General features: G+C 39.9%; 1 protein-coding gene across 1 annotated transcript; it reads right to left on the minus strand.

Annotated features, from left to right (window-relative positions):
* Positions 1–15,970: 15,970 nt before the first annotated feature.
* LOC144268187 (LIM domain-binding protein 3-like) lies at positions 15,971–60,371 on the minus strand. Its single transcript, XM_077822840.1, has 8 exons — positions 60,235–60,371; positions 56,085–56,255; positions 40,867–41,006; positions 25,931–26,234; positions 23,835–24,015; positions 21,176–21,296; positions 18,757–18,872; positions 15,971–16,060 (listed from the first exon to the last, which is right to left on the minus strand). Exons 1-8 carry the CDS (start codon positions 60,369–60,371, stop codon positions 15,971–15,973), a joined length of 1,260 nt encoding a protein of 419 aa, XP_077678966.1.
* Positions 60,372–69,037: the final 8,666 nt, after the last annotated feature.

Consider the following 69,037-nt stretch of genomic DNA (forward strand, 5'->3'; position numbering starts at 1 on the left):
TTTTTTTTACATGAACACAAATGCACACTTTTAAAAATGTGTCTAGGTGGCTAAATACTGTGGTGTGAGGCACAATAGAAATGCAAACCTTATTTTCTTAGATTTTCAGAAACATCCTGCCTTTTGTCCATGTGCCAGAAAAATTTGTCAGCACCCAAAATGAGAACAGCCTACAGCACAGACAAAATCACAGCTTCTACACTGGGCAGTATAGAACCCAGAAACCCAGGTACCCTTTTTCTTTGAAATTATTGATATATGCATGCAGTTCCTCCACTCTGCCTATCTGCTCATAACAACAAAACAGACAGCAGAGAAAAATGTGACAGGCATGTGTTCTCACAACCCAAAGCACAACTGCTAGAGCTAACTTTAAGGCAGCAGGCTTAACAATATTTTTGTAAAGTAATAAGCTGTGAGGTAATGTGATACTGAGCCTTTCGTGCATAGGTTGATTCAAATCCAATATAGGTTCCTAATGACCAAAAGCTAATAACATTGAACATCTGTTTGATGCTGTATGTGAACTGTATAACTGGTTTTCATCCAGTTCTTTGTTGAGCAGATTTATACATCACAAAAACTGCAACTGGAAAGGGGATCTTTTAGGGCGCTCATTGGAATAGTCTTGCACTGAATATGCCTGAAGTGGTCCCTCCCAGTCAGGACTGAAGCACATGTTGTGTTGTGGATTAAGTCTGTGTTGCCATTGCACACATTGTACTTATTCTCTGGATAAATAGAGGTTCAGGTAATGTGGCATCTTTCATAAATATTAAATATCATAATAAAATGGAACACACTATAAGAAAATAGCATTAGAATAATGTCAGGGCTGCATGAGATGGAGGTAAATCTGGGTCTAAATCAATGTCAGACACCTTTGCACAGATAGTTACTCAAATGGCTGGGTTTGTGATGTTTATGAGTAAAAAAAAAATCAGATGGAAAGCAAATGATTGGAAAGATTCAATAAGCATGGCTCTGATTTCACAAAGATGTCAATCAGAAATAATGCCATTGAAGTTAATGGAGGTACAATTGTGTAAAACCTACATAAGTGATGTGAGAATCTGGCCCATTATTTATAGGTCCAAAGTAGTATCTTTAAAAAGAGGGTTTGCATGTAGACAAGAGTTCATAGCAATTCAAAAGGAGCAGGATGTAATAAATATATGAGAAATATCAGAGCTGTCACCTGCAAATGTTTTCATTATGTACTGCATAAAAGACCCAATCTTGCAATTCTTACCAAGCTAAACATGGGATATTGTCTTGGAGGCTTTGCTTGAGTGAGGAGTGAAGAATCAGGCCTGAAATGGGATATTTTTGCTCATTTCTGTTTGGGGCGGAGTGTTAGTATGTGATAAGTCTGGCTGAGGATGATCTATCTGAGGTGATCCTGGCAATTACAGACCGGTACGTCTAACTTCAGTACTGGGTAAATTAGTTGAAACAATAGTAAAGAATAAAATTGTCAGACACATAGAAGAACATAAATTGTTGAGCAAAAGTCAACATGGTTTCTGTAAAGGGAGATCATGTCTTACTAATCTATTGGAGTTCTTTGAGGGGGTCAACAAACATGTGGACAAGGGGGATCCAGTGGACACAGTGTACTTAGATTTCCAGAAAGCCTTTGACAAGATCCCTCACCAAAGGCTCTTACGTAAATTAAGTTGTCATGGGATAAGAAGGAAGATCCTTTCATGGACTGAGAACTGGTTAAAAGACAGAGAACAAAGGGTAGGAATAAATGGTAAATTTTCAGAATGGAGAGGAGTAACTAGTGGTGTTCCCTAAGGGTCAGTCCTACGACCAATCTTATTCAACTTATTCATAAATGATCTGGAGAAAGGGGTAAATAGTGAGATGGCAAAGTTTGCAGATGATACTAAACTGCTCAATATAGTCAAGACCAAAGCAGACTGTGAAGAACTTTAAAAAGATCTCACAAAACTAAGTGATTGGGCAACAAAATGGTAAATGAAATTTAATGTGGATAAATGAAAAGTAATGCACATTGGAAAAAATAAGCCCAACTATACATACAATATGATGGGGGCTAATTTCGCTACAACTAATCAGGAGAAAGATCTTGGAGTCATCGTGGATAGTTCTCTGAAGATGTCTACGCAGTGTTCAGCGGCAGTCAAAAAAGCAAACGGGATGTTAGGAATCATTAAAAAAGGGATAGAGATGGAGAATATCTTATTGCCCTTATATAAATCCATGGTATGCCCACATCTTGAACACTGCATACAGATGTGGTCCTCTCATCTCAAAAAAGATATACTGGCATTAGAAAAGGTTCAGAAACGGGCACCTAAAATGATTAGGGGTTTGGAACGGGTCCCATATGAGGAGAGATTAAAGAGGCTAGGACTTTTCAGCTTGGAAAAGAGGAGACTAAGGGATATGATAGAGGTATAGAAAATCATGAGTGGTGTGGAGAAAGTGAATAAGGAAAAGTTATTTACTTGTTCCCATAATATAAGAACTAGGGGCCACCAAATGAAATTAATGGGTAGTAGGTTTAAAACAAATAAAAGGAAGTTCTTCTTCACTCAGCGCACAGTCAACCTGTGGAACTCCTTGCCTGAGGAGGTTGTGAAGGCTAGGACTATAACAGGGTTTAAAAGAGAACTGGATAAATTCATGGAGGTTAAGTCCATTAATGGCTATTAGCCAGGATGGGTAAGGAATGGTGTCCCTAGCCTCTGTTTGTCAGAGGGTGAAGATGGATGGCAGGAGAGAGATCACTAGATCATTACCTGTTAGGTTCACTCCCTCGAAGGCACCTGGCATTGGCCACTGTCGGTAGACAGGATACTGGGCTGGATGGACCTTTGGTCTGACCCAGTATGGCCATTCTTATATTGTATCTATTTACACCGGGCACTTGGTTGTGAGCACCATGAGTAGTATCTGGTCAACGAGGCATATATGCATGCAGCCCACCAGTTATCAATAACATAAACTCACCTGGCCAGTGACTCAAGACTGTAGGAGTGTGCAAAAACTGGGAAACCCCACTCTTTAATAAAATGGGTATTTATTTTGATAACAGAGTCTCAGAAACACTGAGGCAGGCTCCGAGAGCAGGAACATATGGGCACCCTACACTTGGGGATGTAGGGACCGCAGGTGAAGTACAGTAGGACCAGCTCAAGGTGGATAGTCATGTTGCAGAGATTAAGGGAGCTGTGTAGAAAATGTTTTTTTATATATATATACATTTATAGACTAGATACACTTGCAGGTGTTTTCTCTGTCATTTCCTCTCCAGGAATTGTTTGTTAGTTCTTGGAATCGCTTTGGGCCCTGAAAATCTTAAATATGAAAAAACCTTCAAGAAAAAGATATATATATATATTGAGAGATAAGGTCAACTGTATGAGCAGAAAAGAAAAGGAGTACTAGTGGCACCTTAGAGACTAACCAATTTATTTGAGCATAAGCTTTCGTGAGCTACAACTCACTTTATCGGATGCATTCAGTGGAAAATACAGTGATTCCACTGAATGCATCCGATGAAGTGAGCTGTAGCTCACAAAAGCTTATGCTCAAATAAATTGGTTAGTCTCTAAGGTGCCACTAGTACTCCTTTTCTTTTTGGGAATACAGACTAACACGGCTGCTACTCTGAAACCTGTATGAGCAGAGTATATCTGTATATCCTTCTTCCCTTCATACTTCCAAAATATGCAGTGTGGTACACACTCCAGACACTCTGAAACTGGTTCAGGGCGACCTGTTGCCAACAAGCATGCCAACTAGCATAGAAAGGTTTAAGAATATGAAGGCTTAGTAGCCTGAAGAGATGTAAACTTTAAAGAGGTAATTTTGTTGCATGTTTGTTGAAGTGAAACAGATCAGAGTGCTGTACAGATGAAGCACAGAATTTTTAATTAATCAAGCCCTTCCATGTTATTTGATCTTTATAATTGCAAACATATATTGTTACCAAAATAAATACCCCATGTTCCACATTAATATTATCCCACACTCAGGTGTTTTTCTTCAACTTCAAAAATGACATTAAATTGGCCCTGTCTAGTAACCTGTCTTTTTCTGAATTGTTTTATGTGAAAGCACAACAGCTCAATTATAAATTAATTGCATTTGTCCACTACTTAGAACTACCAATGATTAGAATAAATATTATTATGAGAGCAGTATAATTAATTCAAGAAACCGGGCTGAAATTCATGAGTAAAGGTGCTTTTCAAAGGTTACTACTCTTGAAGCATGACTAACAATAAAGCAAGCTTATTCATATGGTAAGGGGTCTCTGAAACAGCACTAGCCAAGCTTCATTCCAGACAAGTCTGCAGTGGAACTAAAAGTGCAACACAGGTGGCGTAGGTTAGGAAGAAACATGTCATAAGTCATAACAGCCTGGTGTGCTTTGCATAGGGAGAATGAAAGGGAAAGATACCTTTGCATTGCTTCACTACCAGGTGTGTTTACATGAACCAGATTCTTCCTGGGCCATGCACAGAAGACATAAAGAATGGAGAGAATACTCCCTCTCCATTATTGTGGGGTGGCAAATGATGCCTCAAAGAGAATGGAGGGAGACAAAAGCATGGCTTTTTGCCCAGATACGCACCAGCAGAGCTTGCTGGCCATGTAGTGGAGTAAGCTGTACCCCACAAAAAAGTAGAGTGGTGAGAGCATTGCCCATGTGTGCCCAGGGGCTCTGGGAGGCATTTTGCCTCCTTGTAGCAGAAAATCTCCCAGTACTATCCCTTAGTGAGTGTAGCTCCATGATGTCCTTTGCTATGGGCTATGCCTAATTGGCACCATCTAGCCCTGTTTAGCTCTGTTCTCTACCACCACATACATCATGCATCAAATGACTTTTAGGTAAGGAACATCATTTATGAACCCAGCTGGTACTAAGGCTTCTCTCAAGTATTCATCTGATACCAACATATTAGTTTCAGGTTCACAGAATTAGTGGTATGTTCTCTCTTCAGTAATAAAATGCATTTGCATTATTATAGGTTCTTTGTATGCACTGAGGGGAGAATAAACTCTTTACAGCTGAACTCTAGCACTAATTTTAAAATAGGTGATCTTCTGAATTATTACCACTTTATTAAGGAGATGCTCTACAAGTCTGTTTTAATTAAGATAGCTCCTTCTCCTGATGAAAAAAATAGGTAAGGGGTTTGTCGCTGTGTGTAGTGAGTGCAGCTATGCTTAGGACTATTTTTTTGCTATGTGTAGTATTGCTACATAAGTTGGACCAAAGTTGTTTCTTTTGTGAATATATTGTCTTGGAAATTACATCTTTTTATAAATGTAACATGAAGGCACAATTTTCAAGGAAAATATGCTTGTCTATCAAGTGAGCTAATAAAATTCAAAGATTGAGATATAGTAAATCCAAATTTAGAGAAACGGTTATCTGTATAATCCTGGCCTCACCCATTGTTATACAGATCATACTTCAAAAACTACACATTATAATGATAATGAGCATGTAGTTAACCATACAGCATTGTGTTAAATCCAAAGTAATTCCCTTGAACTTAATGGGAATTGTTTGGCGTTTACAATCAGTAAAAACCAGAGCAAAATTTGACCCAGAATGAGTAAACTTTTAACTGCCTAAGATCTGTTTCTGATTGCACATTCACTTCACCTCTTGTTACGGTACCTGTAAGTCTCTTGTTGCATACTCCTTGAGTCCATCAGCAAAACATGTTAATGCCCCATCCACTGTTGCTAACAATAGTAAACCTTCATTCCTGTAAGCCTCTTTTATACCAAGGAAGTCACTTGTTGCTGACTATGTCAGTAACAGGTCTCCCTGAACCAACGTTAAAAATGGTTTAATTGCTACTGTGCAAGGGCCAGAACAATTTTTCAGCACCGTTACAAAAAGTGTGGTCTCTTGTCATGATATATATGCTGAAAATGGCTGTGTCCTCAACTGCTCTAGCAGTAACATTGTTTTTAACTCTGGTTCTGCGTGACCTGTTGCTGACAGCCATGGTGAGCAATAGGTGAGTTACCTAGTGTAGAAAGATTTAAGAAGATAGAGGCTTACCAGATTGAAAAGATGTAAACTTCATGAATGCAATTTGTTACATGCTTGTTGGAATGAAACAGATCAGAGTCCAGGTGCAGCACAGAATTTTTAATGACTCAAGCCCTTAAATGTTATTTGATCTTTATCATTGTAAACATATCGTTAACCACAAATGTATTACTACAGTTATATATGCACCTAAGTGATCTGACCATCTCTTTGTTCATACATGTAGAAGTACAGTACACAGTGCATGCAAATCCTTCGTATTTTCCAAGAGATTTATAATTCTTCACAAATTGCCCTCTCTAGTGCTGGGAAATCATCTGCAGTCATTCATTCTACAACATGCACTCTATAATATTACCAAAAATAGTACAAACAAAATGGTACAGCTCAACTGCATTAAAAAAAAGAAAAGTGACGATGCTTTCGGTTCCGCCAAGTAATTTTTAGGAGAAATACAGTAGTCATGTTGTGTGTTTGAAATGCATAATAAAAAATTATTGAAGGCAAAAAAATATAACCTTTATTCTTTCAGGCTTTCAATCCAACACATTCACCTGCACACACATGGAAATGAAATCTGAACAAGTTCAAAAGACACACGACTAAGAGCCAAATCCTGCAATCCTTATTTGGGAGTAAATCCTGACTGATGGTGAGTATTTGCAATTTCCACTGCCTTCCACGAGAGTTGACAGGTTCTCAGCACCTCTCAGGATTTGGCTTTTAATTCTTACTGAGGTAAAACTTCCACTGAAGTTTAAAGAAGTTTTGCCTGATTAAAGGATGAAGGATTTGGCCTTAAGAGAATAGTATTAACAATGTTAACAATAGTATTAACATTCCATAACAAATTCAAAAGCTTATACTAGAAATTAAATTCAGAGAACAACAAAAATCTCAAGGCAGTTGAGCAATTTTCAACACACATTCTCAGAACCTTAAACAATAGTGGCTGTTGCATGTATGGCCATCAGGAAACACAGCTGTGCTTCTTTCTGTTACAATTAATTACTTCCGTTGTGTATAAAATTGAAAGTATTGGGTACTCTGGTGCGGAAAAGGGATATCCTGATACACTGCTCCTATTTCCTTACTAAAGGCTTTTACTGAACCTTTCACCATTAATTCATTTACAGTGTATTATCCTGTGATGAAAAAGGAAAGGCCAAAATAGATGGCTAACTATCATCTCAAAAAGCGATTTTCTTTTGCATTTTAAGTCTCTCGTATTTATATTTTTATTTGACTGTTTCCCCAGGATGCCCTCTCTGATGGCAGGTGTTCAGTTTTAAGTTCCTGGAACTTAGCATAGTTCACAGTATAGAACTGGCCTAAGTGGCAGTGTTTCTTTGGAACACTGGCACTTCACTAGGCATATTATACATGCAAGGCAATGGAGAATCACTGTACGTACTCTTTGCCCCTTATGTGTTATATTATTAGACAATATTGACACTACTGAAAATAAACTGAAATGTTTTTTATCAAACTAAGAGATAGAATATCTGTTTAAATTCCAAAATCAGTAATAGTGTGAATTTTCTGCCCTTACACTGAACAGTACTGGTCAGAGTAGCTGAATCGAGCTTAATGGAATCCATGGGTGTTTGTTTGTTTTAACCTGCCAAGACTTTGGTTCAGGCTTGCGTGTGTCTCCTGAAGGAGCTAATAATATCACATTTAAAGTGCAGGAACCTTAATTTGTTATTCTGCAATGGGTACATCAGATGGTATTAGCTGTTGCAAGCCAAACCTGAACTCAGGTGCTGGCAGATAAATGAGGAAACTATTTTAAAATATTTTGTTTAAAAATATTTTCATATAAGCTCATGTATTTTCTGAACTATTTAGGATCATACATAATTGTTTGTATTTGTTTATTAAAGATAATTTCAGTTTCCTTTTAAGGGATTCCTCACATTTTTAATCAGAACAAGTTGGACAGCCTGGTGTAAGGGTCTTCTCTGTTAAGATATATTTTAATGAGTATTAAAATGTAACAAATATAACTACATTTTTAGGAAATACAAGAGGCAAAAATGTTTGTTTTTTAGCTAAATCATTCTGGGGTACTCTCATATGAGTAAATATTATTATTCAGCACTTGCATAGCAACTTTTCCGCTTCAGAGTTCTTTTCTATCATTCACTTGCTAACACTTTTTATTAATAGTGTGCAAAGTAAGTAGTATTATCCCCATTTTACAGATAGGAAAATACACACAATGAGATTAAGTGATCTAAGGCCACACAGTGAGGGCAGAGCCAAGATTATATAACTAAGGGAGACTCTGCCTTCCAGTTCCATGCTCAGACCACTAGGTATCTCTGCTTTTTCAGGGGACTTGAACCTGCACTCCTCACTCATAAAAATTTTCCACTGAATACAATGGAAGTTTCCCCAGAGTATGGCATGCCAGATAGGACCTTGTGCTCACTGATGAAGTTTACACAGTAAAATACTTCCTGAGAATAGAAAAAATGCCTTGTGAAAATAATGACTGAAATAATATCCCTGCCTTTTGTTATTATAAGAAAACTTTTTTTATTCCTAAGGTAATATTTTACATATAGAGCCAAATCTTTAAAAGTATGCCCCTCCTTTTGCTCCTACAATTATGTTGCAGCCACAAATGTATAAAAAGTCACTACATCATAAACCACAAATCTCTACCTACCTGACCACGGGTACAAATCAGGTAGTTAAAAGTTTGTGTACTCAGATTTCCACATGTAATTAATTCTGAGTGCAAAAATGCATGCTCAAATTTTGCATGCATAAACTGCATCCCCCATAAAGGAGTCCATGCCTCAATTCTGAATATTTCCCTTGTAGTACACATATGCCTACCTTACATATATATGCATGTGCACACTTACTTTAAACAAATTACATCCTTTTAGTTTAAACTAAACTAAATCTTAATCATAAAGAATATTAATTTTCCAATTAACATATGTTCAGACAATAATATTGTTGAAGCCCACTAAATAATCTTTTCCCCTTTTACCAACTCTTTGCTCTTCTGAACTGTAATTTTTTCAACTGCCTTGGAAGTAACAGATATTGCATTTTGTGTGCTTTCCCACCACTCTACCCTTTTTGAAAAAAAGAAACCAACAACTTTCTTGAGTCTTAAAAATCCAGAATAAGCTATTTAATACACTGCCACAACCGCAGTTGTGTGGACTTTTTATAACAGGCAATATTCATTCCACATACATCCTTCGATGAACCATCCCCTTTGTTCAAACTGACCCCTCCTTTCTACCCCCAGCTCCTTAAAAAAGTAGTTATCAGTTTAGCTAAAGTAATTCAATTGTTTTTTTCCCCAATGGCTTCCATAAAAGCATGGCACTTAGTAAAAGAAAAAATGATTCCATACTTTGTTTCCATTAATGAAAAAGAATCTGAATTTTGAAAGTGAGTAGCTTTTTTAAGTACCGGTAATTAAACTGGAAAATGCTTTTCTTGGTGGGGAAAAATAAGGTAGAATTATAAGTCAGATATTTAATTTCAAATTAATAATTATTCTTTTTTCTGCAGATGAATCAATTCCTTCCTGAAAATTAAAATCTGTGGAAATTTGGAAGAATCTTTTCTCTTATGAAGGCATTTTTTATTTCTGGTTGTCATTACTACCTAAAAAAGTCTGCAGGCCAATCTGAAAGTCATTACTTGGGCAAAACTACTATGGATATTAAGAGGCGTTCTGTTAGAGGAAGGATTGAGGGCCACATTCCTTTCCTCTAAAAAAAGAAAAGGAGGACTTGTGGCATCTTAGAGACTAACAAACATATTTGAGCATAAGCTTTCGTGAGCTCTAAGGTGCCACAAGTACTCCTTTTCTTTTTGGGGATACAGACTAACACGGCTGCTACTCTGAATTCTTTCCTCTGCAACACAGTATAGAGGAAAGCAAAATATCCCAGAGAAGACCCCAAAAGAGTAATGAGGGTATAGCAATGGCTTTCCTGCATGCTTCCCTGGTCCCTCACAGCATGGAGGCCCCACCACTTCACAGAGGCTCCAGGGCCCTGAGGTTCATGTAATGAAGAGTTGGGAAGCAGCCAATCTTTGTGGCATGCTTTACTTGGGTCCAGACAAATGTCCAATTAGAGCAGTACACCTGGAAAATCCATCAGAGGAAGATTTTGTGGAACATGGGCTGATAACACAGCTCCTGCTGTTACATGTATTATAGCTCCATACACAGAATCCTGTCCTATGCAGGTGTCCTGAGATCCTTGCAGCTCATTGGACACACACTCCTTTTACAGGGCTAAACACATGCCAGAGAAAGATGAGGAGTCCCTCTGTCAACAAAATAGCAAGGCGGTCTTAAGAATTGAGCTGTACATGTGACATTTGTTACTACAAAAAGTTGGGGGAAATAATGTTAGAATTCTTTACAATTTAGTCTGTAATGCAACAAGTTTGTTAGTGTAGCTAATGTTTTCTCTCAGTTCTTCCTCAGAGAAGTGAGGACTTCACCTTTATAGATGTCTAAAGACATGCTTTATAGGCTTAAAGCAGGGAATTTCAGCCTATCTCTAATCTCAGTCTCAGCCATAGCTCTCTGATTTGGCCAGGAGAACAAAGCATTTCATTGTGTATCCAAGGGTGGCTGGTGGCAATTTTTTCACAGCTCCTCTTTTTCTTTCTTAGTTAGTCACCAGTGTCTCTGGTTGAGTTAAAGACTTTATGATTTACAAAGAAAAACCCCAGATTTGAAACTATAGAGCATCTTTAGTGCAGACAAAGCACAATTTCTCTTCCATTAAGAATCAATTAATGCAAACGGGAAAAGGTCAAGATAAAAATAATTAGATAGTGATTCTGATATAAAGGTAAATTGTGTAACTTCTGCTCATTCTGTAGACTCATTTTCCAGTAAATTTTAATTTCAGTTTAACTAGCTCTAAATTTTTTCCACACATAAGTTGTAAACAGTTATGTCTGTAAAATAAAATGAAAGTGTATGGAGCTTCACTTCCTGATGTGGAACTCATTAATGGCATTTAAAGCGGTCTGTCCCTTTACTGTTTTATATATATGTTTTTATCAAGTTTAATGATTAGCTATAGCTATGTCATTTTAAAACTGTGCATTTTGAGGGGAGGGGGGTAATAATGTGCAAAAAAGCCTGTTTTAATAAACCACAATATTATCTGAAGATTTATTTATTATTTGCCAGTCTGTCATGGCAGTAGAGTTAAATCAGATGGGTTAGATCTTTTTTGAATAGTCTAAAAAACCATTTCTGGTTAGAAACAAAAGAATAAAAACCTGCCTAGTTGGGGCCAAACTTTGCCCTCAATTACACCAATGTAAATCAGTTCTGACCTTTGTAACTGAGGACAAAATTTGCCTCTTGCTTATCAGGTTATTTTAAGTAACATCTGCTGACACAATAAGGCCTGTAAATTTACAAAAGTCTTGCCCAGTTACAACTTCTAGGCACTACATCTTTTGAATATACTCACATTTGTTTGTTTACACACTGCAATTTACTTACCAGCATGTTCAGTATTGCTATGCAGCAATGGAAGGCTGAACCAATCAATTTTTTTAAATCTTAAGGCTCTGACATAGAAAATATAAATTTACTTATGTCTCCTAACTAGCATTTCTTGGCTGAAAGCTGTCAACTGCTGAAAAACCATATTAATAAATATATCCAAAACATAAAGCTCTAAATGTATTTGCACATCCCTTTTATTGCTAGAATATTGGCACAGATAATCCATGCAAGATATGTTCACTCACACCTCAAAATCCACACTACAATCTGTTTCTGAACTAATAACTAGAGACTTTAAAAAAATCTAAAACCAAGGGCACTTGTGGTGTAAAGTCAACATTTCAGTATATTATAAAAGCTAGACTCCTAGCATGATCGCTGCAGGCATTAAATCACTCAGTTGCAAATGTAACCATTTATAAATACTAAACAAATTAATGTCTACTACTAGGAGACAAGTATTGCAAATAAACATTGTACTGTCCAGCATTAGACACTAATAAGTGTGTTTAGTGCTGTAGACATTCACATTATTAAATATAAAAAGAAATAACCTTAAATAAAACATTTCACCCATGTTACTGACCACTGAAGGACCAAACTTAAATGATTTTTCTTATTTTGGTTGAATTTCTTTCTGTCTGTGTGAATCTGATGAACCAAAAAACTAACCATTATTTTAAGAAGTTGAGAGAATTTTTCAACAGTTACAGTGAAGTTTTCTTTTGAAGTGTTCAATTTACTTTCTATGCTACAATTAAATAGAAAAAGAAAAAACAATATAACCAGTCTTAAGCTTATTTTTTGAATTTTCAGCTGCATAGAGATTAAAGACTATTTTTAATTAGATTTAAGATGGGTTCTTTTGCAAATGTTTTGATAAAAAACCATAATTCTTGTAGAGTTTTATCATTTGGCCATTCAGAGGTACAGTATTTTTGTCTTCTAGGCAAAATTTCTCATGTGAATTAGAATGAAAAATTACTTTAGGAAGTCTTATGACTTAATCCCAGGTAATTGTTACAAGACATAAACAATAATACACATTACTCAACCTGAAAATTATGTTTTTCTGCAGCAGTTACAGTAGTGATATATAATGTAAGGGTCCTATTCAAAGTTATGCATATGTATCTTATTTGTCCTAGGAGTGTTGATTACTCAAGTTGATTACATAGTATTTTACATAAAAGAGATTCAAAATAGTACACTACCGTGCACCAGCTTCTGGCTGAGGTTTGTGCAAAAAAGGTGTCTAAATATAGATTTCAAGTGTGGGTAACTGGATTCCTTATTTTTGGATCATATTAGAAAGCAATGTAGGTCAAAATAGGAAATGCATTGTTTGCTACTGCTTAGGCTGGTCTCTAACTAAAATAGGTTGACCTAGCTATATCACTCAGGGCTGTGAAAAATTTTACGCCCTGTGTGACATTAGGTCAACCTAACCTTCACTGTAACTGCAGCTAGATAAACGGAAGGTTCTTCTGTTGACCCTCTCAAAAGGATGGATTTACTACAGTGATGGAAACCCCCCTTCCATTGCTAAAGTAAATGTCTACACTACAGCATTACAGCAGTGTAGCTGCAGCTGCGCTGCTGTAGTGTTTGTAGCGTAGACATCATCCTAGTCGCTAATCCCTGCCAGTAGGCAATACACAAAAACCACCCGACAGAGCTGCTGCAATGTTGTCTATCCATAGCGTACCGTAGATCCTGCTACTAATTCTACTGCTAAGTAATAAAGAGTGATAAACACTATCATTTGTAAAATGGCACTAAAGTCTTGAAAGGGCTTGCAATTTTTGAAAAGCAACACTGGTAGACACAAGAACACTGCATCAGTGTCTTGGGAACAGAAATCGAATATGAACAGAAAATGAGGTGTGTTTTTTCAATTAATTGTATCTTATCCTGTTGGAGAATGCAATGAGCCAGATCCTTGGCAGGAGTAGTCAGTGGTGTTATGCTGATTTACACCAGCTGAAGATCAAGCCAATAAATGGAAAAAGAATTGCCTACTATAGAAAAAAAATATTTGCACCTAATATGCTGGCAAAACTGTTTAAGAATATACTTCATCTATGTAAAAATCTGACCCTTGTGAAAATGCTAAGATCTGTGAAAACAAGATTCTCTGTGGCATAAATACAGGTCATACAACTCGGGGCTGCCAGAGGACAGTTTTAACTTAGGCACTATTTTTTTTCAGGATATATGAGGGTAGTTAGCATACTAGAAACTTGCATACTAGAGATAAAAGTTCCTTTTATTTTGACCCTCCTACCACCAACTGGATATGCTCTTCATCCTCTAAGAAAATATGGCATGTTTCGTAAAATGGGCATAGAATTTTAGGAGGGAAAAGACAGCCACCAAATGATCCACTTTTATATTTAGACTGTGCAAAAATTCAAGACACACTGGGGTGCTGGTGGCGTTAAAATAGGGCCCATACATTACATCCTTGGGTAGCTGGAGTCTGAGAAATATTGACTTAACATTGTCAATACGGTATGCTGTCAATCACTATAGAATCAGAATGCTCGCTCAAAAATAAATAGCTGAAAACTTGAAGAGTGATGGAAATTTCTGTCCTTAAGTATGATTATCTTTCACTGCTGAACAGCAATAAACTACGGTCTCACATACAAAACTATCGCTGATATTTAAATTTTAAAATCCAAAGCTAATGTCAGTCCTATAAATCGTTGCTGCCTTTCACAAGAATATATAAGCTTTTAAAAATACTTGCAAGAACGTGTCAGATGATTTTAAAATATTAGAACAGGTGATATATTAACCCTATCTTATGTGTAAGAGCCTATGTATCTTCTTACAGCAGCAACCACAACCACACTTGGGATGTGTTGCGTTGACAGAAAATAATCACAGTAATAAGAGCATGTGTCTGTGATTTCGTGCTGCTCTATGAAGTGTTTTATCAGTTTTCACTAACATTAATAGGAAGAAAAAAGGGTGCCCCTTTTCCAAGGATTTGGGATTGAGTCGAGAACCTTCCCAGGCTATTTTCCACTCCTACCCTTCCTAGCTGTGCTAAATGGAGGCTGGGTCTGCAGTGTTAAAAAAGTAGTAACTAGATGTTTTCCATTCACAGGACAAATGGAAAGATGAATCAGCTTTGACTAGAAACACAACCTGGATCCTTTCCAACCACCCCTTGCCCATTCCATATAAGAGAAAATTAGAGAAAGCCAGTTCCCTTTTTCCACTCTGATTAGAAAATGAAATAATCCACTGTGCGTGCACAAGGCCACATGCACTGATCAAGGTTTAACTGAAAACTTTGTCTCAATGCTGTTGGGCGTGGGTGGAAGGACTTAGCATCATCAAATTTTTATTCTGATTCCCAAACTTTCGGTCACTCACTGTCTCCTTCTTAGCATGGTAGTTCTATTAGGATTCAAGACAAACTTCTTATTTGGGAAAGCCTATGGCAGCAGTTCTCAACCAGGGTGTGAGGCCCCTTGGGGGGCCACGAGCAGGTTTCGGGGGTCTGCCAAGCAGGGCTGGCAATAGACTCACTGGGGCCCAGGGCAGAAAGCCGAAGCCTCGCTGCTCCAAGCCCCGCCACTCTGGGCTGAAGCTGAAGCTCGAGCAACTTAGCTTCATGGAGCCCCCTGTGGCGTGTGGCCTCAGTCAACTGCCCTGCTTGCTACTCCCTAATGCCGGCCCTGGCTTTTATATGCAGAAAAACTGTTGTTGTGGCCCAGATGGCCATGGAGCTTTTATAGCATATTGGGGTCAGGGAGGCCTCAGAAAGGAAAAGGTTGAGAACCCCTGACCTATGGGATGTCTCTCGTTCATTCAAAAGTCAAAAAAATTGATGCTTGGAGGTAGCACCATGACATAAATAATGGAATAAAACTTCCTTTTTGGTGAGGAAATTCTGATCTACATATCTTAATTTGAAAGCTAAGATTCTATAAATTCTTTTACAATTAATATTCTGGCACTTAATATTTTCTTGTAACAAATTTCAAGAATGATTTTTCAATGGTTTTTAAACACTAGTGTATGGTCTCAGCTCTCAGGCTGGTCTGGGTATTTCTATTACTTATTTTTACATAAAACATTTTTTAAAATTAATTTTAATCCCTTTAATTTTTGTTCTAATATTGTTTTGCAGTAATATTTGATTCGGATTGACCAATTTGCCGTTGAGTGTTCATTCAGCTTTCTGTATGGACCATGCCAAAAGGTGTTCTGCAAATATAAAAGTGATTAAAATTATACTTCAGAAGGGTTCAGTAGCTTCCTAGCCTTCCTCCCCTTCCCTCAATGAGAAATGTCAGTTGGGGTTATCCTTTTTGCAATTTCTCAGTTAGTTGCCAATTTTCTCCCAGTGCCATTGACTTCCAGGTCTTCTTTTAGACATTGATGGCATGAGCATGTTTCTTGCACAGTGGCTTATCCTTCTTGGAGTAAAATGGCTGACCTTCCAAATTCACATGGCACACCTAAAATTAAAGATTAAACACAATCAGGAATCACAAAGAGAAATGTAGCTATTAGTAACAGTCTTGTTGCTCCTTCGTCTTTGAGGACTAGATTCTGATACGCTGACTCACAATGCGTAGCACCTCCCATACTCCATGAGAGTCCGATAAATTTCACTAGGACCACTTAAGGACTTTGGCAGCGATCAATGTTAGGTGATGTGGGCTTGTCTACTTTGGCAATTAACAGCGCTGCAACTTTCTCACTCAGGAGGGTGAGAAAACACCCCCCGAGCGCAGCAAGTTGCGGCGCTGTAAAGCTGGGAGCTACGCTCCTCGCTGAGGTGGTTATTTTAGAGCACTGGGAGAGAGCGCCAACACTATGCCGCAACCACACAAGCCACGGCAGCGCTTTAGCATTGCCAGTGTAGACTGGAAGTGCTAACCAGTGATGAGCTGCCAAAATCTTAACAACAGGTTCCCTCCGCACCCCACGAAGGGGTCGTTGCCCACCCCCACCCCCCAGGACTCCTGCCCCATCCACCCCCCTCCCCCGTCCCCTGACTACCCCCAGAACTGGGCAGGAGGGTCTCGTGGGCTACTGTAGTGGATGCTCATCCCTAAGAGCCAGAGGCACCTGCCAGGGGGTGAGGTGGGGAGTCCCGGAGGTGCTTACCTGGGGCAGCTCCCAGGAAGCATCCGGCAGGTCTCTCAGGCTCCAAGGGGCGGGGGAACATAGCTGTGGGGGGAGCAGCGGGAGCAGCCGCTCCCCCACTGATCACATCAAAAGTGGTGCCTTAGGTGCCGACTCCCTGGGTGCTCCAGGGCTGGAGCACCCACCAGCAGCTCCCCGCCCCAGCTCACCTCCGCCTTCTCCGCTCCGCTCTGCTTCTCCGCCCCCCACCGCCCGGCTTCCCATGAATCAGCTGTTCAGCGGGAAGCCTGGGAGGGCTGAGAAGCAGGAGGCGGCTTCCTGCTCAGGCCGAGGGTGGCGGAGGTGAGCTGGGGTGGGGAGTGGTTCCACTGCCTCCCCTCCCCCCGGGTTAGCTGCTGCGGTGCGGGTGGCCCTCCTCGCACCCCCCAACTCCAGCTTATCTCCGCCTCCCTGGGCCTGAGCAGGAAGCCGCAGCCTCCTTCTCAGCCTGCCCCAGCTTCCCACGCGAACAGCTGATTCACGGGAAGCCTGGGAGGGCGGAGAAGCAGAGCGGGGCAGCACGTTCAGGGGAGGAGGCGGAGAGGAGGTGAGCTGGGGCCGGGGGTGGGGCAGGGATCTGCCGGTGGGTGCTTGCACCCACCAAATTTTCCCCTTGGGTGCTCCAGCCCCGGAGCACCCATGGAGTCGGCGCCTAAGGTGCCACTTTTGGCCGGTTAAATTTAGAAGCCCTTTTAGAACCAGTTGTCCCTCGTGGAACAACCGGTTCTAAAAGGGCTTCTAAATTTAACAACCGGTTCTAGCGAACCGGCTCCAGCTCACCACTGGTGCTAACTACAGTAATGTGGTACTGCAGCTAGACGGAAAGCAATGCACATTAATAACATTGGGATGAGCACGTTAGAAATGCAAAGATAGACTGACATGGATTTTTCTGTTTGGCTTTATATGCCAGTAAAACAATTAGGATAAACTGGGATGGGACAGCTGTGAAAATTACATTAACAGAACAACAGATAGTATCACCTCTACAAACACTTGGGTCCTGCCAACTAAAATAAATGGGTGAGAGGCTACCTAAAAATGCAAATGCACCAGAATAGGAAATATTCAGAGAAAGTGTCTTTTATAAGCAATTAAATACGTTTTTATGACAAAACTGATGTTGAATCAAGAGAAAATAGCTACTGGATTGCGCAAGCAATAGTCTGTGTACTAACACAAATGCATGTATCAACTTCAGACATTCCCAATTTCAGGAAAGGAGCATATTATATTAATGAAGAAAATGTCTCATGGAAAGAACAGCAGCCAGTAGGTTAATTTAACATTTGACATGAACAATCCATTCTATACTTGCTAAAGTTCATTAGAGAGGTGTACGGCCCCAAATGAATCAGTGAGGCTGTCAACTGTTCTTTCTGACCATGTCAGTGTACTATTTGTAGCTGATGAGAGACTTGGAATATTATTGATAGTTCTAGGGGAAATGGGTTAGTGGATGAGTGCAGGTGAGACAGTCAGGGGTGATAAGTGCTGATTATTATATAGATTTTACCTACGTATACACATGCACAGGAGCAGACAGAATGCTAACATCTTTACTAATTACTTTTTGTTTTTTCTGAACTGACTCCTTTCTGTGTGGAAATGCAAATTGCACAACTGTATAAACAGAACATTTGGTCACTATATTTCACACTATTCAATTTGGTGATAATATCATTGCCTGAGGCTATTTTAAATCCTGATTTACCACTTTGTGCAAATTTAGTTAAAGAGAACACCAAGCACTGCTCTCCCACACAGTTTCTGTAGACTCTTCCAAAAAGGACAAGTGTTTTCTTAGCGTTTCTGAGCATTAGCAGTATAGATCAAATTTAGCTATTCTGATGAAAACGGGGGTGGGTGTGGGGAGAGGAGGGAAAGGAAAACAACCCCCATCTGCAATTAAAACCAATCAACCGCTTCCCACCACCACCACTAAACTGAATTCTTACAGTATTATGTCACAAGTTCTAATAAGATTACATTAAATCTACATTATTATTCTATAGATACCTACAGCACAAATAAAGCAGGTATCATGCCAAGTGTGTCCAAGGGCTTCAATGAATTTATCTCCTGCTTCAACAGGAAAATCACAGCCATGGCATTTTGTGCTGAACAAAGCAATATAATCTAAAATAAAACAAAAGCAAACTTAGAATGAACACTGAACACAAGCATATTACACCCAAAAGAAACAGAGATGTGCCTAGTAGTGATTCTTGGGATTATTTTTATGTAGAATTCTTTTCTACATCCCACTCAAATTCTCCAAGGGTGAAATTTTTGAGCAGCTCCTCCTGCCCCCTTCCTTTACTTCTTTAAACACAGAAATTCACTGCAAAAACCCACTTAATGCAGTATTATGGCTGTGAACATAAACACACACAATTCAGGAAATTCAAAGTTATGTTTCCCACAGGATTTGGAAATTAGCCATCGATAGACTGATTTATAATCACACACACTACAGAAAAATCATAAGCACAAAATGAATGTATACAACATACTATACGAGGACCAGGGTGATGACATGATGAGCACTGTGTAAGCACCACTTCGATTTCCCTGCCTGCTGTATATTTATATTCTCAGTTTAATGTTGGACTACCATAATTTTTGCATTAAATAGAAAATATAACAACACTGTATCCATTGGTTAATATATCCTAACTTTGAATATTGATGTCAATCTGGAGTTATTGTATCTCAGAAAAGATACAGCAGAAATAAAAAAGGTACAAGAGAGTCAAAAATTATTCAGGTTATTGGGGTTGTGGTGGAAAGCTCCGATTTTAAGAGAGTACGTTTTAGGGCCCCCAATCTAAGCCATTTTAGATTTATCCCCCCCTTAAATCCAGGACCTAAGAGGTATCTTTGACTCTTCAGGTTTCTATTTCTCACTACCAGAGAGAGATGAGGCCAGGAATGCAAGAGGGAGCAGAGACAGGGCACAAGGAGGGAAGGAGCACTTCACAATTTAGTCTAGCCTTGATCCTGCCTCATAGCTCATTCACCTTGCTAGCTCCGTTTATTTACCCATATGCTCTCCTTTACCGTAGTATCCAACAGTCTGGGCCCATCCCTTCTCAGCTGTCAAGAAACAGCTGCTCTTGGAAGCTGATTACCAGTTGCAGAATTCAGGCAGCATGAGCAGCCAGAGGATAGAAGAGTTTCACTTTCCCCTTGTTGCTTATCGCAGGAGAGCTTTGCCTTTACTAGTATTGGCCAGTCATGGGCAGAGGAGTATCACCAAGTTTGGGGGCATGCTTCCCCTTTTAGGTCACATTCAGGTCATGACACAAGTGATTTAGGCAGTAGCCATCCCGGACTGGCATTATGGAGCTCCTAATGGAAGTCCCTCCCAAAGCCGGGAACATATAGCTACCTGGCAAGGGGGAACCACTAGGGGACGAAATAAAAAAACACCCTAATTTGAAAAAAGATAAACCACAGAGACAATAATAGATAAGGGAGAGAAAGGAGGCAGAAATGTGCTGGGAGAAGCTATGCAGTGGGAAGGGCGCACCCATCTGCCTGTCCATCATAACTTGTAGGGTGGCCACTTGCCCATTCCTGGAATACCGGGCATTCCGGCACTTCCGGCCCTGCCCCGCAAGTGTCGTGTATGCAAGGATAGGTGCCAATTCCATGGGTATGCTGGAGCTCAAACACCCACGGAAAAAAAAATAGGGGGTGTTCTGCAGTGGTTCCGGCCCCAGGGCTGGTGAGCAATCAGCTGTTCAACAGGCCCTCAGGGCTGTCCACAGGTCAGCAAGCAGCTGGCAGGAGGTGCTTGGGGAAGGTGGGGCGGAGAGAAGGGAGCAGCGGGGGGACCTTTGGGGGAAGGGACAGAGCGGGGGCAAGAAGAGGCAGAGCAAGGGTGGGGGCCTTGGGAAAAGAAGCCAAGCAGGAGCAGGGCCTCAGAGTGGAGCACGTACCGCGTAAAATCAAAAGTCAGCACCTGTGTGTGCAAGGTCATGCCACAAAGAGGGTGCCATTTTGAGGAGCACACCGCCCTGCCCCAGTGCACATGAGGTCACATTGACAGAAGTGGAGTGGCACGCTCTCCATTACAATGTTCCTCATCTGATAATGGACAAAACCATGTCCAGTTTTGTCTCAGTACCAGATGCGGGACAAACACTACAAAAGCAGGACTGTCTGCTTTAAAACCCACAAACAGCCTGCCTAATCACAAGGAGGCAAGGGAAGCTGTGGGAAAACACAGACTAGGGAACACTCGTATAGCTTGACGCTAAAGACAAGCTACCAGACTAGATCGGCTATCAGCCTGATTTTGCTTGGCAATTGCCCTGTTTCTGTAAAAAAAGAACAGGAGTAGTTGTTTCTGTGGTTCTGCCAGATAACATGAAGGACACTAGTATTGAGCAGTACTATCCAGCAAGATATGGTGGCTCTATTGTGTGTTATACCTTTCTCACAGTAGGGCTCCCCATCCTCCATGTGGAAGAGGCTATTCCCAAACGGTTTCTTACAGGCAGCACAGACAAAGCAAGTTGTGTGCCAAGTCTGCCTTAAAGCATGCATCACTTCCTGAAAAACAAAAACAGAAAAATACCACATACACTAAACCCACATACAGGAAAACAAATACAAAGCTGGGATACCCTGGGCTTCTCATTTTAAAATCAGCCAATTCTTTTGCTCAAGATAAAACTCAACAACTCAAGGGATTTTTAAAATGAGGAAATACAAAACTCAGTAGCAAATGTTTACTCCTGTGGGAAAGCTCTGCCTCCATTCAGAGCATTGGAAACCTCCTAATATGATTTATTGTCAAAACAAAACCACCAAACATCTAGCAAACAACAGCTCAATTCAGCCAGTTGACTGCATCAACACAACCCATGGCTCCCTCCTCACTGGGAGACCCTGCACAAAATAAAGTTTTAATCTCTCTCCTGTTTTGTGTGTACACACAAGTGTGGGCACATGACAGAGAGACACGGGATTTAGCTTGATTAACTTCAGTGGAGCTACACTGATTTACACCAGCTGAGGATCTGGGCCAAAGTAGTTACCCAACAGACTGCGTGATTTGTGACCTATTTAATGCAGTTGTTCTCAACCTTTTTTGGTACGTTTGGGTACGTTTACCTCTGGGGGTATGCAGAGGTCTTCCAGGGGGTATGTCAGCTCATCTAGATATTTGCCTGGTTTTGCAGCAAACTACATAAAAAGCACTAGCAAAGTCAATACAAACTAAAATTTCATAAAGACAATGTTTATACATAGACTATACACTGAAACGTAAGGACAATATTTATATTCTAATTGATATATTTCAAAATTATATGGTAAAAATGAGAAAGTAAGCAATTTTTCAGTCATAGTGTCCTGGAACACTTCTATATTTTTATGTCTGATTTTGTAAGCAAGTAGGTTTAAAGTGAGGTGAAATTTGGGGGTACCCAAAACAAAACAGACTCCCGAAAGGGGTACAGTAGACTGGATAGGTTGAGAGTCACTGATTTGATGTATTTTATTTCCTGTTTTATGGGGTATATGATTCTAAGCGAGTTTCTTACAGTTTACTTGTTTTTTAATCTCTACTGACTGAGGCACAAGGGAATGAAAGTAGTTGCCAGGGTTTCAGTCCATTGCACCAACTTGCTAGACAACACAGCCTCATTTATATTTGCCATACATCTCATTACAGAATCACCAGTGAGATTTAATAACTTCTGTTACTGTTTGCAAAACAATTATAGCTGACAAATAGGCTTGGATCCATTTATAAACCTCTCAGTACTAAGAAGTAAAAGACAGATTGAGAAATCTTACAAATGTAAACAGAGGCAGCTGGCAGCTTTGCTATGTTACTGATAGAAATCCACAGAGGAGAGCTGACTTGTTCATCCATTAATTAGATAAGTAAGTATTTCAGTGGCTTTGTTTTAACATTCCCCCGAAAGCCCACTATGCAGGGCTTGTTTAGAGCCAGGACTTCACCTCAAGTGTTTGATGATGCGCTTCCTAGCAGGGAGCAAAGCACTGACTTCCCCAACACTGAGACTGATGTCAGGAGTGGATGCAGATAGTGATAACTAATATTGTACTCTTCATTTGCCAGTCTGGAAGAATTGTGAGAGATGCTTGGTCACATCTTTGGCATAGAATCATAGAAGATTAGGGTTGGAAGAGACCTCAGGAGATCATCTAGTTCAACCAACCCCAACTAAATCATCCCAGCCACGGTTTGTCAAGCTGGGCCTTAAAATCCTCTGAGGATGGAGATTCCACCACCGCCCTATGTAACCCATTCCAGTGCTTCACCACACTCCTAGTGAAATAGTTTTTCCTAATATCTAACCTAGGCATCCCTGCATGTCTCATCTTCCTTCTCAACTGTGTACACAAATCCATTGCTAAGATTATCATCATCATCTGCTGCTCCAACCACCTCATCAGCTTGTTCAGGTATTTATAGAGTGTCAGTCACCACAGTATCTAGGCATGAAGCCTAGTACGAGTGTATAAGACAAACAAAAGTGGGCTCTTCTCTCGCCTTTCTGGGGTTCAGATGCCTGTATCTTATTTTAAAAATCTAATCATCATGATTTCTCTAGAGCAAGAGTCTTGCTATTCGCACACGGATGCACTGATAGCTGTGTGGACCTGATCAAAGTCCACTGACTCTGAAGTCGGTGGAGTTTCTGGATTAAGCCTTATCTGAAGAAGACTGTATAGCATCAGCCCACATTTTGCCTAATTTTAGCAACAGGTGCACAAGAGCAATACATTTTCATTTTAGGAGGTCACCAAAGCAAGAGCAGGAAAGAGAGAAAATAAACCAAAAAACAATTTAAAAAAATTATTCATATTACAAACTTCCTCCATATAGACTGATAAGTACAGTACAGTCATGTCCAAATCTCCAGCCAGTATAGAAACATAGTTCTAAGTAAGCCTATATGTGTCTTATTCTGGGATAATTAATAGGCTAGGAAATTACTGTTGAAGAAAGCAGAAGAATTTAATACTTAATTAGTTGCCTATAATCAAAAGTATTCCATTTCTGATTTCAATGGAGTGAGGACTTAGATGTGAGGCCATGCTGTTCTGACTTACCCCCATGATCTTGGTGTTGCATCTGGCACAGGTTGGTGCAAAGAACTGCTCATAACAGCGCTCACAGTACACACTGTTCTGCTCCTCCACAAAGCACACATCCGCTAAAGATGTCTTGCAGTAAGCACAATTGAACTCCTCTGGGTGCCAGGAACGACCCATGGCTACCAGGAAAGGACCCCTGTGGAACATCATTATTATATTTATATTGCAGAAGTATCTAATGGCACTGATGAACAATACTAATGAGGATGTATTTTAAAATAAGACACTATAACCTGCTGACAAGAGGTCTCTTTTCAAGGTTTTTTAAATGAAAATTTCAGGGATTAGTTATAATCATTTTTATAGGTTAATATATTAACTGAATTTTCAAAACATCCGTTGGAAATACTGCTATGGTTTCCAAATCTCCATAACTGTAAATAGTGTTTGTGAGAACTCCCATGTTGCTAATATTTCCCATCAGCAGCTGTAAACTGCTTGTGTAGAGTAGGGCACTGAAAATGCATTCTTTAAAAAACAAACAAAAAAACCCACAAATCATCAAAAGTTCAGAAGTGTTAAATATAAAACAAGGGGTGGAGGAATCAAATGGGAAGTTTCCTCATTCTAATGAGTATGACACAGAGTAGAGAATTACCATTTGAAAACATGACAAAGCAGGAGACTTTCCAGAGTTGGTGAAAGGTGTAATACATATATACTTTACAATAGCTTTGAAAGTCTCATGTTTTCTTGTGCATTTGAATGAAAGTTGCATTCACTATGTTACATCAGATTGTCAAAATGGCAACTTGCTGTTTGATTATCCTTTAGTTATACTATAGCCACATTTAAACATGTTGGTGATTTACTGTTAGTTGTCAGAGAGTGTGGAGGAGTCAGGGCCCTGCACCCTTACTTCCTGCTATTCACCGTGACTCTCAGACAGCCAGTAACACAGAAGGTTTATTAGACGACAGGAACACAGTTCCAAGCAGGGCTTGTAAGTACAACCAGGACCCCTCAGCCAGGTCCCTCTGGGGGGGCAAGGAGCTTAGACCCTAGACTTGTGGTTCCCTGCATTTTCGCAGCCAGCTCAAAACTGAAACTTATGCATTCGATGAAGTGAGCTGTAGCTCACAAAAGCTTATGCTCAAATAAATTGGTTAGTCTCTAAGGTGCTACAAGTACTCCTTTTCTTTTTGCGAATACAGACTAACACGGCTGCTACTCTGAAACCTGTCAAGTCCCGCAGTCTCACTCCTCCTCCCCCTGGCTCCTTCCCCTGCCTTTGTCCAGTTTCCTGGGCAAAGGTGTCACCTGGGTCCAATCCCCTCCCAGCTCAGGTTACAGGCTCAGGTATCCTCACTCAAGTGAAGTCATCCCCTGCTCTCCCATCCCCCATGCAGACAGTCGCAGCAGAACTAGATGACATTCCTCGGTCAATCCACCCTGCTCCCTTAGATGTAGTGATTAGAATATTGTTTGTATTACTGGAGTATTCCTTTCTGGGAAGACAGGAGAATGATAATCAGTAGCCCTACACCACTGAACCAGTTCCTTTTTAGTGGATGAAACTGTCATTAAAAATGCACGGATTACAATTAAGTCAGGCAGCAATCAACAGGGTAACAATGGGCACCAGTCCAGTAGAGTGAACTGGGGGAGGAGAAAAGAGAAGCATGCAGTGAATCACTGGTAACAGAGTGTGTGCATTATCTTTCTCCAGACACAAAAGCAGCAATTACATTTGTCTCCAAACTGATATCTCACTCCCCCAACCCAATATAGTTTTACATAGTGTCCTTCCAATTTTATTTCTGGAGATACCTTGGGGACCAGAAATTTGTAAGAAAAAGGCAGTGCTTTTGGTAGGAAAGGTGCCCAAAACAATGACCTTGTATAACTTGGCCATGATAAAAAGTGAACCACACGATGGCAAAGATGAGCTCTGGAAATCTTAAATGAATCAAGCAGACAACAGACATCCCCTCTGGATTATTTAACTGTGTCTCATGCTCTGAGATTGTATAATAAAATGCAATAATCAGTTGTTCTGTGATATTTTCTCTTCTGCCTCCATCCCTCTCCTAAGAGTCTCATGACCTTACCGAATTATGCTGTTACAGTGTCCGCAAAGAGGAGTTCGGTTGCTGGCTGGGAAACGCTCAGCCCTTTGAATTGTTCCCCTGGCTACAGCAGGAGTCTGAGAAGAGGCTGATATTGAAGGAGACGAGTAGGCTGAAGTTGAGGCAGGAGATGGTGCCGGAGCACCCCGTGGTAGGGTATGTTTGGTAACGGAGGTGGTGGTTTTTCCAGGTGCAAATTTCTGGGAAAAGGAGTCATCTGTTACCCAAGGAGGGCGGCATGAAGGATCAGCCTTCCCTGGTGTATAAGAATGCACTGGTGCTGGTGCTGTTATAAACATCCAAAAGAAAATCAAAGAATGCTTTAAGATCTTTTCTTTTTAGATTGCAAACAACAACATTTAGCAAAATGTACTGCATTCCATAAATAAACATAACACTTAGATGACTCTAATTGTAGTCTGTCCCTTTAGCACAGATCAGAGCTGGAGTGAGTTCCAGGATATCACCACAATCCTTGATTTATATCCAAATAAATCACAGAAACCATTATCAACTGGTTTTCACTGAATTTATTAAGATCACTTACAAGGACAATGCAGTGTTAGTTTTTAGTTAATGGGAGTGCATGTATATGGTTGTGATTATTGCCCTCTGACCTGGAGTAACCTAGATTCAGAATACAGTGGCACGTTAGATTCAAATGGCCAGATCAAGCCATCAGCTTTTAGGCAGAACTCCTCATGATTTTAATAGTTTCTGCTTAAGTATTGGTATCATGAGATTGCTGAAGATGTGAATTTTTCCACAGATTCTCACTCTTATTTGTAATTTGTAGAAGTTTTACACCTGGATTAGTGAAGAAAATAGCCACACTTACAGAACACAGAGGCTGAAAGAGAACAATAAAAACAGTGCTGGGGAAACAAATACAGATTGTTTAATTTTCAAAAAGTGAAACTGAATGCAGGTTAAATTGAACAAGTGGAACTTTATTAAACCTTGTGCACTGCTCTGTCCATGTGGCTTGAGTTGCTTCCAGCCTAACTGCAACTGTTCCCTGTTCACCTAGTGTCAACCTCAATAAAAGCCCCTCCAGGGAACACAGGCACTCTGACTCCACTTCCATTTATCATGATACTCAGATCACATGGCCAGCAAGGCAAAATCAACAGCAACTAGAGGAAGAATGTCCCTATGATCAAGGTACTGGACCAGGGCTCAGGATCTCAATTCAGTTCCTGACTCTGCCGTGGATTTCCTGTGACTCTGCCATGGATTTCCTGTAAGTCATAATCTGTGTCTCAGGTCTGGTCTGTAAAATGGGGAAAATGATACTTTCTTTCTCCCATCCTTTGTTTTGTCTATTTAGATTGTAAATTCTTCAAGGTATTGACTGACTGTTATATCTGTTTGTATAGTGTCTAGCACAATGGACTAATCTTGGGTGGAGACTTAATACAAATAATCATCAGGATCTAGAGTCTGTACTTACTGGAAAGCCCTCCCATTATCTTGTTCTCTTTTTAAAACTATAGACTTAAGTCTCAGAAATCTAGGTAAAACTGAAGATTTCACCTGAGAAACTGCCACATCTCCCAGTCACAGTGTAGAAAGGTCAAATATATTCTTTACTTTGGAAAGGAAAAAAGGAAACAAAAAAATTATTGATGTATTCTGGAACAGCCTAAAGGAAAAAAACCCAAGAGAGTAGGAAAACAAGGAAAGCCAGCGATCAAGAAGAAGAATACAGTGCAGACCTCCAGAGCCTTGATAAAAAATACCCTCTTTTCAAGCCTTTTTAAAATATTTATGTTAAGTGAATTAAATTAGTAACATTTTAATTTATTGTTATTGAAGAAATTACAGACTGCATTATGGTTACTTTGAGATGTTTACATAGATGTGTATTTGTGTTGATACTTGTGGAACTACATGTTGTACAAAATTGTGTAGAAGATGTTTTGAATGAGCTGTAGAAGATAATTATTATCTTATGGCTTGATGCTAACTACTGAGGGAAAATTAACTGTAAGTAGAATGACCCATATTAGCACCCTGATAACATACTCTGATAACTTTTTCCAAATAGTCCTATTTTGGGCTCAACATTCTTATGCTTGATGTCTGCCTAAAGGTGAATTTTTCTTTTGGGTTGATGTGAGCAAAATTCCTCATCTGTTTGAGATCAGGAACTGTGAAACAGATCACTTCCTGTTTTTTAAGGATTCCAGACATACTATTTGGCTGCTGCAGAAAATATTGGATGAAGTTTGAAACACTGCATAGCATCCTCTTTGAGGAATAGTGCCTTTGCTTGCTTTTATTTTTTTAAAAGGTGTTGCTTTACCATAATTTTAACTGTATGAACATGTTCATGTTAAAAAAAAAAAGTCTACAGGTGCACACACAGGGTCCAGTCCCTCCTCCCAATAAAGTAAATAAAAAAGTTCATGATGGCTTCAGTAGGACCAGGATTTGGCCCTGAAAGGGAGACATAGTGTGTATCTGTGAATTAGTTAGGTACACTGTGACGAGGTGTACCAGTCGTGCACTGGGCCAACAGGGAAGGACCAATCACTGTGGGCCCAGGAAGCAACGTCCCCTTTCCCCTGCTGCGCACGCTGCAGGTGGAAAAGCCAGTTAAAAAGAGGCAGCCCAGCTCAGTAGGGGTTGGCTGAGGCAGGGGAAGGACGTGTACTACAGGTTCCTGCAGAGGCGCCTGTGATGCTCCAGGCGGTAGAGCCCGAGAACACGGACTATGCTGCAGGCAACTCACTGATTGCAGAGACTGCTAGAGACACCAGGCCGCCACCAGATGAGGAGGTGCCCAGGATGCAACTTGTGTAGGAAGTGACCCAGGGGATGTAGTAGAAGCTGATGCCTAAATCCTTAGTATGGAAGTCCCCAGCTTCATAGGGCCCTGGGTCGGAATGTGGTGGAACGGGAGGGGCTGGGTTCCCTTACCACAGACCACTAGGTGTGGTTGCTGTTTGCTTTCTGGCCCAGTCTGGGGGCTCAGGGACCAAAGCCTGTTTATTTGTTCTGCCCCATTCAGGGGCTACAGATTGGTTGCTGTTCTCCTCTGCCCCAGGGGCTGATTCCCCAAATGCTACTGTCTGCCCAGCCAGGAGGCTTAGGGGCCATAGACTGTTTATTTGGTCTGCCCCGCCCACAGGGCCAGAGCCCCAATTGTAACTGCCTGCCGCAGGAGACTCAGAGGCTATAGGCTAAGTGTTTGCCCTGCCCCGCCTGGGGGCTATAGACTAATTGCTGTTCTATCCCACCCAGATGGCCAGAACCCCAATAGCTACTGCCTGCCCCAGCCAGGAGGCTTGTGGGCCACAGACTATTTGTTTGCCTAGCCCTGTCCGGGGGCTACAGGCTGACCATTGCTGCATCCTACCCAGAGGGCCAGAACTCCAAGTGTTGTTGTCTGCCCCAGCCTGGAGACTCAGGGGCTACTGACTGTTTTTTTTCTCGGCCCTAGCAGGGGTCTGGAGCCCACTGTACTGCAATTACCTGATCTAACAGGGAATCCCAACAACTGGGTGGCGGGGTGTACCAACTCCGCATGAGGCCAATGGAGGCAGCTTGGCCTTATAATAGGGCCCCCCATCACATACACAATTTTCAAAAATGTTTTGCTGACTTAAAATACTCATAACTTTTAAACAACTCAACCAATTTCCTACAAACATGGCCTCAATATGAAGGCAAAGTTTGAGGGGAAATTAGTTAGTTATGATTTTACATTTGGCAAGTGCTAGGATCATCTTAACTCACATGACATGTATTATGGGCACACTGTTAGCAAGTTTGTGTAGGTCAAACTCATTGCTGTTTTAAAAAAACACCACACCAAAATACTAATTGAAGTGTATGTGAATTTTGGAAGGTACTTATTGAATTGACAAGTCCTCCTGAGATAACACATGAATGTTAAAAAAAAAAAAAAATCACTCAAGAAATTTAACTCAACAAGTCTCACCTTTTTTTGGATCCGTGTTACAGACTAACGACTGCACAGATTTATACCAAACTTGCTACAACAGATTATAACTTCCTATATAGGATCAGATATCAACAACGTTCTGTTAATTTTGCAGAAAACCTACGTCATTTTCACCATAACAAAATGCTACATGAAGAATATACAACAGAATGCTCCAGCTCTGTCAGCTACAGCAGGGGTTCTCAAACCTTTTTCTTGCTGAGCCCCTCCCCCAACATGCTATAAAAATTCCACAGCCCAGCTGCACCACAACAACTGTTTTCTGCATATAAAAGCCAGGGCTGATGTTAGGGGGTATCAAGAAGGGCAATTGCCCGGGCCCCCACACCATAGGGGGCAACACGAAGCTCAGTTGCTCAGGCTTCGGCTTTAGCCCCAGGTGGCAGGGCTCGGGGCCACAGGCTGCAGTCCCGCCTGGCTTTCTGCCCTGGGCCCTAGCCAATCTAATGCCAGCTATGGCGGACCCCCTGAAACCTGCTTGAAGCCCCACAGGGAGCCCTGGACCCTTGGTTGAGAACGACTGAGCTACAGTGTTTTCTGTTTTCAGTGCTTTCTGGTTCACCAACTGGGCTCAGCACAGACTCCTGACAAGCTAAGGAAGAAAAACTGAACAGCAGAGGAGTCTGTGGAATTCACAGCCATCTTTAGAGGGGAGTGAGCAATTATTGGAAGCATACAGCATTTCCTGTTTGGAGGAAGCAGGGGAAAGTCATACTTGAGGAATAGAGAAAAAGATCTCAGAGCGGTAGCCATGTTAGTCTGTATCAGCAAAAACAACGAGAAGTCCTTGTGGCACCTGAGAGACTAACACATTTATTTGGGCATAAGTTTTCGTGGGCTAAAATCCACTTCATCAGATGCATGGAGTGGAAAATACAGTAGAGAGGTATAAATACACAGCATATGAAAAGATGGGAGTTGCCTTACCAAGTGGGGGATCAGTGCTAATGAGCCAATTCAATTAAGGTGGAAGTGGGCTATTCTCCACAGTTGACAAGAAGGGGTGGAAATCACTTTTGTAGTGCTAATGAGGCCAATGTAATCAAGGTGCCCCATTTCAAACAGTTAACAAGAAGGAGTGAGTATCAGCAGGGTGAAATTAGTTTTTGCATGGCCCCCATGCTGCCCCTCCCAGTAATGACCTCTAACTCTTATGGCAGGAGTTCTCAGGACAAAACTTGCTCGTGGCCGCTCTCACACTTTTTCCTAAAATATTTAATTAGTTTTAGGAAAACCAAACAACTATGCACATATACATGTCCAAAGCATTGTCATTTATTTATTGCGAGCTAGTAAGTCTGTTGTGAAAAGTGATATTTACAAACATACAAGTATCACTTTTCACAGCAGACTTACTCAGCCCTGGCAAGCCTGGGGACAAATTAAGTCCTGGAGGGAGAGCTGGGAAAGGCAATGACGGTCAGGGGAGATGGGGGTGGGGGGCTGGGAAGGCAGCAGGAGTACTGGAGTCTGAAACCCCACTGCCAGAGCCCAAGGCCTTGCAGCTGGAGGACAGGACCCAGGGACGGAGCCTGAAGCCCTGTATCCAGAAGCCCAAAGCCTGAACCCCACCGCCCCATGGAAAGTGGGAAACCTGCTGGTTGCTATCAGCCCCTCTCTTCAGGGAGCTTCCTCTACTGACAAAGCTCTTGTTTTTCACCAACAGGGAAGTGTCAAGTTAGGCTATGTCTACACTGGCAACTGAGCAACAAAACTTTTGTCTTTCAGAGGTATTAAAACACACACACACACACACACACCCCCCAAAGACAAAAGTTTTGCCAACTACAGGCACCGGTGTGAACAATGCTGTCGGTGGGAGCGCTCTCCTGCTGACAAAGCTAATGTCACTCGTTGGGGGTGGAAGTTTTTTATTGGCAGGAGAGCTGACAAACTGTGCACCTTTTAGCGGCATGGCTGTAGCGACACAGCTGTGTCACTAAAAGCTGCGTAGTGTAGCCAGAGCCTCAGAAAGGGCATGCTCTGTGAGGATGTGAAGAGCCCATCCTGATTTCCCCTATCTGACTTAGGAACATTAATAGAGCAGGGATGTTAGGGAGTGAGGTAGAGAACAGAAATGAAAGAAAGAGTAAGTGGGGCTCTAGCAAAGGGTGAGTTGGGTTTCACTAAAACAGCAGTAAAAATGCCAGAAGCTGCCAGAGCCCTGTCTATGCTGGTGCTCCCAGCAATTACTGGCACAATTTTTTTGGTAAATTTCCCCACCAAAGATAAAATGCAAAAGACTTTTGTATTTTAGCCCTGCAGAACTCAGTGCTAAAGTCAGATAAACATGTAATATCTATCTATCTATCTATCTTTCTTTCTTTCTGAAAGTGTTAAAACACTGTAGAATATTCCTTAGTAATTTGGTTAGAGATTAGATTTTATTTATTTATATATTTTTTGCTTCAACAAAATCTTGAATTTTCAAAAGAACTTGTCAGGGCAAATTCTCCATCCTGCGACAAGCAAGGCCTGCAGCTCTAATACAGTGTAGTGTGTACCTTTAAGAGAAGAGGCTGCAGGGGGCTCACTGTCTGGAATGGAAAGTATTTCACCTTCTTAGTCATGCTGCTTCCTGGCTCCTACTTTACATCCCCTACTATTAAAAGCTTTGGAGCCCTCCTAGCTTTCTGAAATGGCCCCTCCTCTTACTTGTTTCTGGTTCTTCTCCAAGTCAGCTTATTCTTCTAATGAATTATTTAGATCTGATCCACTGGCAGCAATTAAACCCTCTATTACTCATTGACAGACCAGCTGTGGGCATTGCATGTTGGCTTCCCGATCTCTCCCCATTCTTCACTGAAACTCAACTGCTTTTGGAGAATGTCACCATTGTGCAGATTCTTGATACTGTGTTCTGACAGACAGACTTTGATGCTTCAATAGCCTCTATAGTAGGAGTAAAATAGTCATCAACAATGACCCTTCTCCCCACAAAAATAAAGACCTTAAACAAACTAGACTCACCTCCTCCCAGTCTTTCTTTTGTTTATTGACAATATCAGTGCAAGTAGTTTTCTTTAACAATGCCGTCTAGATCAATGTTTTCCTCCCTTCTTTTCTTTGACCCTCTGGTAATTTAAGGCATACCCTCTGGTAATTTAAGGCATACCACCCCCGGGTAAATTAAGTTAGAACATGAGAAACCAATGAATATAGCTAACACAGGCCACACTGATCCTTGTAACAGCAGCTCAAAAAAGTATTTTATTGAACAGGCAACCTTACTACTGGCATTTCCTAATTTTTGCATGCTTGTTTTTGCAATCTGATTATTTTTCTAATGTAGTTTTTTGCATGTCATTTCTTGGGTTTTTAAAAAAGCAAACTAAAAACCCCAGAAATTCCATGATGTGCAGTTATACAGACTGCCATGTGATTCATCAGCAGGGTTAGAACCACAGTACAGAACTCTGCTTCTTGAGTTAACAGAATAACTTATAGCTGTAGTAAGCTGTCATCCCATTCGAAGGCCAGCCACTAGAGCAGGAAAAGGCAAACATTTTACTAGTGGATTTCACAACTATTTGCTGACTGCAAAGGAATGGTGCCACTCAGGAATCCTGGATTCTATGACAGGTTCTGAGGAGAATGTACTCTAGCTGCCAGAGTCCATTCTTCCCGTCTCCACCTGCAAAGGCTCAGCCCTTTTGCCCTTGGCCCCTCCAGCCTATCCCAGTCCTAGTCTTCCCAGCTGCTGCATCCACCCTCAGCTCCTTGACACAGTCACAGTCACTGTCTACCTCCTGCCCCCACATCCCAGGTCCTCCTCGTCTCAGTCTCTCCTCACTTACAGCTATAACTGTGGAATCAGTATCCTTAAGTGGAGTCAGCTGCTGTGCTAGTAGTGGCTATGCAGATTTCCTCAAAGTTCTGGTTTGTGTGTGTTTGTTTTAAATAAGACTGGCTAAAGATTTTCTAGAAATGCCTGCAAGCGTGACAAAAATCCTAGCCTCTCCACTCTAGCAGGGCCGAGATTTCTGCAGCGGTGGCAAGCTCTACTTTTGAAGAAGTGAAATTTAAGAGTAACCAAGCAGCAGTAGCTCCAAAGTAAGCTCTGTTCCTCAGGAAGATATTGGCCATGACATGGCATGGGGCTTTGAGAATGTGCTAAAATAAAATAATAATAATAATAATAATTAGCTCTTATACAAAGCTTTTCATCACTGGTTCTCAAAGAGCTTTACAAAGGAAAACAGTATTGTTATACCCATCTTACAGATAGGGAAGCTGAGGCACGGAGCAGTGAAGTGACTTGCCCAAGGTCACTCAGTAGGCCAGTGCAGAGCTGGGAAAGGAACAGAGGCCTGCTGAGTCCCAGTCCAGTGCTCTATACTCTAGGCCACCTTGTTTATAAGATGATGATGTTGGGGAGAGTGGGTGGGCTCAAGGCACTCAGAGGAATACAGAACACCCCAGGTCAGTGCAGAGTAGGGGGTGGGACAGTACCTTAATTGAGGCAGGAAGAAATTTGGACTATAACACAGATCTCTACAGAAAATAAAGTTTTGAGAAGATTATTTAGTGCTTAACACTCCTCCCTCTGCTCACACCCTCCCATGTGTAAGAGAATGACAGTCATTGGTTATTGGGAATTACAGGTGCTTGAATTGTATGTACATCATTCTACTAAAATCACACTAACGATATCTGTTTTTTCTTTTTACTGAGTTCAAACAGTACTGTAAGACATTTTCTCTAAAAAACTTTCCTATACTGCAGCATCAGCCATTTCACTGTTTCATAATCATGCATCCCACCTTAGCTTTAGGCTTCTTTTTTTCATCTTGGAATTGTAAACAATGTTTAAAGATCTCAGCACAAGGAGTTTATATTCAATCTCTTAAAGCCCTGGGGCTGTAACTATTTACCTATTATGGTATTAAGACAGTTAGAATTAGAAAGCAATATTTAATCTCTAATTGATGAGTTCAAATGGCTCCCACCTATGGGGCTCTATAATTAAAGACAGTGATTTCTCGCTCACTCAGTTTTATGGATGATTTTTTTCCCCAAAAGTCAGTTTGTTCATGTAAAGCATAACAGACCAATGTATACCACAGAAGACCTGATAATATCATCTCAAGTTTCACAGATAGTCAGACACTAAGCTTCAATAGCAACATTCTTTAGTAAACTTTTTTTCAGTCAGAGAGCAAATGGGAGCCCCAGTGGGCAGTATAAGTACCACTCTTAGGTTGACACTAGCTAAAATTATCAAGATTAGTATCCTTCTAGGCTCAGAGATACTAACTCAGTGTGTTTTAACCTGGGAGTATTTAGCCAGTTGCCTCTTTGCAGACAAGGATGCTGCATGTGCTTTTTCATCATCTCTCTTAAGTTGCACTAGGATCCCCGCATTTTAGCAGCTTTCTTTATCTCAACAGACAGCACGTGTGTATAACTGTGACATAACTGCTTCTTCAAACAAGAACTACAGTCAATTAAAAATACCCTGAGTGGGCTAAGTATAGGAGTAGGGAGGTGGTGATCAGTAATAGTTATAATGCTCTCCTTTTAACCTCTAGGACCTGGGTTCAACTCTTCCCAGGGTCTTTTCTGTACAATGAACTGAAATGAGGAAGGGTCTCTCACTCTGGATTTTCCATCCCACCCACTTGCCATTAAAAAATAAAGCAATATGGTGAATCATGTCACAATCACTGTAATACATTGGCTGGAGAACTGGTGCAAAATGACAAGTCATGAGTATCCATAACCTGCTTTTAGTTCTCGCAAGATAATTATAACTTTTCAGTCATTCATCATTTCATCTTGAAAGCCAGGATTCAGTACAAAATATATCCCCCCATATAACAAATTGGGATTATTATAATTGTTTTTACTTTTAGCAGAGTGTTGTCACTATCTGCTAGGAATGATTTCACCAACCTTGGGATTCCAGCCATTCTGATGAGGAAGGAATAGTATATTGACCTTATAAATAGTTTTCAAACATCTTCCTGGCTCACCTAGAATGTTACTCTTACCTTTGTAGCTCTACACATACAAATTCACCTTTGATTTTTATTTATTTCACTAGCCTTCAGATCTCCAACTCTCGGTGCCATTACAAGAAGTACTAGATTGAACATATAAAATGTAAAATTCACAAAATGTGCCAACAGACTGACCCAACTAACCCATATCCTGTTAAAAAAACGCTTATAATGATTCAGTCACTCAACTTTTAAACACCCTTGCCTCTCCAATAACACAAAAGAAAGGATAAGCTTTGTTATTTTCTCTGATGTAGGGAAATGGGGAAACTACTCATATAACCACTATTACGAGAAGTTGAGTCCTTGCCTCCACAGGACTTAGCCAATTCTCACCCTCCTACTCACATTCAGGGTCACAGTTAGGCCCAACAAACAATTTTCTGATGGGGGAAAAAAAAAAAAAGACTAGCTTCCAAAATAGCAGGGCCTAGTTCCATTTATTTAGGTTCAGATACTTTTACTCTCTTAGACCCTATAGTGATCTGTGCACTGACCTATGCACTTGTTCTGCATGTTCTGAATTTAAAATACCACCAGAAAGAAACTAACAAATGCAATTACCACATGAGGCTTTTTTGATCTGATGCATCATTATTGATAGTTGTCATAGTAGTTTTCTGGTAGCAAACACAATTTATTATTATTAGTAGTAATCATTTACATTGTGCTAGCACCTGGAGGCCTCATGCAGGTCAGGGCCCCATTGTTCTAGGTACAGTACAAATATCTGGTAAATGAGAATGGCCGCTCCAAAGAACTTACTTGACACTGTCCTCACACTTACACACAGGAAGATACAGCTCCTGCCCTGGAGAGTTTACAGCCTTAGGCCTCAATCCTGAAAACACTTACACATGAGTAATTTTACACATGTGAGTCATTCTATTTGATCAAAGGAGTTAAAAGGAAAGATCTCCTTTATCTTTTACTGTTCTCAATTATCTCACTGCTTTGTGGAATAAAAGATTGCGCTGTAAATTGCTCTGTACACCCAAGCACTGTCCTAGTCTAAAAAATCACAGTTGAAAGAGAGAAAGCTAGGTATTTCCTGCCACCTAGTGGCATTCATAGAGAACAACAATCCTTCTTGTCAAAGGGGTGATGATTTTTGAAAAAATGATTTCTGTTCAACACCAGGAGATGTGCAAAATATGCTTTTCCCAGAGGCACCAAACAAGGCAAACATCTAGCAGTGTAACAGTGCTTTGAGAGATTAGCATGGATTAGTGGCCACCCCTCTGGTTTGAAGTACAGCCTCTTATTAGTAATGGCCCACACGAGCCGGATCCTCAGATGATTTAAATTGGTGTAGTTCCACTGTAATTAATTTACACCAGCTGAGGATCTCATCCCATGCTTTCTTTCTGAAAAATAGCCTCCGTCATTTTCCACAACCATGCGGGTGGCAGGCTTGTAGAAACCTTCTTGGTTTGGGTTTTCTAGGGAGAGATTATATATATTGTAACACTGATGGGTATTTTGATCTGAGGGTAATTGCTGATAATAGTCTCTTAGGCCCCAATTCAGCAAAGTGTAAAAGCACAAGCCTAACTTTAAGTACATGAATAGTCCCATTGACTTCAAAGGCATTAGTCACATGCTTGAAGTTAGACCGGTTTTTATGGAACCTTGATGAATCAGTGCCTTAACATATACATAATTAAATAGACTCCCAAAGGCACCCAGAGGTTGGGATGGGCACACTTTTGTTTAGAGTACTAGGAATCTGAATAAATAAATTACAAAAACTAGAAAATGCCTTACGGTATGAACAGACACAATTAATAGTTAGATATTTTAAAAGTGAATCTCACACTTTGGAAAGGTGTCAGACTGACAACTCAGAGAAATGAACTCATATTTATCCTTGGTACAGCCTTAGTACTGTCAGCTGCAAGCTTCCTCACATTGCCACCGATGTAATCCTTTTTTGAGCTAGTGAGACTACTTCTACAGGACAAAGATTAGTTCAGATGGGATACCTATTCAGTCTATAGCTGCTAATTAGAACCAATTGTGCTGATGGTTTTGGCAGCATATATATCTTTATTCTAAGAACTGGACTAAGATCAGAAGTTCATTCCACACAGGAAAAAAGATCTGTCCTGACTTTTGGCTCTACAGTAATATAAATTACTAGAAGCAAAGTGGACAGATGTCTCAATGTGACCGTCACAATCCTGGGTTGCCTATTTACGGAATGCCCTGGCATCCTGACTGCCCTCACAATGCCAATTATCTTTAGTTTTCTTTATTCTAGAATCTCAACCACTGCAGCTGAGGAGGTGAAATATTGTCGCACACTGGTTTGTTGCTTCTTTTTTTCTGCAGAAGAAACTTATGACAAGGGTGAGATTTGGAATACTGTGGTACCAGCTAAAAGGCTGCAAGTGGCTGATAGGCATGAATGAACAAATAACTCCCTCCAAACACCTAATCTTCCTCAAGGGACTGGGATCTCCCAATGCCTCAGTGAGCTGCAAATTCTGGTAACAGTCTCCACTGTCTCACCATTGCATGCAGTGGACAGTAGAAAATGAAGCCAGAGAACCAAGTCGCTACAATGGGAGTGTGGCTCTGTAAATTAGAAGACTTTTACCTCTGAAGAATGAAGCTCAGGTTGCATTTAGATGACATGAGAGAAATGGATGTAGTGATCTCAAGTCTGGTCCTTGAATAGCTGTCCATATTGCTCAGAAATGGAATAGCAATACATACTGCAGGCTAGGTATGCACTGGCAAAGTTTTGAGGGGAAGTTTCCACTATGCCTAATGGCACTATGTGACAGCTGGCTTTAAATCAGTGCTGTCGATCCATCACTTCCATAAACACCACAGAGCTGTTTTCGCAACCCCCATTCTAAGCAATAAATTCCTTGTTGAACAGTCCAGGTCTCCTGCCTGTAGTGTCAATTTATATCCAGAAATGTAGTCTACAGTTGCTACCACATTAAGTAGCAGCAATATGTTGTAGAGTGACTACAATAAATTGCCTTTGGCCTAAACGCTATTATTTTCTAACACATATGTAAAATACAGTCTCTCCTGCATCTGAAACCTTGGGGGGGGGGAGGTTTTGATTCATAAGATATTAAAATATCTCCTTGTGATTGTTCTCAAGCTCCTACCAGTGGAGGGTGCTTTCTGCCGGGGTTACCACAATTTGCATTTTCCTCTTTTTCTCTCTAATAGATAGCATGAATGTTCTGAATGTTGGCTCTGAATTCCTCCTGCCCTTTGGGGAACACTATGCTCCTGTGGTACCCATGGAATAATATACATAGACAATATGAAGATTTGAAATAAGTACATTGTGTCCAGAGACCCATGCAGGGCTTGATTTTTAAAGCACACATTTTAAGTCTGCAATTAGGGGCAATGATGCACAAAGACAGCTATCTGCAGAATTGCAAAAGAAGTGCCCAGGGCAATGGAAAATAAAGGCATCCCTCTGCCCAACTGTACACCTAATTTAGGGCCCAAATCCTGCCTGCAATGGCTTCTGAAACTCATTTACTTTAATGAGAGTCCTGAGTACTCAGGGTTTGCAGGATTAGGTCCATCAGAACTCTAACTGAGCACCCAGTGTATCATCAGATATCCCAGAGATGTTTTAGGTATCCTCTTCTCTGTGCTCTCATCTGTATTATGGGAATAGATTCACTCTTCCTTTAAAAAAATGAATGGGGTCCTTGTTCTCCTTTGCAGGACAGCAGTAACTCCCACTGACTTCAATAGGATTTATTCCTATTGAGTGGTGAGAGAATACGGACTGGCATATGTAACTAAAAACAAAATTAGTAGAAGTTTAAAGCTTTACTGTTAATGATGTTGAGACCAGTGATGAAATAGTTCCTTTAAATAGCCTAAAATATGTCAGATATTAGCTGGGTTATGTCACATCTATACCTCCCCATGAGAGCTTTTTGCCTCTCTTCCCTCTTAATTTAAGATACCTTCTCTTCTCTCTCAGAACTTTAGAATGGATGAGGACACTGGACTCTTGGGATTTATAGGCAGATTTGGCAGATTTTTCTTATTTACTTGGACTGCAAGATGTAAATCATCCTTGAAGCGCTCTTGCCAAGAGTACAGTACATTTATTTGTTAACTGAATTAAGCATGTTACTGGGATGGATAGGGATAGAATTTTTTTATTGGTAAGTATGTTTAGATTTTTATGTCCTTATGGTTTAATTTGTGCAATCTGGGTTACACATATTTGGTCATAGTTGGTTTTGGAGGTTTGTGGTCGATTTGCTCCACTTGTAACACATTAATACAAAGGAAATTTAAACAAGAGTTAACACATTTTCTAAATAAGTTTATAATCAAATATACCCCCTCAATAATTGGATTTGCAGGGAATGGGAAGCAAAACATTGCAAACAAAGTGCTTTTCAAGAATACATCATTCCTTACACGTGGAAGTAAGTTTGAGACGCTCGATTTATGGCCTTACCTATTTTGCAAATATACTCACTCAATTTAATAGACTGTCATACCTTAAGCCCTCTCTCATTTGTTTCACTAACACATTTAGGTGCACAGAGGGTCTAGCATTCTTAAACCTTATTATCAATATTCAAGTGCACATAAGTTCCCTTGTTGCTTACTGGGTACACAGCTTGTGGTTTGCAGATGCATTTCAGATGCCTCGCACTGGGAAATTTAGATCACTCTGGTTTCTTGTTAACCCCCTCCTTTCTCCTTTCCTAAGTCCCTTTCCTCTGACAGTGTCTTCTAAGCCGAATTAAAACCCAACATAATTCAGAAGTCACAATATTAGGGTGGGTTTGAAATTAGGCAGAACAAATTAGCTAATTTCTAACATGGCCAACAGAATTTGGTCCTTTATGTGTAAAAAGGCCTTGCATTTTCTGCATAAAAAGCTACTGGACATTAGTATGGACGCTTTCACCTTTTTGAAATCACCTTACCTGGCTGGTAGACAGAGGGCCTTATGCTAGCAGTAGTGACAACTCTTGGTTTTGGAGCAGGAACTGGACTTTCACTGTAGCCTGAGGAAGGAGCGGTACCCTGGAAAACCGGTGTTGATGTATAGGACTGGCCCGTACCTCTAAAAGCAAAGCAAAGCTGTGAGCAATTTCCAGACATCAAGAGCCGCAGATTAAGAAATCAAGAGATTTGTCAGCTTCCATACCACCCCAAGGGATGCTTCCTTAATGGCACAGAGAGAAGAATGTGAGATTCATTAGCCTTTTTGGTCACTATAGGTGATGAAGACAGCCAGTGCAGCCCCTATCACTGGCATTTTAATGACTGCTTTAAAAACAAATTTAATGAGGAAAAAGAGCCTGCTGTCAGTGTATCTTTAACATTGGCACCTTTACAGAATCAATCCCTTTGGTTGGGAAAACTAGCCAAATAGGGGACCTAATCAATCTCTAGTTTTGAGCGTGACCAACTGCAGGAAGATCCCATTTAGCAGGGGTTGATCATTTCAGATGTCAGGGCTAGGCATCTGAAAATGAGATTCTTGGTCCATTTGCCTAGTGCCTACAAAGAGGCTTCTCCTGGTCTCATTGAAATCAGTGGGAGTTTTGCTACTGATTTAAATGGGAGCAAAATCAAACACAATTCAGTGATTTATACTAGTGCTATGAGAACTGGTAACCCACGTCTTTTCAGTGGGACCAAGCACTTGGCCTTTAGAAAGCAGGGAGAAAAATATATCTCATCTCTGAAACTAGCCCCTTTCCAGGTCTAGGATGAGGTTATAATCTATTCATTTATTTTTCTAATGTTTAAGTTCGGAGGGTTCCAAAAGCCTCTGATTTGCAATTACATGATCTCTCCCCTATGCTCCTGGATTGGGAAACTCTTTGAAGGATTCCAAATAGCAGCAGTGAGGGATTTCAATGCGGAAAGTCACCCCTGAGGAGTTTATCTCCACACATAGGTGCTGCCACACCCCTGGCTTGAAGTGGCTTCCATCACATACAGGGTTTACAGTTTGGTTCAATGGCTCTCAGCACCTCTATAAAAATTGTTCCAGCACTCGTGTCTCCAGCACTTTCTCACGGTACAGGTGATGAACCTGAGGGTATGTCTACACTTACCAGGGATTGATGCTGCTGTGATTGATGCAGCGGGGGTCGATTTAGCGGGTCTAGTGAAGACCTGCTAAATTGACCACAGAGCGCTCTCTGGTCAACTCTGTTACTCCACTGGAATGAGAGGAGTAAGGTAAGTTGACAGGAGAGCATCTCCCATTGACGCAGTGCAGTGTAGACACCGCAGTAAGTCAACCTAAGCTATATCGACTCCAGCTACGTAACTGGAGTAGCGTAACTTAGGTCAACTTACCCCAGTAGTGTAGCCAAGGCCTCAGTTTGATAATAGTAAACCACAGCATTATTTGCAGCTTGGATTTACTGATCTTCACACTTGCAACCTTTTTACTTTAATTAAATGAGTTGAATGCAATTTAGTCTGGAGGACTGAGCACTGGACTTGAAGCAACATCCACTTACCTCAGAGAGGTCTTGTGAGGCATACATTAATTAAATATTGCAAGGTCCTACCAGTACACTGGGATATAAGATCAATTTTTATTAGGACAGCCAGTGAAATAAGTGGGAATAAGAATTTCTGGTTCCCAGGCCTATGCTCAATCCATCTCCTTGATCATGCTGTTTTTAAGAAACATAAAATGTTTGATGACCGCAAAAGTAGATACATTTCACTGAAGAACATTTTTCATGGCAAATATATTACCCTACTTATGCTATAAAACCAGATTGTCAGAAGTGTGGATGCAGCTGTCGGGGTGCACAAATTCAGATACATTCACAAAATACCTTAATTTTGTACACGCACCCAACCTCTAATGTTAATATTTAAATCAGTTGTTAACATGTGGATTAGTGTGCACACACATAAGTACATACACACCCATACTTTTTTGTGGTCTTGAATGTTGCACAAGTGTAGGTTTTGGAGATTTATTTTATTAGGTGCTTTTAAAGGGAAACAGGATGCTGGGGGAGAGATATCTGAGCCATGGGAATCAGTGAGAGGAACAGATGAAACCAGCTACATTTCCTCCTTCCCCGCTCACAGTGCAGTTGCAGACAAGTGTCTCCAGGGGAAGGGCAGAGCTTGTGGCTGGTTTCAGTGGCTTGTCTTCAATTGTTTCACAGAATAACAGCTCTCGGACAACTTCAGTTGTTCTTTGATTTTGCAGCTCCTAGAGCTCACTCTAACATAGGGTGACTTCTCTGGTTTAGGTGCAAGAGTTCAGGGATGTTCCTGAGACCTCAGAAGGAGTCCCAAGAGCTACAGTTGTACCAGAAGGATCTACAGCTGTCTGCTTGCAAATCTTCAGCTTTATCTACTCAAGCAATCTGGTCATCTGGAGATGATTTCCCTGCTCTACCCCAGACTATGCCTGCTGAACAGTGTTTACAAACAAGGGCTGCTGCCCTCCCCACTCCTCACATAGTTCTTCCAGATGCTCTATCAGATGACTTGGCCATGTACATGGTACTCCAATCACCTAGCTCTAGCTCTCCTTCCCCTCTGCTGAGCAAGCAGCCTCCACGCAGGTAAAGAGCCCTTGCTCCTCTACGTACTGTGGAAGAGGAAATAGGCTGCAGACTCTCCAGTTTATTCAAGCCCCAATTCTACAACTACCAGAGAGTCAGGGATTAGATTAGACAGAAAACTTGCCTTGGGAAGGGGTGAAGAGGAAAACAAAGGAAAAGAAGAAGCGCAAGAGGAGAACAGGCAGAAGTCAGCAGATGTTGAAGTTTATGCTCTGCAGCAAGCACCTCTCTGCAGCAAGCACCGTAATCCATACAGGAAGAGTAAATTAAACCCTTGCTGGGGCTAAACAGTTCACTTGCTTTCCTCAACACCATGCTTGCTTTACAAACTCCTTTTTTCCTTCAGTCCCACTATTTCATTGAGCCTCACATGGGGAGGATCCCCCAAGGCCTCGTTCAGACTCTTATCCACATGTGCTGCAGGATTTAGGGGTTCTGACCATTGAGGCCTTGTTTACACTAGAAAGGTTTTGACAGTAAAAGGGAACAGATATCCTCGCAAACCCTCCTATTGGAGACACAACTTATACTGGAAAAAAGACAGCTTTTGCCCATCTAGCTTATACCAGTTCTCTGAATAAAATAAGAAATAAGACTCCCTCTCCCCCCCCCCCCAATATTACTGCGTTTACACATTCCTAGCTATGCCAATATAACTTAAGTGTAAACATGGCCTGAATTTGGTTCCATTGTGCCATGGAGAATATGAGGCACTGATTTTGACAAACTATTCTCATGAGTTTGAGTTTACTGTGGACTCTGCTATATTGTGCCACAATTCTGTAACTATGAAAGCTGCTCTCAATGACACAGAATCAAAATTCATGAAATTGTTTGCATTTACAGTTATTTCCTGTTGCTGTCCCCTCTTAAGTGTCTTATGCATATAGCTGCCAGCTGCACTGAACTTCAGTTGGAGAATAGTGAGAACTCACACAGAATCATTGCTCTTTTTTGTATTCTAGACAGAATGACTAAAAATCCCAACCTAAATACCTTACAGACAGTGTCCATTTAATCCAATACTGACACCAATTTTTTTGAAATGTAAGAGCTTATGGGACTCTGTTTCAGTGGCATCCTAAGGTTACTGGAAACAACTCAGTAGTAGATTTGGCCTTATGTGATGATTTCAAAAGGCAATAGTGTATGTTTTAGCCAATCTGAAGATCTTTCATTACTTTAAGCCTTATTATTCAAAGGGAAAACAGTTACACAAGAAACAGTGCAACATACTTACTTTTAAAGAATCTGATCAACACTTGCTGTGTACGGTAGGATATTATAAATTACATTTATTATAAAACCATATCTGAAATTCAAGTGTATCTGCCATTGCTGAGTATGTTCTCGTCTCATACACCTGGGTTCAGTAGTAAAGACCCTTTTTAGGACTCTAAATTTGCAAAATGCATTAGGAAATCTGAGTCAGGTTACTCATGTTTAGACCATCATGCAGAAAAATAACTGCTTTGTTACTCATGTATTTCTCAATATCTATAGCACTTTAAAACTCTGCCCTAGATTTCCTTGTACTTGTAGGAAACTGGTGTCTGCTAAAGAGAAAATCACTTGGAGTAAATAAAAAAATTGTCTCCAAACAAACGAAAAACAACAGCACCACTGAGTTCAATAACCAACTATGGAACTGTTTATGAAGACAACCAAAGTGAGGATGCAGATTAGATTTAGTGATGAAGAGGAAAAGACTCCTGTAAGAGAGAAATAAAGCATTGAGCTACATCATTAAGGGTTTCAGTGAAGCTAAATCAGCTTTGGAAAGATTTACCAGCTGTAATTTCTGCCGCAGAAAGTAAATAGTGGTTAAGCAGGGGACAAAAGATATCCTGAGGACTGAAGATGGTTTAATGGAACAGTAAAATGATAACATCTCTGAAAGGCACTGAAAGTGCCCAATCTTAACCGAATGGATCTGTAACAGACAATAACATGTGAGAGGAAATGAATTAAATACTACGTTTGAAAACTATTAGTCATCAGGAAAAGGAGAGAGGAGACATTTTTAATAAGATCACTTTTAGGTTAATAGTTCACTAGAAGTCTACTAGTAGCATTAAAGTGGTGTGTTAAATACTTTTAATGTGTAGTAGCTGCAAAAGATAATATTTTATACCTCTTTTTTGACTGGTAGCTGATGGAGGTGGAAGAATGCCGGTTGAAGCTAAAATAAGACAAAAGTTTGTGTTTTTATGCAAAAGAAAATGTCATTTGAAATTGAGAACAAAAAAAAGCAGGATAATTAGGGCATCTTATCCTTCAATGAGTTCCTTATGAAAAGGAAGTATATACTATATTCAATAAGCAGTATGTTGAGGCATGTTAAAGTACATGACATGCACTACTTTTCATCTGGGTTACAAAAACAATGTTTTACTGTTATTGAGCCAAAACCTGCTCATCTTATTCAGACTAGAAATCACACTACAGTCTTAATAAGGTGAGGACAATTTGATTCATCGACTAAAATGCCCCAAAAAATCACTAGCTTTATACATTGGTGTTAATTCTTTAGTTGTAGGATTTTAGTTTTGCAATTAGAGACAGTTTGCTTTGACATTCACTAAATACTAACACAAAGAAAAAAGGTACATTTGCTTTGTTTCAGTGTCCACAAATCTGGATACTCCTAAGTTGCACAAAATCTTAGTAATGTGAACCTTGAATTGAAACATCACTTCTTAACTTGGGAGCTCAGCTCCACCATAATTATGGTGAGGCAAACAGCTGTCCCATAATAAAGACAAGTGGCAATGTAAATGAAACCACAGCATCAAGCTACTACACCAAACTTTTCCCTGGTTATTTTCAACCCAGACTGCATTTTTCAGTTGGTGGAACTGTAAAGGATAAAAATAAAGGGATCAGCCTGCAGAGATAACACTTAAAAGTCTATGGAAGATTTGATCTTGTGAAATGATGGATGTATTTTTATAAAATGTTAAAAAATGAATGACAACAGATTTGTCCATCGGATTCATGTCAAAGTCAAGCTATATATTACGGGTGAAATCCTAAATCAGTTATAATCAATAGGAGTTCTACAACTGTCTTCAATGGGGCCAAGATTTCACCCTATGTCTTTACAATGTTATTGAACTAGGTATTTAGTTAGCTATCCTTTAAACCTTGTGAAATAGGCTGTGAAAGAGTCAGGTTAATATTACAGGCTTTAAAATAAGGGGAAAATATGATTAATCAATTATTAATGACAGGCTCCAAAAATAATCCTGTAATCCCTTTCCCTGAAACTATTTCTTGGGGAACACAGTGTGTTTTAACTGAAGGGAAATCATTAAAGAAACTGACCTATCTCTCTTAGATCAGATTTCATTAGTTAGGAACATTGATTAAGAAGTTCCATGCTGCCACACATGTCTTGGGAGACTTGTTTTAAGTATCCAGGGAAAATCCATTGGCCTGGATTAGGCAACATGGAGAAATCTCCCTCCCATTGTAGCTGAGTAATTTTATGCATGAAGTTGAGGAGAAGGCTCTTCTAAGAGAAACTAGGCCTGTTCCAGATTTAAGGTGAAAAATTCGATTAAACCGGTGGAATGGACTAGATCGTCCCACAACAGCAGCAGCAAAGATATTACTGCCAGCAACTTCTTTTTTCCCTGAAGGTTTAGAGCAAAGATTTTTAAAGATGAGTGTCTAAAGTTGGTTTACTAGGTCCATATTTTAGCACCTAAATAAATTGCCTTGTTTTTAAATGAGAGCTGCTGGATGTTCAGTATTTTGAAAGATCAGGCTACTTATCTCGGTGCCAAAATGTGGATTTAGGAATCCAATTATAGGCACCCATTTAAAAAAATCTTTGGTATGCTCCTGAATGGATAGTTTATAACAAAAGAAACAAGAAGGTTTCTATGTAAAGAGAAAGAATCCAACTCCAGCTACAATTCAGCCCTCTGACCACTGGTATGGAGCTCTACCCCTTCAGAGTCCTCTTTACCTGTAACTATAAGGAAACTAATTTTATACAGGTTTCAGAGTAACAGCCGTGTTAGTCTGTATTCGCAAAAAGAAAAGGAGTACTCGTGGCACCTTAGAGACTAACCAATTTATTTGAGCATGAGCTTTCGTGAGCTACAGCTCAGTCAAGTGAGCTGTAGCTCACGAAAGCTCATGCTCAAATAAATTGGTTAGTCTCTAAGGTGCCACGAGTACTCCTTTTAATTTTATACAGTTCATCTGAGGTCCCAGTTAGCTCTTCGGTCTCCAGACCTGCTGCATTACTGCACCTTGTACATCTATGGGAGATCTAACCTGGGAGTGTATCCCTTGCCTACTGATAACAATATGAGGACTTAGAAACTTGTCACCTCTTGCTGTTCCATTTTGAGTGCAAATTAAGATTTCAGGGCACTAACATATCCAACTTCTTAGTGTAGCCCTCTTTGGGTCCCCTGTCTTGGGCTCAGATAATTGATTGTGGCAAGCTGTAATTCTGAATATGCTAATTTAAATAATTATTCTTTTCAATGTTCAGTTGTTTTTTAGATAGGGTGAGGGGGGTATCATGGTCCAGGATGCTACTGAGAAGCAGAAAGAGGTAGTTAAGTAGTAAAGGAGTTTATACGTGCTCAAGGCAAACTTGCTTGCTCTCATTTACTGATTAAGTTCCCAACCTTCAAACTGCTACATGCACCAGCAGACATTTTTGCCTATGTAGAATTCAGTGGGGCTGCACATGAGTACCTGTGCATATCTATTTGGAGGAACAAGGATTAAGAGTGATTCCTAAGTCTAAATGAAAAGGGATGTGAATAGAAGGGAAATGGAAAAAGGATCAAATAAAACACACTAATAAGTTTATAGTTAAAGGTTGAATTAGCGATGCAATTAATGTGATCAAAATGGTGTCTAGATCTTTAATTACTAATTAGTTGTTGCTACATATTATTATATTAAAATCTTATGTAATTAGCATATGATTTGTAGTTTTGAGAGTGGTTACCTATCATTTTCAGAGCACAAATGGACATAATTCATTTTGAACCAGAATATATTACTCAAAAAGTTAATTGTGCAACTAAAGATTATGGAAAGTACCATGGAAAGTGAAAGACATCTGACAGTTACCTGTCCATCAGAGTAACTGTTACACGGATATTAATGACAGAAAAATTCAATTATCATATTTCAAACTGAAAAACATCCTTGCTGGGATTTACAAAACCTTAGTCTTATTTCAGGGATCTACACAAAGGAGTAGTTGCAGTTTCTTGATAATCTATCTTTTAAAAAGTATATACATACAATCAGCTAAAGAGCCATTATGTGAAAACCCACTTTCATTCTTCCTGAAAATCCTAATTTCAGGAATTTTTACATGACAATCTATAAATTTAAAGTTCAGTTTTTCAAAAGTTCTTAAACAACTATTATTTAGATAATCCCCTATTTTAAAACCCTGTTACTGCATATGTACAAGATAGGAAGTAATGTAGAAGAGCTAACACTTCTGCCATCATAGTCTTCTAGGAGGATATTTTTCTTTTATAATTTAGTGTTTATTAGTCTGATTTTTTTTAAACACTACACTTTAAAAACCCTCCTGCACACAAGTCAATGAGAGTTTTGTCTAAGTAAAGATGGCAGGATCAGACCCAAGGAATTTAACACACTACCACTGTTGTATTTAAATACCAAAATCGGAAACCAACAAAAACAAACAAACAAAAGCTAAAAACTACCACTATTGTACCTGAACCCATACACTGAGAAAGGAGGGGGTCTTAGATCAGTGTGTTCTCATTACAACGTATGCTGGTACACTGCCAAAACTCAGAGACCCAAGTTAAAGACAATGTGTCATCCTTTAATATTTTAATCTCTGACACAAGTTAACATGTACACAAAGTGGGCCTGATTCTCCTCTCTCATACACCAGTAATTGTAACTCCATCAGACGTCAATGGACTTATTGCTGGTTTGCAAAAGTGTGAGAGGCCTCTGATGCTTTGGTTTGGTTTGTTGAGAGCGACAATACTGACAGTGAAGTTGATTCCAGAACACTATCGGACAAGCAAATGTGGATAAATTAAAAATTGAAATAACAAAATAATAACATAATGATAACAAGCAGCCTATCACTGTATACTTGTACACATGTCTAGCATTAATGTGACAAAATGTAAAAAGAAAGAAAAAGCTACAGTTAGTCAATGACATTTCAAGAGAAACTATTACATTTTGATTTGGGAGTTTCTCAGCAAATTGTGTAATGCTAATTGAGCCCAAGAATTTACAGCTTTCTGATTTACCCTGTGCTTTCACTCCAGAGCATGATACTGTTTAGGAGCATAACTTTATTGGACTGATTGTTACTTAAAAATAAACCAGGAAGATGGCAAAATAATAAAGCATTCATAGGAAAAATTCAAGTTAAAAAAGATAATTGTCTGCAGTGCGACTATTCCAAGGATCTTATATAAGGGATAGAGTGCTGTCATCCAGTGACTAGACATTTAGAATGGACACAGGTAATTAACAGCATCTCATCCTGTTCAGAGTCCGTTAGAGATCCTTATTGACTAAGGCAGGCAGTTTCATAATCATAAAAACAAATTCTGAAGTGATTTTAACCAATTCCTTAAACTGGAGAACTGATAGTTTTAAAGCTTGGTGTCTTCTTTCTCTTCCCTACATCAGTAACCTAGAAATAGAAATCAACAATGCACAACAAATCTGTCTTTTAGCCCAAGTCAACCAGTAGACATGCATTTCTTACTTAAGGTTAGGCAATAAAAACAAACTGGTGACAACGTTACAAACTGAGCCCAGAAAAAGAAACATAAAAAGTATTTGTGGTTTTATTTTTCTCCCTTCCCACAATGTTGTTCATTTCCATTTAGATGAGATCCCTCATTATTTTCTTGGAGGAAAAGAGCTGGCACCAGTTTGTACGGAATCTATAGTTGGCCTTATGAGCAGTTAATATACCATGGAAGTAAGTAACCTTACTAGGATTGTGTGTACACACAGTCACCAGATTTGCCCTCAATTATACCAGGCTAAGCCTAATGCAGTTACATGGGTGTAAATGAGAGAAGAATTTGGACCACAGTCAAAAAAACACACATCAGATAATTTTTGTGTCTCAGGATTTTAGATTCAGGTGACGCTCCCTTAGTTTTATTCATGAAGAGCAACTCGCCCATCCAACTAAGTCTGATTGCAGAATTCAGCTCTGGGATTTTATAGACAACAGACTAGACTTGCATTGCTTTTCAATGAATGAATCCCTCACTTGGAAGAAACAATTAACAGAGAACCTTGGGAACTGGGTTGTTCTGTAACTCCTACCTGGATCAATCCACCCTTCCCTGTCTTATCCATACTTCAGTAGATACGGTGCCTGAGACAGGACTGTGAGGTCAGTCTGTGTGGGTAGTTTTAAGAAATCACTGACCTGCTATAAATTATTGTTGTGACAAAGTTTTTCTGAAGCCATCACATTTTTTCTGGATTTCTTTCCCTCTCATTCTGATGGATTTATCAGTGACTGTACACACAAACAGAAGTTTTATATCCTACCTCTCTCTCGCTGCTGAGTGATGCCTCACAGCCCAGCAGTTGTGACAACATAATGACTTCTCTGGCAGTTAAATGTCAATGTCAGAAGCACTGGATTGTGGCATCGCTGAACAAATCAGACAGCAGGGAGAAGCTGAGTATAAAGGAGACAGCTTCGGTTTATGAACAAACAATCTTAATAATCAGCTATGTTAATAAAATAAATGCTCCTCGGAATAGCCTGAAATTTGCATTATGAAATTTTAGAAAGTTACTACATGGTTAAATGTTGGCAGGATCAGGCGCTAAGACCACAAATATTTGGAAACAGACCAATTATTTGAATGGAATAAAAAGTATAAAATAGTGGGACAGGTGTAATCCCTGGTGTAAAACCAGTAACTTTAATGGGATGAACATGGTCCAAAGTATCTAAAACAATTAGATGGAACAAACTTTCAGAAAGCTACATATGGGTGTAGCCTCACAACTACCTAGTACTCCTGGAGTTAAATCCATGCTCAGGATATGGAGAAAAATGAATCCCTAACTCTCCAGGCGAGTAGTCTACAAAAGGAAAAATGCACTGGTAGTTTTGCTGTACACTGTATTGATTCCCTACCCTGGAATGATTTAGAGAGGGCCTGAGATATTGTGCACAATAAATGTAAAAATAAACTCAAAGGAGAATTCTTTGGAGTCAATGTGCAGTTTCCACTCCAATTACCTCTGCTGTGGACTAACAATGAGCAACTGCTTCTAAGCTGCTATTTGCTACTTGCTACAAGCAGCTTCTGTGCATCTATTGTTCCATACAATCACTATTCTAATCTGTTTCTGCTTTCTTTGCCTTACGATGGGAAGCTGAGTGGACTCGCACATTTAGGAGTCTCTTCATTTATCCATGTCCAAGTGATTTTACATCCGTAACTCCCATTAGAGCCAAGAAGAATCACGCATGCAAATCCCTTTTGCAACCATTTTAAAAAAGATCCCCATAGTAGCAATCTGGAAGGCTTGGAATGCAGACTGACAAAATTTTGATGCAGATTTCCTGGCTTGCAAGAGTAAGTGCCAGGACTTACATTTGTTTACAATTTTTGTTCTGATCTATGGATAAGGTTTAATTACAAACAGAGAGAAATACTTCCCATGAGCTTACATGGCAGCTAGGACCACGTCCTCAAAAGAAATAGCTTTTGATGCCTAACTATATGTAGTATTTTTTTCCCCAAGCAAGTAAGAGATCTTCTTTGGTAATTAAATTTTTTTTGATCAATCTCAATGATCCCAGACCCCATTCTCAAACAAATAAATTCTAGTTAAAATCAGCATTCAAGCGAACAAGATAGCCCCAGCACCATTTACAAGTATAACCAAACACAGAGTTGGATGCAAATGCAGTAAAAGAATTCTTTTGGAAAACACTGAGCACCAACCCTTTGAAAAAAAGGCCTCTAAGATGTCTCAAGTTGGACATCCAAAAGTAATGGAGGCACCCAAAATCACTGGTCACTTTTAAAAATCTTGGTCATACACACAGAAAGCTAAAAATCAACACTTATCTGAATACATGTAAAACTGTTTAGTGAAGTGGTGCAGTGTCAATAAGAGGACCCCTTCCAAGATGTTGAAGGTCTTATGGCAAGATTTTCCTCTTCTGGCAACATCTGGCTTCTCAGTGAATTCCCCTAGCAATTATTTTGCTGTACTTTATATATATATATATATATAGAATTAATCCAGTGACCCATTAACTTTACATAAAGTGAAAATGTATGTACCAGATTAACACATCAATTAGTTCTTCACTTCTCCACATGAGTTCTTACAGCTCTGGTTGCTTTTATTTACTTATATATTTATTTATTTGCAATGCCCTTGGTTGCAGATTTGACCTAGGACCTTACTCTATTTTTAGAAGTTAATGGGGAAAATTTGAAGTCAATTGTAGTGCCCAATGAGACAAATTCATCTCTGGTGTATTTCCTCTGAAGTCAGTGGAATTACACCAAGAATGAATTTGGCCTAGTTTGTTTTAGCTTGCTTAATATGGGAACTATAGAAACAGATGGAGTGCTTAGTGCACATATTTACATTCCAGAACCAATAATGATTTTCCATCCCAGAGCTCTTTCAATTCTGCATTGTTGCTAGAGAAATGACAACATATTGAAAGGTTTGAGATATGCTTGTGGGTCACTTATGTTTTCTATAATATAAGATTTTTATATATAAAATTACCCCAGATTTAGCCTTCAAACCTGTGTGCTCTTTTCACTGCAAACAATGCCCTGAGGTGATTTCTGTCTGTTTTATGTTGAGATAAAGCACACTTGGATAATTATTATCTCAACTACATTACTGACTGACTCAGTCTCTCTCATCATCATCATCATCATCTAATTGTGCTCAAATAATAAATCTTAAAATCCATTGCCTTCTCTACTGTTCAGCCTGATTAAATGTAAATGCTCCAAAGCAACTAGGAAAGCCTGGCAGAAAGCATTATGGTAGTATTCTTTGTTTCTAATTATAACTATTTCTAACCCTTCTCCCACCAGTGATCTGTCATTAGTTAATCATCGTTTAAAATACAATAAAAGTAGGTCTGATGAACCTTTAAAAACGGGGTCAGCTGGTCACATTATGATCCAAATTTTTCACCAAGTAAAACACAGTTTGGGGTTGCCACCTCTCTTAATTAGACAAACACCACACAAACAAACAAATTTGAATCTGACATACAACTAGCTGTATGAGCTCTGAGAACATATTTTAGTCATATACTTTAAATCTAATACTTGAAAGATCAAGGTTTTCTTTTAGCTTGGTTTTAATTCAGATAACATTAAAACAAACAGGCTGCTCCATGGAGTAAATTTTACTTCTCAATGTTCTCTCCCAAGCCAATCTTTTAAGAAGTTAGGAACCTCAAACTGGAGTGAATAATGAAGAGTGAAGACAATCTAACTAAAAAGAAAAATGAGAGATGTTTGCAAAAATACCTAGACTGAGCAGAGATAGCAGACGAAACAGTGGAAGCTGCTAGTGACATGTTCTTGGACCCAGGGAAAGGTTTAGGCTGTGACAGAGAGCTGGGGCCTGCAAGCACTCTGCAGAGGACACAGTAAAAGCATGAAAGCATGTACAAAAGAATGTTACAAGGAGAACAAGAATGACATCTCAGAACTGAGCCATGTATGAGTTCAAGTATAAGACAACCACTCTATAGTTACCAGCAACACATGTATTTTCTATGGAATACATCTGCAGACCCACAGTATAGCACAACCAAGCACATTCCTACAGAAGACAAAACACATAAGTTACAGAAAAAATATTAAAACAGGACTCTCTGGATAGCTCAGAAAGGTGGTAGTTCAGACAAGTATTTTGTTTGAAGGCATACATTTTTACCCTGTAAGGACCAATATATTTGAATCAGAAGTCAAGACAAACATTTCAATATTCAGCTAATGCCAGAGTAAAGAGGACAAGGGTCTTATGGTCATTTTTGTTGTGATCAATCCCAAAAGGTTGTTTATATTCTTACCTATATGGAGTAGGGATTTGCTTTTTCAAGAATGTGTTATACACTTCATTGTCTTCGTGCAGCAGTTTAAGTAAAGATATACTGAGGGCTAAAATTATTTAAACAATTATTGTACATGAAATGCTTCTCAAGCAATGATGTTATCAATATAATTAGGAAAATAGAGTGTAGTACTTTGCTTGGTCTCCCTTTGCTGGCTGGATGTCTGGCTCTATGGCATCAGAACAAAAATACAGAGTCAAACAAAAAGTATTTTGAAAGAAATTTGAGATATTAGTAGCTAAAAAAAGTCAATATTCATAAATATTTTTCAAGTGTCTTGGTGAGAGAATATCAGGTAAAAAAAAAAAAGCTTTAGAACAGAAAGAACATTTCCTACCAAATTATGCAATTTTAAGATACTGTAGGTTACATTTTGAGCCTCTATTTTTTGAGAGTAGTTCATATTATTGAAGGGGAGACTTTTTGTTCCTGGCCACTTAAAGTGGGCTAAAATGTGCAAGGTAAATGATTTTCAAAGCTTTTAGGAGCAAAAACTGTAAAAGAGAAAAGAAAAAAGATAAAACGTAAATTCATTCTTACTCTTTTGACAATTATTATGTAAATGGCAACATCATAAACATCACCCATTTTTCCCACAGTCTGAGGAGTCTGTTCACCCTAGATATACATGTATAATTCTCAATATTATACAGCAATTATGAATACTCAGTGAAGTGAGAATAGACTCTGAATTAATATCTTTGTTCCTTTTTAAATCTTGTATTAATTGTATAGTAAAATCTTATTAGAAAAAACACAGTTAAATAGAAATGAATCAACTTAGTGCCTTTATAGAGAAGTTAACCACCAAATGAATGGATCTACTGACATCCTGTATATGGCACATCCCATAATACTGAGATCTGTCACACTACAGTAAATATCAAAAATCCTACTATACACAGTGTGTTATCACCCAAAGGGTTAAACTGCATTTTGCATTTTCTTCTTTGAACTTCTAAAGGGCATTGTCACTGTTTAGGTATATTAAAATCCAGATGGATCTTTGTAGTAGCTTGCCTAATTTATTAACCTGTTTATTTCTTGATCATTTTAACACTGCTGTAATGCAATGTAAAGGATTTTCACTCGCTATTTTAATTATGAAACTTTGGTGTCCTCACTACTGGCGACAAAACAGTTCTATTTTTAACATCAGATTTTCTTTTTTGAAAATGTAAATTATATTCCTCACTTGCAAGTATATTTGATTAATTTTGTCTGAGATCAGTTTGCATCTTGCAATTTCCTTCCAAACAAAAATTCAACACTCCAACAACAAACAACTTCAGAATACATAAAACTAGGCAACATATTTTCCCGATATTCTGCAAACTTGGATAAAGTTCCGCCCCCCACTCCCATGTACACACACACACACACTCACAGCACTTCTAAACACCAAACAGGGAGACATCTGCAAAAAGACAATGCAAAAAAGCATTACCTTTGGAAAGAGGAAGAGAAGGAATCTTGTACTACAGAGATAGGAGTGGCTGATGGTGGTGTCATCTGATTGGACGTGTTTTGAATAGCAGTAGCAGGCGGATTGGCTGAAGCAACTGGTACAGGAACAGAGGCAGAGCTGGTAGACACTGGCGCATGCTCAACAGGGGTACTAATTAGAGTTAAATTAAATAAAACAAGAAGCATCTTAAAAAGGTGTATGTTTACTGTGTAAAGGCACAAAACCTACTGTGTTTGGCCCCAAAAGCTGCAAACAGAGTGACAAGCTGTAGTACTGGGGGGGAAAGCACAGATATGGCAGGTCAAAAGCACATTTGTTAAGCTTTTTCTGTAGCTGCGTTAGGACTAAAATTAGGTTTAATCCTGAGTTCAATAATGTTCTCATCTGGGTGAAATTCATCCCACAGCACATAAGGCCTTACTGCCCAATCCTGGTCCCACTGAAGTTAATGGCAAAAAAACTCCCAGAACGTGAGACTTAGGTGGTTGTGAAGAGGACTGCAAGAACCCTCAGTGCTAGGGTAAATTTCACTCACTTATGCATAATATTAACTTCCGGATCAGAGATTACATTAGGTGGAAGCATTAAAAAAATTAGATTGATGAAAGGAAACCAGTTGTACAATATCATCATAGGCCTGAATAAACAGAATTGCTACAAGTTACTGCTGTTCTGGATGTTACTGAGCAGGAACTATCGGGGTGTAATCTCCTCAGTGCAATGTGCAGGGTGGTACAGTGCTAGAGAGCTAATTATGGCTCAGTCATTCTCTGCTCAGCACTCTTCATCCCATTAAAAGTTCGAGTAGCAAGCCATATCCCTGACATGCCCCGCACCACCCCCAACAGCAGGGCTGAAAGAAGGGATGGGGCAGCATATGAGTTTGCTATACCATTCCTAAGCCTGCTTGGGAGATGAAGTTAGTTTCTGCTCCCTTTGTCACACAAGTGGAGCAGGAGCAGACCAGAGCAACCTATCTTCCCTTATCTGATGACAAAATAGGCTTATTGAAACCAAAACTACATCTAGTCTTTTTGAGTACAAAATATTGATTATAACACTTTATTTAGGCACTTCTATGTCCCTCAGCACAATGATACCTGAACACCTCTCAGTTGTTAATGGATTTTATCCTCACAACAACTCTGTGAGGTGAGGAAGTGTTATCCTATTTTACAGATGGGAAATTGAAACACAGTGTAGATTAACTGATTTGTACAAGGCTACAAAGGAAGTTTGTGGCTCATCTGGGAACTGAACCTGAGTCTCCAGAGTCCCAGGCCATCGCCTATCGATTAGACCATAGCCCAGCATGAATAGCATATGCTACATTGAGGAGGAACTCTCCAAGTCCTGGGCTGAAATGTTTTAATGACACATGTAAAAAACGGAAGGCAAATAGTGAATTTACTAGCCAGCTGTCAGTAAATGAAATAAACACACCTAAGTCATTTGGAACTATCCCATTTGAAAAGGAAACAAACAGAATTCAAAACAAAGAAACAGGAAAAGGAAACAACCCCCATCTCTTTCTCTTTATATGTTGTATCTACCATTAGCTACAGAATGAATAAGCTAGTGAAAATATCCACCACATCGACAATTTAGGTTTTCAAATTTTTCCACAGAAATTTTCCAACCTTCATATACATATGCAAAACTCAGATCTAATCCTCATTGTTCTTGATGCCATATTTTAACATGCTGTGGATTCATTTGCCTCAGCCACTATCCCAATACATTATGTATTATTTAAAGCATATAACACTGTAGCTGTACAATGCCCTGGCTTCAGAGTTATGAATGCAATACCATGTTTACAGATAAAAGAAAACACAATATATTTGACTGTCTATGCAAGCAGTGTGGTAGCTGCATTTCCTCTTTTTGGAATGGATATCACACCAAAGTGGAGATACTCTAAATTTTACTCTTATACCTTAGGTTTGGCAAATTTGCATGGACTGAAACCATGCCTCAAACAAAATGAGATTTACTGTATGTTTTTTCTTAAGAGGAAACATAAATGAGGAAGACAAAAAACCATGGGTGAAATCCTGTTCCCACTACAGCCAATGGGAATTTTGCCACAGGCTTCACTCCATGGCTAATAAGCCTATGGTATGGTTATTCAATTTTTGTAGTGAATCTTTTAAATGTGAGCTGAAATACATACCCAATAATTAATCAAACAAAGGAACACTAAGAACTTATGTGGACATGTACTTGTGTGTGGGCAGGTTTGAGGCGGATGGGCATGTTATAGTAGATATAATAAAACTGAATGCAAGCACATTAAAATACATTATAAGGACATCAAACAATAATGTTACATGTTTTGAAGGTTTCTTTACTTAGGCACTAGAAATCTAAAAGTCACATAGGCCTGAATCCCTCTTCTGCAACTGCAGATCACTAGGATATGCATTCATTATTCCAGAGAATAAGAAAATAGTTACACAAAGCATATATAAATAGTTAAGTCAGAAATGTGATCTTGCTACCTTTAACTTCTGCACTTTGGACCTAATACTTTGTTTACTTCTACCAGTAGAATCCAGAGTAACTTCACTGTCTTTACTGGAATCACTCCAGCTTTACCACAGTGTAATGACAGCAGAAATTGGTTGTTCCCTGTTTTATGAATGCTTGTAGTTGTGTTGAACAATCAGTTTTTGGATTAACCCCTACAAAACCTTAGACTGGAAATACTGTCCCTACTAAAGGCAATGGGTGGTTTGCCATTGACTTCGCCAGAGCCAGGATTTCACCTTTTGCAGGAGGAACATTTCATACACACAAAAGAGCAAGCTGTAGAAATATGTAGCGATTTAGCAAGTCTTTCTTTTTTGGGTAGAAATAATAATACTCAGCACGTATACAATGTCTGCAGCTTGAAAGCTCTTTATATACATTAACTCTTAGAACTCTTCTTTTTAGAAATAGGTAAACAAATCCAAAGGGAATTCTGCCCTCAGTTAATATGTTCAACCCACTGAATGGGTGCAACTTGGGGCAGAATTCAGAGTAACGAAAGACCACCATGAGAATCAGTGGCAGAGCCAGGAGGTTCCTAGCAGTTCTTCAGGTGTCTGCTGATTGACTAGGGATGAAGTCATAGTTTATAAAATGAAATAGCTACTGTATATCAGAGCATGAATAATAATTTTATGATTAAGTACCTTAAAGTGATTTACTGTTATTTCCTTACTGGTTCTTCTCCAGTTCACTTTTAACCAACCACCCCATTCCATCAGTATTTACAGTATTTTATATTTTAAGGGGATAATCAAAGGAAATGTAAGTTCTTAAATAGCTCAATATCCTTAATAAACTATAAAATGAAATGTTCAGCATGGTAAAGTTATATGGATGAATATACACACGCATGTACGTATATTCTGTTACCATTTTGATGTTCACACGTGAGAAGGAACACAGTTCAGCAGAGGTTAAGCAGATGATAATGATTAACAACCATATTTAAAACACACGCACAAACACACACCTAAAAATAAGTACAGATTACACTCCTTTACCTGAGAAGAGTCCTAGCCCTATGAAATTCCAGGTCTAAGAGTCTTGCAATAGTAACTAAAGAGCAGGTTATTAAAGTAGTAGTTAGTCTCTTTTAAGCAGTGCACAAAGTTGTTTTTGTTTCAGGTGCTCCAAAGAAATCTCTGGTAGGGTAAGGATTGAAATTGTAGGGAAGATAAATCAAAATGTGCAGTCAAAGAACTAATCTCTTCTATTGTAGCATATGTTAATAATGGAATTGCTGGAGATTGCATTTATAGTAGAATACAACATGGATGTGTTTTGGACTTGCATTAGTAGAAAGAAGAGCTCTATTCAAATGCCAACTGAGCATCCATTCAATAGAATGGGTTGCTGTTTCTGTGGAGATGGTTCCTATGTGACTGTCACCTGCCTGGTGGTAGAGCAAGCCATTCAGAAAGTCACTTACAACAGGAAGCATATGAACTAAAAGCTGGTGAAATTTATAGTACTTAGATATTTGACTTTTAGGCAATGGCATTTTTCATATGAAAGAGTTAGAGAATGTTATTACAAAACCATACCAAAGCCACAAGCCAGGTCAGTTATGGAGTTACATGTTGCAGTGTACCTTTGATTATTGGATGAAGTCAGAGGGGCTTTCTGGCCAGTCCTGATGTAACTGGCTTCCCTTTGACTTGAACCCGTTCCAAACCTCACGGAACCCTTGGAGGCCACTGGCTTAGCTTTGTCAATGTTGGCATCCATGGTGCGTGACTTAGGAGGATGCCAAACACTTGAGGTCACATACTGTGCCACATGATGAGAACCTGTAGGGCTGGGTAACAAAGATTAGAAGGGTGTATGTGCATGAGATATATATTTTAACCACATTACCAGTTGCTTAAATGAATATTAGGTCTTTGAGAGTGAAGAAGAGTTCCAGCCAAAAAAGTAGCCAGTGCTTTTAAGTGAGAAGTGTTGTATTTGTTCCACTTAGTTTTCTGAGATCCAAACGCCTACCATGTAATCTAACAAATGGGACATCATTTCAGAACATTCATGTCTACCCCTCTGACGTAGGACTTAGAATGTCAATGCACTGGGAAAGGCCTTAAGGAAAAAGAGTGAGAAATTGCTGAACCTCAGCACTAAAAAAAGCCAGGTTAGCTCTTGGTTTGATGAAGAAGGCTTCAGTTTTCTGACTGACATCTTATTTGGGAAGAGATTTACATCAGCAAATCTCCAATGTCCTCTTATTTTATCCCTTAAGTCCCCTTTGATATCACTGCAGAGTCACATGTGAAATCATACCAATCTTCAATGCCGTATTAAAGACTATGGTCAGGAGTCATTCTGAGAACCAGGATAGAGATCTACAGGTTCATTACAGTCTTCTTTATCCTTCAGCTAAAACTGGAGACCACATTATTGACATCATAGTATCAAAACAAGACCTAGCAGAAATGAGACACTGGAGGTGAAGACATGTTATAACACAACCAACCATAAGTGACTCAGTAGATATAGTGTGACACCAAAACCAGACAGACGTCTGAAATTGTTCAAGGTAGTCCAACAAAGAGAGATTTGCAGTTAAGTTTCAATGAAGCAACAGTATAATCTTGTGGTCAGTCCTACACAAGCAATAGTGTTAGCTACTACCCTTCATTCCCTGTAAATGTGGTTGCTAATTATTTCATATATCAACTCCTTCCCCTTCTGTTCCATCTTATTGGTATGATCCAGTCAACTGTTGAATTTTTTTTCCTTACTGGGAATGCCAGTCACGGTTGGTCATGTTGTTAGTGGTGACAATCCTCGCACTTACTCTTATTATAACTCTCTGTAATACTTGTTCAAATATGGTTATTTTAAAAGCTGACACAAAACCTTGTTCCATGTGGAGTAATTAAGATATCAGAGGAAGTCACTGTCTTAAATCTTTATTTCTATGCTCTGAACTTATGAAGAGTTGCTATGCTCTGATAAATAATGGCAGTGCTTCATCCTAGAAATAGCTGCATTTCGTGTTTGGTGCTGAAATTATTTTTATCTACATCTACATAAATGTATATAACACAGATATACATGTAGATAGATTATGAATTTTGTAAGTGCATTGGAATCTTTTGAGAGGAAAAGCACTATATAAATGCAAGAAAATACTATATATAGTATGGATTCATATCTTTTTAATCCATGATCAATACAACTCAAGAATCAGAGTTAGAATTGCTTTTAAAATGCCAAGAAATTCAACTAATTTAGATTTAAAAAAACTGAGGAGCAGCTCAGACCACAACACTGGAATCTGATTAAAAGTGGAAATGGTCCTTGAACTTCTGGACTGTTCGCCTCTGCTGAATAACTATAATATTGAACTTCAGAAACATGGATCAAATGCTGCTTATTTTTCTGTTTTCTAGAATTAAAGGTAATGTGGTATATTTTGCACATTTCCAATGTAGTCTGCCACCTGGCCAGGAATCTTTCAAATATCTGCATTAAAATGCACACCTCTAGCAAATCATCTCAGCTGAAATACCACTATAATGCATCTGTTCAAAGAGTGACTACATCGGATGCATTTGTAGGTAAAAACTTTCTGTGGAAAGTCCGAGGAAAAAAGAATACATGACAAACGTTACCTGTTTTCAGCTGCTGCAGCAACATTTTCCTTGCCACTGTGAAAGGAGGGGATACAGTGTGAATAAAGCAAGTGCAGGTACCAGTGGTGGGGGGAGAAGGAAGAACAGCAGCAAAAGAAGGCAGAGTGAGGACAGATGTTTGGTTGTCAAAAGCCTTTTAGAGTTATGTTCTCGATGTTTATGACTATTGTTGTTGTGAGAAATACCCTAGAATCAATTTTTTTTTTCTTTTTAAGAATTAGATAGAAAATGTGCTGGAACCCAGATGTGTGATTTTTTTTACAAGCTTTCTCTTTGTTAATTGTAGGCAACTCTATTTCATTGTTAAAGTAAAATGGAGGCTCAGCGACACACTAAAAATCAACCGCTCTGTGTATTTGGGGGAAGCTTTGGCTTCAGTAATGGCCCTGTTTAAAAAATAACCCTTTAGTATCCCAGTAGAACATACTCATGTGCCAACTCCAGTTTGTGAAGACAATCACAGTGAGAGCTGGTTTGTCCCTGGGTATCCAATGTTCTGAAGCGGTTACCAGTCTTAGAAAAGATGTGCACTACCAGTATGTGCTCAATGTGAAGCTGTTGTTTTTTAATGGCTTACAGGGACTCCTACGAGATGGGCTGCATTACATGTCTGGGCTCACTTAAAAATGTGTAAGAGGCAATTCATCCTGCCCAGTTAGGCCCTAAGGGACAAAGCCTAGGATTGTGCCTCCGCAGTGTGGAGCTCAACTGGAGCTGAGCAACATAGTGAGGCTACATGCAACAGAGACCCTTGTCAGGTTCCTCTTCTCCCCTCCCTACCAAGCATTTACTCTCCTCCTTCCCCCAAAAGTATCAAGTTCATTTTGGGGGGCAACGAAGGAAGGGAAGGCATCTGGGGCATCTCCAGCCCTGCTTTCCCCTCCATGGTCCTCATGCTGGGGAAAGAGACAGACGGAGGCAAAGAGAGCCACTTGGAGGGGTGAGCTGGCAAGTGCCTTTATGAGGCGCCATTTTGAACTTGTAATACATATAAGACTCCCATTTACTTTAATGTGAACCACACAGAAGCTGAAGGACAAGACACTAAGGCCCCAATCTAACATCAATTTAAGTCAAATGAAGGATTCCCATTGAAGTCAATGGCAAGACACCCACAGATTTCAGTGGTACAGAATTAGGCCTTGGTCCTGCAAACACTTATACATGTGCTTAACTATAAGCTTCAGACTAGTTTCAGCACAGTCAATGAGACTATTTATATGAGTACAGTTAATATATGTATAACTGTTCGAAGGACTGGGGCCTTAAGACTTTAATACGCCATCTTATAATTCTGAAACATAATTTTTCAACTAATTAAAATCTTTTAGGACCTGATTCAGGAAAGCACTTAAGAATAGGCTTACATCCATGCCTACTATTTACACAGATTTAAATGAGACCTAAGTATATGCTTAAATGCTATCTCGAATAGGGAGGCTTATTCTGACACCTAAGAGTAAAAAAAGATGCAATGTAAATTTTAAATGTACTAATTTGTTAGGCCAAGTCATTTTTCTACTTTGCTTATGGTATTTAAAAAGTTTCACAGAGTATTTCTGTAGATTATACTTATTACCATTGATTGTATACTGTTTGACTGTTCCTAATGTGGATACATGTTATTTAATAATACAATACTAATTAAAAAGCCGTTTGCTTTCAAAGGTACTATGTAGAAAGATAAAGTAAGATGCCTCTTATAGCCACAGTGAGCCAGCTCTGACTGCATCCCTTTGGACAACAGCAATCCCTGATAGCAGCTGTTGAATTTTCATTTCCTGAGGGGGAAGTGTGCTAGTGAAAGTTTCCCCTCTAGGAAGTGGTATGTGTGTGTGTTTGTTGTTGTTGTTGGTTCTGTTTTTTATTTTGCTAAAGGGAAGGTGGGTAGCATAGTAGGGATAGAAGAGCCATTCCCTTCTCTTCATAAGGTGGGCTAGTATTAGTCACTGCTGTGCATGTATGTTACATATAAATATACCAAATTAGACCCTTAACAGGTGCAACTCAGTGGAGTGCCACTGAAGTCATATGAACTACTCTAATTTACAGCTGTGGGTCTGACTCATTGTATTTGTGTTGTCTCTCCTTTTCCTCCTTCTCACCATATTTCCTAAGTGAAAGGCAAACCCAAAAGTGTATGAGTCCAAGGGAAATGTTCAAAACTCACTATGTCAGAAATTAAGCAGAACAAGTTTGTCTGCCTTTAATAAGGATGTCGTGCTGCTCAGAATGGAAGATACTGCCTTAAAACTGAATCCCCAAGCTGGATCAGTTCACCTCTCTAGAGTGATGACAAACCAAACACTAGCTCTATAGATGACCGAGTCGTGAGTTCACCGGAATGTAATATATCAAGTAGCCAGGCTGAAAAAAGTGGGGGATATGTTAGAGATTTAGTCTCTGGAAAGAAAAGAAGTGTTAAAATAATATACCAAGAACCAAAGTCATGCAAGAATATTAAAAAACAAACTCATAGCCTGAAAAATCTGAAGCATGGTTTATTTCCAGTACAGCAAAATGGGTTATGAAAAAAAATAAACAGTCCAGACCAAAAGACAAGCAATTGGGATAAGGCTTCTAGTAGCATTAGGCCACTGCAGTTATGGTTAACTTCATTCACCCTCTCCTGCTACAGCAGAGGTGGGCGAAATCCCGGCTGAACTGAAGCTAATGGCAAAACTCCCAATGACTTCACTGGGGTCAGCACTTCACCCGAACTCTTTCACTAACTGTGCAAGTGTAGGGCACTGCTTAATAATGGTGGCAGGGGCGTTCTGATGTTAAAGGAGAGAGAGGTATGGAACAATTATAATAAACACAATTCCACAGAACAAAGCAGGGAGAAAAAACTCATTCAGAGCAGAGAGAAAAGGGAGAAGACAAACTCAAATGCACAAAGCACATTTTCATCAGGGATTATTCTCCTCTCTGTGAGTGAGAACAACTCCTGTAGTTGAATCAGCTGAACTGGAATTTGGACTTAGCTATTGGTACAGAGTATTGACAGAGGGTTTTGAAGATGAAACGGACCAAACCCTAAGCCTTTCCACTATGGGAATGCTGAACTTAATTTGCTTTCTAAAACCACTGCACTTATTGTATTTAATGGGTCAAATTCATCCCTGCTGCAAGCTCAGTAAAGTCAGTGGAACTACATCACGGAAGAATTTGACCCTATGAGATTTAAACTATTTTTGTATTGTGATTATACAGGCTGATCACACAAATATGATTATAGACGTGGAGAGTAGTTTTGGGGTATCAGGGAGAGATTCAAACCTGGGCTTTCTTCAGTCCCTGTTGTCTCCCACACAGGTGAACCAGCTTTAGATAGTAGGGCCTTGTATAATGTCCCCTATAACAAAATGGTGGCAACTCCCACAGATTTCAGTAGGAGCTTTATATGTGCATCAGAGAACATATATTTGTCCATTCTACTGTTAGTCTCAGTTACACAGTGCAGTATATAGTTGAAATTAGGGGATGTTTGATAATACAGTGCATGAAATGATCATGCAGACAGACTGAGGGAATGGAATTAAGACTTTTAAAAACCACCCACTGAACTATCAAGCTTAAGAATTTTAATAAATTAGGTAACAAAATGCAATACACATTTGCCACACACATTTATAAAACACACTTGTTTCTGTTGAAAGCCAAAAGGCTATGAACTTTAGAGAGCTTTAATACGGATTTTAGAGAATCTGAACAACAAACAGTATATTTTACTGTTGTTTTCACTTAGAAACCAAATGTAAAACATTGTTAAACCAGCACTCAAGTTAAGCACATGAGAACTCAGAGCTATCACATTTTCCACTCACTCCTAAAAAGAGAATCCTAGACTTTCTCCAGAATTAACAAAACTAATTCCTTACTAAGAAAAGGAGTACTTGTGGCACCTTAGAGACTAACAGTACTCCTTTTCTTTTTGCAGATACAGACTAACATGGCTGCTATTCTGAAACCCATCTAATTCCTTACTGTTCCTCTAAAATCATGCAGATACAGAGAGGACTGATTAGAAAATAAAAGAAATAAATTTTGGAATAAAGAAAAAAATTGTGGGTCAGAGCTATTCTGCAGTTCTCATTCCTGCTTTGCTATCTTTTTTCTGGGCTCAGCTCCCTAACTCAGAATCCATCTGTGCTGCTGTATTAGAGGAGTTCCTCTAATTTTGCCTTCCTGCACTTTGAACTGTATGATGAGGCTTACACTAGTACACTAGTTCTACACTAGTAACTTAAGTTGGTATAACTACATCACTCAGGGATGTGGAAAATCTACACCCCTTAGCATAGACCACTCATGCCTCCCCATATGTGTGACCCCTCCTCAGCCTGCGCCCCGCCTGGGGCCACCGCGCTTTCCCCACCCCAAAAGTTACCTGCAGGAGGTGGAGGGCCTCTGTCCTTCTCCTGCTATGCCTCTTGCCCAGAATGTTCGGCTGCTCTCTCTGGCAACTGAGCCTGGGTGGGGAGCAGGATGGAGCCACTTGTCACACAGCTGAAGATGACCACTCCAGCTCACTGCTCTGTGCAGCGCAACAGCTGCCTGAGAGAGAGAGCCCGGCTGAGGAGGTGGTGGGGGCGATGAGCTGTCCCCTACTCGGGCTCGGCTGCTGGGGACAGGGGCTGAGTGAGCCGGAAACATGCCAGGGGAGTGAGTGCTCTGGCTCACTCGGCCCTGGTCCCCGGCAGCAGGGCATAGGCCGGGGGTGGCTCTTCACCGCCTCCCCAGCTGGGCTTTCTCTCAGGCAGCTGCCGTGCTGCACAGAGCAGCAACCCAGAGCAGTGGCATGGGAAGTGGCTGGTCCCACCCCTTCCGCTCCCTGCCAAGGCCCAGCTGCCATGGGCAGGGGCCGAGCATGCCGGGGGGTAGGGACAGCAGGAAAAGGACAGAGCCCCTTCCCTCTCCCTCAGCAGGCCAAGCAGAAATCTGGGGGGGGGGGCACTTGACCCCCCCAAATTCCTCCCTGCGCATCACCTATGCGCCTGAGTGACGCAAATATACTGACTTAACTCCTGGTGTAGACAGCACTACGTTGACATGAGGGCTTCAAGCTACTGCCTCTCAGAGAAGGTGATTACCTGCGTTCTCTCATTGGTGTGGGTAGCATCTTCATTGAAGTGCTACAACAGTGCCGCTGCAGCCCTGTAATTCCAGACAAGCCCTTGGCTTCCACTGGCTTCAATGGGAGCAAGAGTGGGCTTATTACAGATTTTTTTAAAAAAAAATCCAGTGAACAGTTCTTTTAAAAACAAAAAAAGTTTGGATTTAAACTTTCCCCTGCAGTGTTCACAATTGGAACTCTGTGCTGGAGTGTGAGACACTATCAGTGAAAGGAAAACTGATTAGTCCACATTGTTCAAGTTGAAAGAAGTGCAAAAGTTCCACAAGCCCAATACAGTAAATGGTGAAAAGTGAATTAGGATTTTTTTTAAGTCTTTCATTTGTGATAATCTAAAGTAGTATAAGCAACTTGAGTGAAGACATTCCTTCTTAAAAACATTATTTTAAAACTGAAAATGTTCCTTTAAATATCTCAGCACCGTTTAATTCAATATGGTATGTGATTCAGTGGATATTTCTTCATATCCAGGCATTTTAAATTCAGCTGAAGAGCTCTTTCCCTCATTGTCACAGGCTCACAGATAGGGCACCTTATCCGTAGTAAAGGCCTGATTATGCAAGGTGCTGAAGGCTTCCTAGGAGGCCTTCATGTTTTCTCTCTGTAGGTACTTTTAGGGTGCTATCAACGTAATATCTGAGTGCTACATAAACATTACGGAATTTATCCTCACAGCATTCCTGTGCAGTAGGGAAGTATTACTGCTGTATAACAGCGGAAGAATTGAAGTGGAAAGAGATTAAGGACCCAATTTTCAGAGATGCTGAGTACCTGAATCTCCCGTACACTCCAACTGGACATGTTGGTCCTCAGCACCTCTGAAAATTAGGCCCTGAGTAATTTGCTTGTTGTCACACAGAAAGTCTGTGGCAAGGCTAGGAACTGAATCAAGCTGTTCTGAATCCCACTCTAGTATCTTAAAATGTCCCCCATCTTTGAAGTCAGTGGGGATTGAGGATACTCAGCAACACTTGTGAGATTGGACCCTAAACACAGAGTATGCGAAAGGGGCAAGAAGATGAGAGGGCTATAGCTAGCCCTTTATCAGTATTCTGCTCTATGACCATTAAATAATCTTCTGTTCTACCTGCCAGAGCACAGGCTGAGGTGCCTGGTTTGAAGATAAAACAACTGAAAAGTACAATTTATAGATTACCAGGTTCTACATTTCTAGCAATTAAAGGTTCTATCTTCCCATTTATACCTGGGATGTTTATGGGCATTACATACATAAATCCCATGTCAATAAATGGAAAAACAAAATATGCTAGATGTTTGCTGAAAATCTGGTCCTTAATAAATTTCTGATGTTTTTCCTTTATATAGTTCATTTATCCTTTACTGTTTTCTTATTTTTTTATCGTAAATGTATTTGTCTTCAAGTTAGATTTCCTTGTCAGAAGTAACAATACAAGGAGAATTGTCTGTGAATATTTAATGGAGGTTAGAAAGAAACTTTCCCTGTGGGCAAGTTATTTCATCATTGCCTACCACAGGGTTTCTTGTACTTTCCTCCAAAGTATCTGGAACTGGGCAAGATCAGGGACAGGATACTGGACTAGACTGGACCTGTATTCTGATCTAATGTGGTTGTTCCTACGTTTGAGTAGGAATTGTTCCATGAC

The sequence above is a fragment of the Eretmochelys imbricata genome, chromosome 7 (genome assembly GCF_965152235.1).
Source record: "Eretmochelys imbricata isolate rEreImb1 chromosome 7, rEreImb1.hap1, whole genome shotgun sequence".
NCBI lineage: Eukaryota > Metazoa > Chordata > Testudines > Cheloniidae > Eretmochelys > Eretmochelys imbricata.

Coding starts and splice junctions, on each gene's coding strand:
- LOC144268187 (XM_077822840.1), bottom strand. CDS start 60,371: ATGGATGCCAACATTGACAAAGCTAAGCCAGTGGCCTCCAAGGGTTCC. Junction 24,016..25,930: donor CACTGTAACAGCATAATTCG/GTAAGGTCATGA, acceptor GATGTTCCACAG/GGGTCCTTTCCTGGTAGCCA. Junction 21,297..23,834: donor GCAACACCAAGATCATGGGG/GTAAGTCAGAAC, acceptor TTTGTTTTTCAG/GAAGTGATGCATGCTTTAAG.